The sequence below is a fragment of the Pleurodeles waltl genome, chromosome 7, assembly GCF_031143425.1.
Source record: "Pleurodeles waltl isolate 20211129_DDA chromosome 7, aPleWal1.hap1.20221129, whole genome shotgun sequence".
In the NCBI taxonomy this organism is placed as follows: Eukaryota; Metazoa; Chordata; class Amphibia; order Caudata; family Salamandridae; genus Pleurodeles; species Pleurodeles waltl.
The window spans coordinates 435,221,105-435,292,769 of record NC_090446.1 but is presented as its reverse complement, the minus strand read 5'-3'; positions in this window follow the sequence as shown (position 1 = coordinate 435,292,769).

Sequence of the window (71,665 nt, the reverse complement as noted above, 5' to 3'; positions counted from 1 at the left end):
TTTGCCAAATTTTGAGGTTTAAACAGGATTCTGAGTAACCGAACTATGTGAGAGCCCCACAAGTCACCCCATCGTGGATTAACCTAGGTGTCTACTTTAAAAAAATGCACAGGTTTGTAAGGTTTCCCTAGGTGCTGGCTGAGCTAGAGGCCAAAATCCACCGCTAGGCACGTTGCAAAAAAGAGCTCTGTTTTCTTTGGGAACATGTGATGTGTCCACGTTGTGTTTTGGGACATTTACTGTTGGCGGCACTAGGCCTACCAACACAAGTGAGGTATCATTTATTATCGGAAGACTTGGTGGAACGCTGGATGGAAGGAAATTTGTGGCTCCTCTCAGATTCCAGAACTTTCTGTCACCAAAATGTGAAGAAAAAGTGTTTTGGTTTGCCAGATTTTGAGGATTGCACAGGATTCGAAGTAACAGAACCTGGTGAGAGCCCCACATGTCACCCTATGTTGGATTCCCCTAGGTGTCTACTTTTTAAAAATACACAGGTTTGGTAGATTTCCGTAGCTGCCGGCTGATTTAGGGGCCGAAATCCATAGCTAGGCAGTTTGCAAAAAGCAGTTGTTTTTCCTTTGGGAAAATGTGATGTGTCAATGTTGTGTTTTGGGGCATTTCCTGTCACGGGCACTAGACCTACCCACACAAGCGAGGTACCATTTGTATCGGGTGACCTGGGGGAACACTGGGTGGGAGTATATTTTTGGCTCCTCTCAGATTCCAGAACTTTCTGTCACTGAAATGTGCGGGAAAAGTGTTTCGTTTGCCAAATTTTGAGATGTGCCCAGGATTCCGAGTAACAGAACCTGTTGAGAGCCCCACAAGTCACCCCATCATGGATTCATCTAGGTGTCTACTTTTAAACAATGCACAGGTTTGGTAGGATTCCATAGGTGCCGGTCGAGCTGGAGACCAAAATCCACAGCTCGGCACTTTGCAAAAAACAGCTCTGTTTTCTTTGGGAAAATGTTATGTGTCCAAGTTGTGTTTTGGGGCATTTCCTGTCGCAGGCACTGGGCCTACCGACACAAGTGAGGTACCGTTTTTATCGGAGACTTGGGGGAATGCTGGGTTGAAGGAAATTTGTAGCTCCTCTTAGATTCCAGAATTTTCTGTCACCGAAATGTGAGGAAAAAGTGTTTTTTTTTTGGCAGATTTGGAGGATTTCACAGGATTCTAGGAAACACAACCTGGTGAGAGCCCAACAAGTCATCCCATCTTGTATTCCCCTAGGTGTCTACATTTTAAAAATGCACAGGTTTGGTAGCCTTCCCTAGGCGCCGGCTGAGCTAGAGGCCAAAATCCGCAGCTAGGCAATTTGCGAAAAAGAGCTCTGTTTTCTTTGGGAAAATGTGATGTGTCCACGTTGTGTTTTGGGGCATTTCCTGTTGCAGGCACTAGGCCTACCAACACAAGTGAGGTACCATTTTTATCGTGATACTTGGGTGAAAGCTGGGTGGAAGGAAATTTGTGGCTCCGCTCAGATTCCAGAACTTTCTGTCACCGAAATGTGAGGGGAAAGTGTTTTTTTGCCAAATTTTGAGGTTTGAACAGGATTCTGAGTAACCGAACTATGTGAGAGCCCCACAAGTCACCCCATTGTGGATTAACCTAGGTGTCTACTTTTCAAAAATACACAGGTTTGTAAGGTTTCCCTAGGTGCTGGCTGAGCTAGAGGCCAAAATCCACCGCTAGGCACGTTGCAAAAAAGAGCTCTGTTTTCTTTGGGAACATGTGATGTGTCCACGTTGTGTTTTGGGACATTTCCTGTTGGCGGCACTAGGCCTACCAACACAAGTGAGGTATCATTTATTATCGGAAGACTTGGTGGAACGCTGGATGGAAGGAAATTTGTGGCTCCTCTCAGATTCCAGAACTTTCTGTCACCAAAATGTGAAGAAAAAGTGTTTTGGTTTGCCAGATTTTGAGGATTGCACAGGATTCGAAGTAACAGAACCTGGTGAGAGCCCCACATGTCACCCTATGTTGGATTCCCCTAGGTGTCTACTTTTTAAAAATGCACAGGTTTGGTAGATTTCCGTAGCTGCCGGCTGAGCTAGGGGCCGAAATCCATAGCTAGGCAGTTTGCAAAAAGCAGTTGTTTTTCCTTTGGGAAAATGTGATGTGTCAATGTTGTGTTTTGGGGAATTTCCTGTCACAGGCACAAGACCTACCCACACAAGCGAGGTACCATTTGTATCGGGTGACCTGGGGGAACACTGGGTGGGAGTACATTTTTGGCTCCTCTCAGATTCCAGAACTTTCTGTCACTGAAATGTGCGGGAAAAGTGTTTCTTTTGCCAAATTTTGAGATTTGCCCAGGATTCCGAGTAACAGAACCTGTTGAGAGCCCCACAAGTCACCCCATCATGGATTCATCTAGGTGTCTACTTTTAAAAAATGCACAGGTTTGGTAGGATTCCATAGGTGCCGGTCGAGCTGGAGACCAAAATCCACAGCTCGGCACTTTGCAAAAAACAGCTCTGTTTTCTTTGGGAAAATGTTATGTGTCCAAGTTGTGTTTTGGGGCATTTCCTGTCGTAGGCACTGGGCCTACCGACACAAGTGAGGTACCGTTTTTATCGGAGACTTGGGGGAATGCTGGGTTGAAGGAAATTTGTAGCTCCTCTTAGATTCCAGTATTTTCTGTCACCGAAATGTGAGGAAAAAGTGTTTTTTTTTTGCAGATTTGGAGGATTTCACAGGATTCTAGGAAACACAACCTGGTGAGAGCCCAACAAGTCCCCCCATCTTGTATTCCCCTAGGTGTCTACATTTTAAAAATGCACAGGTTTGGTAGGCTTCCCTAGGCGCCGGCTGAGCTAGAGGCCAAAATCCGCAGCTAGGCAATTTGCGAAAAAGAGCTCTGTTTTCTTTGGGAAAATGTGATGTGTCCACGTTGTGTTTTGGGGCATTTCCTTTTGCAGGCACTAGGCCTACCAACACAAGTGAGGTACCATTTGTATCGTGATACTTGGGTGAAAGCTGGGTGGAAGGAAATGTGTGGCTCCACTCAGATTCCAGAACTTTGTGTCACCGAAATGTGAGGGGAAAGTGTTTTTTTGCCAAATTTTGAGGTTTGAACAGGATTCTGAGTAACCGAACTATGTGAGAGCCCCACAAGTCACCCCATCGTGGATTAACCTAGGTGTCTACTTTTAAAAAATGCACAGGTTTGTAAGGTTTCCCTAGGTGCTGGCTGAGCTAGAGGCCAAAATCCACCGCTAGGCACGTTGCAAAAAAGAGCTCTGTTTTCTTTGGGAACATGTGATGTGTCCACGTTGTGTTTTGGGACATTTACTGTTGGCGGCACTAGGCCTACCAACACAAGTGAGGTATCATTTATTATCGGAAGACTTGGTGGAACGCTGGATGGAAGGAAATTTGTGGCTCCTCTCAGATTCCAGAACTTTCTGTCACCAAAATGTGAAGAAAAAGTGTTTTGGTTTGCCAGATTTTGAGGATTGCACAGGATTCGAAGTAACAGAACCTGGTGAGAGCCCCACATGTCACCCTATGTTGGATTCCCCTAGGTGTCTACTTTTTAAAAATGCACAGGTTTGGTAGATTTCCGTAGCTGCCGGCTGAGCTAGGGGCCGAAATCCATAGCTAGGCAGTTTGCAAAAAGCAGTTGTTTTTCCTTTGGGAAAATGTGATGTGTCAATGTTGTGTTTTGGGGCATTTCCTGTCACGGGCACTAGACCTACCCACACAAGCGAGGTACCATTTGTATTGGGTGACCTGGGGGAACACTGGGTGGGAGTACATTTTTGGCTCCTCTCAGATTCCAGAACTTTCTGTCACTGAAATGTGCGGGAAAAGTGTTTCTTTTGCCAAATTTTGAGATTTGCCCAGGATTCCGAGTAACAGAACCTGTTGAGAGCCCCACAAGTCACCCCATCATGGATTCATCTAGGTGTCTACTTTTAAAAAATGCACAGGTTTGGTAGGATTCCATAGGTGCCGGTCGAGCTGGAGACCAAAATCCACAGATCGGCACTTTGCAAAAACAGCTCTGTTTTCTTTGGGAAAATGTTATGTGTCCACGTTGTGTTTTGGTGCATATCCTGTCGCAGGCACTGGGCCTACCGACACAAGTGAGGTACCGTTTTTATCGGAGACTTGGGGGAATGCTGGGTTGAAGGAAATTTGTAGCTCCTCTTAGATTCCAGAATTTTCTGTCACCGAAATGTGAGGAAAAAGTGTTTTTTTTTGGCAGATTTGGAGGATTTCACAGGATTCTAGGAAACACAACCTGGTGAGAGCCCAACAAGTCACCCCATCTTGTATTCCCCTAGGTGTCTACATTTTAAAAATGCACAGGTTTGGTAGGCTTCCATAGGCGCCGGCTGAGCTAGAGGCCAAAATCCGCAGCTAGGCAATTTGCGAAAAAGAGCTCTGTTTTCTTTGGGAAAATGTGATGTGTCCACGTTGTGTTTTGGGGCATTTCCTGTTGCAGGCACTAGGCCTACCAACACAAGTGAGGTACCATTTTTATCGTGATACTTGGGTGAAAGCTGGGTGGAAGGAAATTTGTGGCTCCGCTCAGATTCCAGAACTTTCTGTCACCGAAAAGTGAGGGGAAAGTGTTTTTTTGCCAAATTTTGAGGTTTGAACAGGATTCTGAGTAACCGAACTATGTGAGAGCCCCACAAGTCACCCCATTGTGGATTAACCTAGGTGTCTACTTTTCAAAAATGCACAGGTTTGTAAGGTTTCCCTAGGTGCTGGCTGAGCTAGAGGCCAAAATCCACCGCTAGGCACGTTGCAAAAAAGAGCTCTGTTTTCTTTGGGAACATGTGATGTGTCCACGTTGTGTTTTGGGACATTTCCTGTTGGCGGCACTAGGCCTACCAACACAAGTGAGGTATCATTTATTATCAGAAGACTTGGTGGAACGCTGGATGGAAGGAAATTTGTGGCTCCTCTCAGATTCCAGAACTTTCTGTCACCAAAATGTGAAGAAAAAGTGTTTTGGTTTGCCAGATTTTGAGGATTGCACAGGATTCGAAGTAACAGAACCTGGTGAGAGCCCCACATGTCACCCTATGTTGGATTCCCCTAGGTGTCTACTTTTTAAAAATGCACAGGTTTGGTAGATTTCCGTAGCTGCCGGCTGAGCTAGGGGCCGAAATCCATAGCTAGGCAGTTTGCAAAAAGCAGTTGTTTTTCCTTTGGGAAAATGTGATGTGTCAATGTTGTGTTTTGGGGAATTTCCTGTCACGGGCACAAGACCTACCCACACAAGCGAGGTACCATTTGTATCGGGTGACCTGGGGGAACACTGGGTGGGAGTACATTTTTGGCTCCTCTCAGATTCCAGAACTTTCTGTCACTGAAATGTGCGGGAAAAGTGTTTCTTTTGCCAAATTTTGAGATTTGCCCAGGATTCCGAGTAACAGAACCTGTTGAGAGCCCCACAAGTCACCCCATCATGGATTCATCTAGGTGTCTACTTTAAAAAAATGCACAGGTTTGGTAGGATTCCATAGGTGCCGGTCGAGCTGGAGACCAAAATCCACAGATCGGCACTTTGCAAAAAACAGCTCTCTTTTCTTTGGGAAAATGTTATGTGTCCACGTTGTGTTTTGGGGCATTTCCTGTCGCAGGCACTGGGCCTACCGACACAAGTGAGGTACCGTTTTTATCGGAGACTTGGGGGAATGCTGGGTTGATGGAAATTTGTAGCTCCTCTTAGATTCCAGAATTTTCTGTCACCGAAATGTGAGGAAAAAGTGTTTTTTTTGGCAGATTTGGAGGATTTCACAGGATTCTAGGAAAAACAACCTGGTGAGAGCCCAACAAGTCACCCCATCTTGTATTCCCCTAGGTGTCTACATTTTAAAAATGCACAGGTTTGGTAGGCTTCCCTAGGCGCCGGCTGAGCTAGAGGCCAAAATCCACAGCTAGGCAATTTGCGAAAAAGAGCTCTGTTTTCTTTGGGAAAATGTGATGTGTCCACGTTGTGTTTTGGGGCATTTCCTGTTGCAGGCACTAGGCCTACCAACACAAGTGAGGTACCATTTTTATCGTGATACTTGGGTGAAAGCTGGGTGGAAGGAAATTTGTGGCTCCGCTCAGATTCCAGAACTTTCTGTCACCGAAATGTGAGGGGAAAGTGTTTTTTTGCCAAATTTTGAGGTTTGAACAGGATTCTGAGTAACCGAACTATGTGAGAGCCCCACAAGTCACCCCATCGTGGATTAACCTAGGTGTCTACTTTTAAAAAATGCACAGGTTTGTAAGGTTTCCCTAGGTGCTGGCTGAGCTAGAGGCCAAAATCCACAGCTAGGCACGTTGCAAAAAAGAGCTCTGTTTTCTTTGGGAACATGTGATGTGTCCACGTTGTGTTTTGGGACATTTACTGTTGGCGGCACTAGGCCTACCAACACAAGTGAGGTATCATTTATTATCGGAAGACTTGGTGGAACGCTGGATGGAAGGAAATTTGTGGCTCCTCTCAGATTCCAGAACTTTCTGTCACCAAAATGTGAAGAAAAAGTGTTTTGGTTTACCAGATTTTGAGGATTGCACAGGATTCGAAGTAACAGAACCTGGTGAGAGCCCCACATGTCACCCTATGTTGGATTCCCCTAGGTGTCTAATTTTTAAAAATGCACAGGTTTGGTAGATTTCCGTAGCTGCCGGCTGAGCTAGGGGCCGAAATCCATAGCTAGGCAGTTTGCAAAAAGCAGTTGTTTTTCCTTTGGGAAAATGTGATGTGTCAATGTTGTGTTTTGGGGAATTTCCTGTCACGGGCACAAGACCTACCCACACAAGCGAGGTACCATTTGTATCGGGTGACCTGGGGGAACACTGGGTGGGAGTACATTTTTGGCTCCTCTCAGATTCCAGAACTTTCTGTCACTGAAATGTGCGGGAAAAGTGTTTCTTTTGCCAAATTTTGAGATTTGCCCAGGATTCCGAGTAACAGAACCTGTTGAGAGCCCCACAAGTCACCCCATCATGGATTCATCTAGGTGTCTACTTTTAAAAAATGCACAGGTTTGGTAGGATTCCATAGGTGCCGGTCTAGCTGGAGACCAAAATCCACAGATCGGCACTTTGCAAAAAACAGCTCTGTTTTCTTTGGGAAAATGTTATGTGTCCACGTTGTGTTTTGGGGCATTTCCTGTCGCAGGCACTGGGCCTACCGACACAAGTGAGGTACCGTTTTTATCGGAGACTTGGGGGAATGCTGGGTTGATGGAAATTTGTAGCTCCTCTTAGATTCCAGAATTTTCTGTCACCGAAATGTGAGGAAAAAGTGTTTTTTTGGGCAGATTTGGAGGATTTCACAGGATTCTAGGAAAAACAACCTGGTGAGAGCCCAACAAGTCACCCCATCTTGTATTCCCCTAGGTGTCTACATTTTAAAAATGCACAGGTTTGGTAGGCTTCCCTAGGCGCCGGCTGAGCTAGAGGCCAAAATCCACAGCTAGGCAATTTGCGAAAAAGAGCTCTGTTTTCTTTGGGAAAATGTGATGTGTCCACGTTGTGTTTTGGGGCATTTCCTGTTGCAGGCACTAGGCCTACCAACACAAGTGAGGTACCATTTTTATCGGGATACTTGGGTGAAAGCTGGGTGGAAGGAAATTTGTGGTTCCGCTCAGATTCCAGAACTTTCTGTCACCGAAATGTGAGGGGAAAGTGTTTTTTTGCCAAATTTTGAGGTTTGAACAGGATTCTGAGTAACCGAACTATGTGAGAGCCCCACAAGTCACCCCATCGTGGATTAACCTAGGTGTCTACTTTTAAAAAATGCACAGGTTTGTAAGGTTTCCCTAGGTGCTGGCTGAGCTAGAGGCCAAAATCCACCGCTAGGCACGTTGCAAAAAAGAGCTCTGTTTTCTTTGGGAACATGTGATGTGTCCACGTTGTGTTTTGGGACATTTACTGTTGGCGGCACTAGGCCTACCAACACAAGTGAGGTATCATTTATTATCGGAAGACTTGGTGGAACGCTGGATGGAAGGAAATTTGTGGCTCCTCTCAGATTCCAGAACTTTCTGTCACCAAAATGTGAAGAAAAAGTGTTTTGGTTTGCCAGATTTTGAGGATTGCACAGGATTCGAAGTAACAGAACCTGGTGAGAGCCCCACATGTCACCCTATGTTGGATTCCCCTAGGTGTCTACTTTTTAAAAATACACAGGTTTGGTAGATTTCCGTAGCTGCCGGCTGAGCTAGGGGGCGAAATCCATAGCTAGGCAGTTTGCAAAAAGCAGTTGTTTTTCCTTTGGGAAAATGTGATGTGTCAATGTTGTGTTTTGGGGAATTTCCTGTCACGGGCACAAGACCTACCCACACAAGCGAGGTACCATTTGTATCGGGTGACCTGGGGGAACACTGGGTGGGAGTACATTTTTGGCTCCTCTCAGATTCCAGAACTTTCTGTCACTGAAATGTGCGGGAAAAGTGTTTCTTTTGCCAAATTTTGAGATTTGCCCAGGATTCCGAGTAACAGAACCTGTTGAGAGCCCCACAAGTCACCCCATCATGGATTCATCTAGGTGTCTACTTTAAAAAAATGCACAGGTTTAGTAGGATTCCATAGGTGCCGGTCGAGCTGGAGACCAAAATCCACAGATCGGCACTTTGCAAAAAACAGCTCTGTTTTCTTTGGGAAAATGTTATGTGTCCACGTTGTGTTTTGGGGCATTTCCTGTTGCAGGCACTGGGCCTACCGACACAAGTGAGGTACCGTTTTTATCGGAGACTTGGGGGAATGCTGGGTTGATGGAAATTTGTAGCTCCATTTAGATTCCAGAATTTTCTGTCACCGAAATGTGAGGAAAAAGTGTTTTTTTTTGGCAGATTTGGAGGATTTCACAGGATTCTAGGAAAAACAACCTGGTGAGAGCCCAACAAGTCACCCCATCTTGTATTCCCCTAGGTGTCTACATTTTAAAAATGCACAGGTTTGGTAGGCTTCCCTAGGCGCCGGCTGAGCTAGAGGCCAAAATCCACAGCTAGGCAATTTGCGAAAAAGAGCTCTGTTTTCTTTGGGAAAATGTGATGTGTCCACGTTGTGTTTTGGGGCATTTCCTGTTGCAGGCACTAGGCCTACCAACACAAGTGAGGTACCATTTTTATCGTGATACTTGGGTGAAAGCTGGGTGGAAGGAAATTTGTGGCTCCGCTCAGATTCCAGAACTTTCTGTCACCGAAATGTGAGGGGAAAGTGTTTTTTTGCCAAATTTTGAGGTTTGAACAGGATTCTGAGTAACCGAACTATGTGAGAGCCCCACAAGTCACCCCATCGTGGATTAACCTAGGTGTCTACTTTTAAAAAATGCACAGGTTTGTAAGGTTTCCCTAGGTGCTGGCTGAGCTAGAGGCCAAAATCCACAGCTAGGCACGTTGCAAAAAAGAGCTCTGTTTTCTTTGGGAACATGTGATGTGTCCACGTTGTGTTTTGGGACATTTACTGTTGGCGGCACTAGGCCTACCAACACAAGTGAGGTATCATTTATTATCGGAAGACTTGGTGGAACGCTGGATGGAAGGAAATTTGTGGCTCCTCTCAGATTCCAGAACTTTCTGTCACCAAAATGTGAAGAAAAAGTGTTTTGGTTTGCCAGATTTTGAGGATTGCACAGGATTCGAAGTAACAGGACCTGGTGAGAGCCCCACATGTCACCCTATGTTGGATTCCCCTAGGTGTCTACTTTTTAAAAATGCACAGGTTTGGTAGATTTCCGTAGCTGCCGGCTGAGCTAGGGGCCGAAATCCATAGCTAGGCAGTTTGCAAAAAGCAGTTGTTTTTCCTTTGGGAAAATGTGATGTGTCAATGTTGTGTTTTGGGGAATTTCCTGTCACGGGCACAAGACCTACCCACACAAGCGAGGTACCATTTGTATCGGGTGACCTGGGGGAACACTGGGTGGGAGTACATTTTTGGCTCCTCTCAGATTCCAGAACTTTCTGTCACTGAAATGTGCGGGAAAAGTGTTTCTTTTGCCAAATTTTGAGATTTGCCCAGGATTCCGAGTAACAGAACCTGTTGAGAGCCCCACAAGTCACCCCATCATGGATTCATCTAGGTGTCTACTTTTAAAAAATGCACAGGTTTGGTAGGATTCCATAGGTGCCGGTCTAGCTGGAGACCAAAATCCACAGATCGGCACTTTGCAAAAAACAGCTCTGTTTTCTTTGGGAAAATGTTATGTGTCCACGTTGTGTTTTGGGGCATTTCCTGTCGCAGGCACTGGGCCTACCGACACAAGTGAGGTACCGTTTTTATCGGAGACTTGGGGGAATGCTGGGTTGATGGAAATTTGTAGCTCCTCTTAGATTCCAGAATTTTCTGTCACCGAAATGTGAGGAAAAAGTGTTTTTTTGGGCAGATTTGGAGGATTTCACAGGATTCTAGGAAAAACAACCTGGTGAGAGCCCAACAAGTCACCCCAACTTGTATTCCCCTAGGTGTCTACATTTTAAAAATGCACAGGTTTGGTAGGCTTCCCTAGGCGCCGGCTGAGCTAGAGGCCAAAATCCACAGCTAGGCAATTTGCGAAAAAGAGCTCTGTTTTCTTTGGGAAAATGTGATGTGTCCACGTTGTGTTTTGGGGCATTTCCTGTTGCAGGCACTAGGCCTACCAACACAAGTGAGGTACCATTTTTATCGGGATACTTGGGTGAAAGCTGGGTGGAAGGAAATTTGTGGCTCCGCTGAGATTCCAGAACTTTCTGTCACCGAAATGTGAGGGGAAAGTGTTTTTTTGCCAAATTTTGAGGTTTGAACAGGATTCTGAGTAACCGAACTATGTGAGAGCCCCACAAGTCACCCCATCGTGGATTAACCTAGGTGTCTACTTTTAAAAAATGCACAGGTTTGTAATGTTTCCCTAGGTGCTGGCTGAGCTAGAGGCCAAAATCCACCGCTAGGCACGTTGCAAAAAAGAGCTCTGTTTTCTTTGGGAACATGTGATGTGTCCACGTTGTGTTTTGGGACATTTACTGTTGGCGGCACTAGGCCTACCAACACAAGTGAGGTATCATTTATTATCGGAAGACTTGGTGGAACGCTGGATGGAAGGAAATTTGTGGCTCCTCTCAGATTCCAGAACTTTCTGTCACCAAAATGTGAAGAAAAAGTGTTTTGGTTTGCCAGATTTTGAGGATTGCACAGGATTCGAAGTAACAGAACCTGGTGAGAGCCCCACATGTCACCCTATGTTGGATTCCCCTAGGTGTCTACTTTTTAAAAATGCACAGGTTTGGTAGATTTCCGTAGCTGCCGGCTGAGCTAGGGGCCGAAATCCATAGCTAGGCAGTTTGCAAAAAGCAGTTGTTTTTCCTTTGGGAAAATGTGATGTGTCAATGTTGTGTTTTGGGACATTTCCTGTCACGGGCACTAGACCTACCCACACAAGCGAGGTACCATTTGTATCGGGTGACCTGGGGGAACACTGGGTGGGAGTACATTTTTGGCTCCTCTCAGATTCCAGAACTTTCTGTCACTGAAATGTGCGGGAAAAGTGTTTCTTTTGCCAAATTTTGAGATTTGCCCAGGATTCCGAGTAACAGAACCTGTTGAGAGCCCCACAAGTCACCCCATCATGGATTCATCTAGGTGTCTACTTTTAAACAATGCACAGGTTTGGTAGGATTCCATAGGTGCCGGTCGAGCTGGAGACCAAAATCCACAGATCGGCACTTTGCAAAAAACAGCTCTGTTTTCTTTGGGAAAATGTTATGTGTCCACGTTGTGTTTTGGGGCATTTCCTGTCGCAGGCACTGGGCCTACCGACACAAGTGAGGTACCGTTTTTATCGGAGACTTGGGGGAATGCTGGGTTGAAGGAAATTTGTAGCTCCTCTTAGATTCCAGAATTTTCTGTCACCGAAATGTGTGGAAAAAGTGTTTTTTTTGGCAGATTTTGAGGATTTCACAGGATTCTAGGAAACACAACCTGGTGAGAGCCCAACAAGTCACCCCATCTTGTATTCGCCTAGGTGTCTACATTTTAAAAATGCACAGGTTTGGTAGGCTTCCCTAGGCGCCGGCTGAGCTAGAGGCCAAAATCCACAGCTAGGCAATTTGCAAAAAAGAACTCTGTTTTCTTTGGGAAAATGTGATGTGTCCACGTTGTGTTTTGGGGCATTTCCTGTTGCAGGCACTAGGCCTACCAACACAAGTGAGGTACCATTTTTATCGTGAGACTTGGGTGAAAGCTGGGTGGAAGGAAATTTGTGGCTCCGCTCAGATTCCAGAACTTTCTGTCACCGAAATGTGAGGGGAAAGTGTTTTTTTGCCAAATTTTGAGGTTTGAACAGGATTCTGAGTAACCGAACTATGTGAGAGCCCCACAAGTCACCCCATCGTGGATTAACCTAGGTGTCTACTTTTCAAAAATGCACAGGTTTGTACGGTTTCCCTAGGTGCTGGCTGAGCTAGAGGCCAAAATCCACCGCTAGGCACGTTGCAAAAAAGAGCTCTGTTTTCTTTGGGAACATGTGATGTGTCCACGTTGTGTTTTGGGACATTTACTGTTGGCGGCACTAGGCCTACCAACACAAGTGAGGTATCATTTATTATCGGAAGACTTGGTGGAACGCTGGATGGAAGGAAATTTGTGGCTCCTCTCAGATTCCAGAACTTTCTGTCACCAAAATGTGAAGAAAAAATGTTTTCGTTTGCCAGATTTTGAGGATTGCACAGGATTCGAAGTAACAGAACCTGGTGAGAGCCCCACATGTCACCCTATGTTGGATTCCCCTAGGTGTCTACTTTTTAAAAATGCACAGGTTTGGTAGATTTCCGTAGCTGCCGGCTGAGCTAGGGGCCGAAATCCATAGCTAGGCAGTTTGCAAAAAGCAGTTGTTTTTCCTTTGGGAAAATGTGATGTGTCAATGTTGTGTTTTGGGGCATTTCCTGTCACGGGCACTAGACCTACCCACACAAGCGAGGTACCATTTGTATCGGGTGACCTGGGGGAACACTGGGTGGGAGTACATTTTTGGCTCCTCTCAGATTCCAGAACTTTCTGTCACTGAAATGTGCGGGAAAAGTGTTTCATTTGCCAAATTTTGAGATTTGCCCAGGATTCCGAGTAACAGAACCTGTTGAGAGCCCCACAAGTCACCCCATCATGGATTCATCTAGGTGTCTACTTTAAAAAATGCACAGGTTTGGTAGAATTCCATAGGTGCCGGTCGAGGTGGAGACCAAAATCCACAGATCGGCACTTTGCAAAAAACAGCTCTGTTTTCTTTGGGAAAATGTTATGTGTCCACGTTGTGTTTTGCGGCATATCCTGTCGCAGGCACTGGGCCTACCGACACAAGTGAGGTACCGTTTTTATCGGAGACTTGGGGGAATGCTGGGTTGAAGGAAATTTGTAGCTCCTCTTAGATTCCAGAATTTTCTGTCACCGAAATGTGAGGAAAAAGTGTTTTTTTTTGGCAGATTTGGAGGATTTCACAGGATTCTAGGAAACACAACCTGGTGAGAGCCCAACAAGTCACCCCATCTTGTATTCCCCTAGGTGTCTACATTTTAAAAATGCACAGGTTTGGTAGGCTTCCCTAGGCGCCGGCTGAGCTAGAGGCCAAAATCCACAGCTAGGCAATTTGCGAAAAAGAGCTCTGTTTTCTTTGGGAAAATGTGATGTGTCCACGTTGTGTTTTGGGGCATTTCCTGTTGCAGGCACTAGGCCTACCAACACAAGTGAGGTACCATTTTTATCGTGATACTTGGGTGAAAGCTGGGTGGAAGGAAATTTGTGGCTCCGCTCAGATTCCAGAACTTTCTGTCACCGAAATGTGAGGGGAAAGTGTTTTTTTGCCAAATTTTGAGGTTTGAACAGGATTCTGAGTAACCAAACTATGTGAGAGCCCCAAAAGTCACCCCATTGTGGATTAACCTAGGTGTCTACTTTTCAAAAATGCACAGGTTTGTAAGGTTTCCCTAGGTGCTGGCTGAGCTAGAGGCCAAAATCCACCGCTAGGCACGTTGCAAAAAAGAGCTCTGTTTTCTTTGGGAACATGTGATGTGTCCACGTTGTGTTTTGGGACATTTCCTGTTGGCGGCACTAGGCCTACCAACACAAGTGAGGTATCATTTATTATCGGAAGACTTGGTGGAACGCTGGATGGAAGGAAATTTGTGGCTCCTCTCAGATTCCAGAACTTTCTGTCACCAAAATGTGAAGAAAAAGTGTTTTGGTTTGCCAGATTTTGAGGATTGCACAGGATTCGAAGTAACAGAACCTGGTGAGAGCCCCACATATCACCCTATGTTGGATTCCCCTAGGTGTCTACTTTTTAAAAATGCACAGGTTTGGTAGATTTCCGTAGCTGCCGGCTGAGCTAGGGGCCGAAATCCATAGCGAGGCAGTTTGCAAAAAGCAGTTGTTTTTCCTTTGGGAAAATGTGATGTGTCAATGTTGTGTTTTGGGGAATTTCCTGTCACGGGCACAAGACCTACCCACACAAGCGAGGTACCATTTGTATCGGGTGACCTGGGGGAACACTGGGTGGGAGTACATTTTTGGCTCCTCTCAGATTCCAGAACTTTCTGTCACTGAAATGTGCGGGAAAAGTGTTTCTTTTGCCAAATTTTGAGATTTGCCCAGGATTCCGAGTAACAGAACCTGTTGAGAGCCCCACAAGTCACCCCATCATGGATTCATCTAGGTGTCTACTTTTAAAAAATGCACAGGTTTGGTAGGATTCCATAGGTGCCGGTCGAGCTGGAGACCAAAATCCACAGATCGGCACTTTGCAAAAAACAGCTCTGTTTTCTTTGGGAAAATGTTATGTGTCCACGTTGTGTTTTGGGGCATTTCCTGTCGCAGGCACTGGGCCTACCGACACAAGTGAGGTACCGTTTTTATCGGAGACTTGGGGGAATGCTGGGTTGATGGAAATTTGTAGCTCCTCTTAGATTCCAGAATTTTCTGTCACCGAAATGTGAGGAAAAAGTGTTTTTTTTGGCAGATTTTGAGGATTTCACAGGATTCTAGGAAACACAACCTGGTGAGAGCCCAACAAGTCACCCCATCTTGTATTCCCCTAGGTGTCTACATTTTAAAAATGCACAGGTTTGGTAGGCTTCCCTAGGTGCCGGCTGAGCTAGAGGCCAAAATCCACAGCTAGGCAATTTGCGAAAAAGAGCCCTTTTTCTTTGGGAAAATGTGATGTGTCCACGTTGTGTTTTGGGGCATTTCCTGTTGCAGGCACTAGGCCTACCAACACAAGTGAGGTACCATTTTTATCGTGATACTTGGGTGAAAGCTGGGTGGAAGGAAATTTGTGGCTCCGCTCAGATTCCAGAACTTTCTGTCACCGAAATGTGAGGGGAAAGTGTTTTTTTGCCAAATTTTGAGGTTTGAACAGGATTCTGAGTAACCGAACTATGTGAGAGCCCCACAAGTCACCCCATCGTGGATTAACCTAGGTGTCTACTTTTAAAAAATGCACAGGTTTGTAAGGTTTCCCTAGGTGCTGGCTGAGCTAGAGGCCAAAATCCACCGCTAGGCACGTTGCAAAAAAGAGCTCTGTTTTCTTTGGGAACATGTGATGTGTCCACGTTGTGTTTTGGGACATTTACTGTTGGCGGCACTAGGCCTACCAACACAAGTGAGGTATCATTTATTATCGGAAGACTTGGTGGAACGCTGGATGGAAGGAAATTTGTGGCTCCTCTCAGATTCCAGAACTTTCTGTCACCAAAATGTGAAGAAAAAGTGTTTTGGTTTGCCAGATTTTGAGGATTGCACAGGATTCGAAGTAACAGAACCTGGTGAGAGCCCCACATGTCACCCTATGTTGGATTCCCCTAGGTGTCGTCTTTTTAAAAATGCACAGGTTTGGTAGATTTCCGTAGCTGCCGGCTGATTTAGGGGCCGAAATCCATAGCTAGGCAGTTTGCAAAAAGCAGTTGTTTTTCCTTTGGGAAAATGTGATGTGTCAATGTTGTGTTTTGGGGCATTTCCTGTCACGGGCACTAGACCTACCCACACAAGCGAGGTACCATTTGTATCGGGTGACCTGGGGGAACACTGGGTGGGAGTACATTTTTGGCTCCTCTCAGATTCCAGAACTTTCTGTCACTGAAATGTGCGGGAAAAGTGTTTCTTTTGCCAAATTTTGAGATTTGCCCAGGATTCCGAGTAACAGAACCTGTTGAGAGCCCCACAAGTCACCCCATCATGGATTCATCTAGGTGTCTACTTTTAAACAATGCACAGGTTTGGTAGGATTCCATAGGTGCCGGTCGAGCTGGAGACCAAAATCCACAGCTCGGCACTTTGCAAAAAACAGCTCTGTTTTCTTTGGGAAAATGTTATGTGTCCAAGTTGTGTTTTGGGGCATTTCCTGTCGCAGGCACTGGGCCTACCGACACAAGTGAGGTACCGTTTTTATCGGAGACTTGGGGGAATGCTGGGTTGAAGGAAATTTGTAGCTCCTCTTAGATTCCAGAATTTTCTGTCACCGAAATGTGAGGAAAAAGTGTTTTTTTTTTGGGAGATTTGGAGGATTTCACAGGATTCTAGGAAACACAACCTGGTGAGAGCCCAACAAGTCACCCCATCTTGTATTCCCCTAGGTGTCTACATTTTAAAAATGCACAGGTTTGGTAGCCTTCCCTAGGCGCCGGCTGAGCTAGAGGCCAAAATCCGCAGCTAGGCAATTTGCGAAAAAGAGCTCTGTTTTCTTTGGGAAAATGTGATGTGTCCACGTTGTGTTTTGGGGCATTTCCTGTTGCAGGCACTAGGCCTACCAACACAAGTGAGGTACCATTTTTATCGTGATACTTGGGTGAAAGCTGGGTGGAAGGAAATTTGTGGCTCCACTCAGATTCCAGAACTTTCTGTCACCGAAATGTGAGGGGAAAGTGTTTTTTTTGCCAAATTTTGAGGTTTGAACAGGATTCTGAGTAACAGAACTATGTGAGAGCCCCACAAGTCACCCCATCGTGGATTAACCTAGGTGTCTACTTTTCAAAAATCCACAGGTTTGTAAGGTTTCCCTAGCTGCTGGCTGAGCTAGAGGCCAAAATCCACCGCTAGGCACGTTGCAAAAAAGAGCTCTGTTTTCTTTGGGAAAATGTGATGTGTCCACGTTGTGTTTTGGGACATTTCCTATTGGCGGCACTAGGCCTACCAACACAAGTGAGGTATCATTTATTATCGGAAGACTTGGTGGAACGCTGGATGGAAGGAAATTTGTGGCTCCTCTCAGATTCCAGAACTTTCTGTCACCAAAATGTGAAGAAAAAGTGTTTTGGTTTGCCAGATTTTGAGGATTGCACAGGATTCGAAGTAACAGAACCTGGTGAGAGCCCCACATGTCACCCTATGTTGGATTCCCCTAGGTGTCTACTTTTAAAAAATGCACAGGTTTGGTAGATTTCCGTAGCTGCCGGCTGAGCTAGGGGCCGAAATCCATAGCTAGGCAGTTTGCAAAAAGCAGTTGTTTTTCCTTTGGGAAAATGTGATGTGTCAATGTTGTGCTTTGGGGCATTTCCTGTCACGGGCACTAGACCTACCCACACAAGCGAGGTACCATTTGTATCGGGTGACCTGGGGGAACACTGGGTGGGAGTACATTTTTGGCTCCTCTCAGATTCCAGAACTTTCTGTCACTGAAATGTGCGGGAAAAGTGTTTCTTTTGCCACATTTGGAGATTTGCCCAGGATTCCGAGTAACATAACCTGTTGAGAGCCCCACAAGTCACCCCATCATGGATTCATCTAGGTGTCTACTTTTAAAAAATGCACAGGTTTGGTAGGATTCCATAGGTGCCGGTCGAGCTGGAGACCAAAATCCACAGATCAGCACTTTGCAAAAAAACAGCTCTGTTTTCTTTGGGAAAATGTTATGTGTCCACGTTGTGTTTTGGTGCATATCCTGTCGCAGGCACTGGGCCTACCGACACAAGTGAGGTACCGTTTTTATCGGAGACTTGGGGGAATGCTGGGTTGAAGGAAATTTGTAGCTCCTCTTAGATTCCAGAATTTTCTGTCACTGAAATGTGAGGAAAAAGTGTTTTTTTTTGGCAGATTTGGAGGATTTCACAGGATTCTAGGAAACACAACCTGGTGAGAGCCCAACAAGTCACCCCATCTTGTATTCCCCTAGGTGTCTACATTTTAAAAATGCACAGGTTTGGTAGGCTTCCCTAGGCGCCGGCTGAGCTAGAGGCCAAAATCCGCAGCTAGGCAATTTGCGAAAAAGAGCTCTGTTTTCTTTGGGAAAATGTGATGTGTCCACGTTGTGTTTTGGGGCATTTCCTGTTGCAGGCACTAGGCCTACCAACACAAGTGAGGTACCATTTTTATCGTGATACTTGGGTGAAAGCTGGGTGGAAGGAAATTTGTGGCTCCGCTCAGATTCCAGAACTTTCTGTCACCGAAATGTGAGGGGAAAGTGTTTTTTTTGCCAAATTTTGAGGTTTGAACAGGATTCTGAGTAACCGAACTATGTGAGAGCCCCACAAGTCACCCCATCGTGGATTAACCTAGGTGTCTACTTTTCAAAAATGCACAGGTTTGTAAGGTTTCCCTAGGTGCTGGCTGAGCTAGAGGCCAAAATCCACCGCTAGGCACGTTGCAAAAAAGAGCTCTGTTTTCTTTGGGAACATGTGATGTGTCCACGTTGTGTTTTGGGACATTTACTGTTGGCGGCACTAGGCCTACCAACACAAGTGAGGTATCATTTATTATCGGAAGACTTGGTGGAACGCTGGATGGAAGGAAATTTGTGGCTCCTCTCAGATTCCAGAACTTTCTGTCACCAAAATGTGAAGAAAAAGTGTTTTGGTTTGCCAGATTTTGAGGATTGCACAGTATTCGAAGTAACAGAACCTGGTGAGAGCCCCACATGTCACCCTATGTTGGATTCCCCTAGGTGTCTACTTTTTAAAAATGCACAGGTTTGGTAGATTTCCGTAGCTGCCGGCTGATTTAGGGGCCGAAATCCATAGCTAGGCAGTTTGCAAAAAGCAGTTGTTTTTCCTTTGGGAAAATGTGATGTGTCAATGTTGTGTTTTGGGGCATTTCCTGTCACGGGCACTAGACCTACCCACACAAGCGAGGTACCATTTGTATCGGGTGACCTGGGGGAACACTGGGTGGGAGTACATTTTTGGCTCCTCTCAGATTCCAGAACTTTCTGTCACTGAAATGTGCGGGAAAAGTGTTTCTTTTGCCAAATTTTGAGATTTGCCCAGGATTCCGAGTAACAGAACCTGTTGAGAGCCCCACAAGTCACCCCATCATGGATTCATCTAGGTGTCTACTTTTAAACAATGCACAGGTTTGGTAGGATTCCATAGGTGCCGGTCGAGCTGGAGACCAAAATCCACAGCTCGGCACTTTGCAAAAAACAGCTCTGTTTTCTTTGGGAAAATGTTATGTGTCCAAGTTGTGTTTTGGGGCATTTCCTGTCATAGGCACTGGGCCTACCGACACAAGTGAGGTACCGTTTTTATTGGAGACTTGGGGGAATGCTGGGTTGAAGGAAATTTGTAGCTCCTCTTAGATTCCAGAATTTTCTGTCACCGAAATGTGAGGAAAAAGTGTTTTTTTTTTGCAGATTTGGAGGATTTCACAGGATTCTAGGAAACACAACCTGGTGAGAGCCCAACAAGTCACCCCATCTTGTATTCCCCTAGGTGTCTACATTTTAAAAATGCACAGGTTTGGTAGGCTTCCCTAGGCGCCGGCTGAGCTAGAGGCCAAAATCCGCAGCTAGGCAATTTGCGAAAAAGAGCTCTGTTTTCTTTGGGAAAATGTGATGTGTCCACGTTGTGTTTTGGGGCATTTCCTGTTGCAGGCACTAGGCCTACCAACACAAGTGAGGTACCATTTTTATCGTGATACTTGGGTGAAAGCTGGGTGGAAGGAAATTTGTGGCTCCACTCAGATTCCAGAACTTTGTGTCACCGAAATGTGAGGGGAAAGTGTTTTTTTGCCAAATTTTGAGGTTTGAACAGGATTCTGAGTAACCGAACTATGTGAGAGCCCCACAAGTCACCCCATCGTGGATTAACCTAGGTGTCTACTTTTCAAAAATGCACAGGTTTGTAAGGTTTCCCTAGGTGCTGGCTGAGCTAGAGGCCAAAATCCACCGCTAGGCACGTTGCAAAAAAGAGCTCTGTTTTCTTTGGGAACATGTGATGTGTCCACATTGTGTTTTGGGACATTTCCTGTTGGCGGCACTAGGCCTACCAACACAAGTGAGGTATCATTTATTATCGGAAGACTTGGTGGAACGCTGGATGGAAGGAAATTTGTGGCTCCTCTCAGATTCCAGAACTTTCTGTCACCAAAATGTGAAGAAAAAGTGTTTTGGTTTGCCAGATTTTGAGGATTGCACAGGATTCGAAGTAACAGAACCTGGTGAGAGCCCCACATGTCACCCTATGTTGGATTCCCCTAGGTGTCTACTTTTTAAAAATGCACAGGTTTGGTAGATTTCCGTAGCTGCCGGCTGAGCTAGGGGCCGAAATCCATAGCTAGGCAGTTTGCAAAAAGCAGTTGTTTTTCCTTTGGGAAAATGTGATGTGTCAATGTTGTGTTTTGGGGCATTTCCTGTCACGGGCACTAGACCTACCCACACAAGCGAGGTACCATTTGTATTGGGTGACCTGGGGGAACACTGGGTGGGAGTACATTTTTGGCTCCTCTCAGATTCCAGAACTTTCTGTCACTGAAATGTGCGGGAAAAGTGTTTCTTTTGCCAAATTTTGAGATTTGCCCAGGATTCCGAGTAACAGAACCTGTTGAGAGCCCCACAAGTCACCCCATCATGGATTCATCTAGGTGTCTACTTTTAAAAAATGCACAGGTTTGGTAGGATTCCATAGGTGCCGGTCGAGCTGGAGACCAAAATCCACAGATCGGCACTTTGCAAAAACAGCTCTGTTTTCTTTGGGAAAATGTTATGTGTCCACGTTGTGTTTTGGTGCATATCCTGTCGCAGGCACTGGGCCTACCGACACAAGTGAGGTACCGTTTTTATCGGAGACTTGGGGGAATGCTGGGTTGAAGGAAATTTGTAGCTCCTCTTAGATTCCAGAATTTTCTGTCACCGAAATGTGAGGAAAAAGTGTTTTTTTTTGGCAGATTTGGAGGATTTCACAGGATTCTAGGAAACACAACCTGGTGAGAGCCCAACAAGTCACCCCATCTTGTATTCCCCTAGGTGTCTACATTTTAAAAATGCACAGGTTTGGTAGGCTTCCCTTGGCGCCGGCTGAGCTAGAGGCCAAAATCCGCAGCTAGGCAATTTGCGAAAAAGAGCTCTGTTTTCTTTGGGAAAATGTGATGTGTCCACGTTGTGTTTTGGGGCATTTCCTGTTGCAGGCACTAGGCCTACCAACACAAGTGAGGTACCATTTTTATCGTGATACTTGGGTGAAAGCTGGGTGGAAGGAAATTTGTGGCTCCGCTCAGATTCCAGAACTTTCTGTCACCGAAATGTGAGGGGAAAGTGTTTTTTTGCCAAATTTTGAGGTTTGAACAGGATTCTGAGTCACCGAACTATGTGAGAGCCCCACAAGTCACCCCATTGTGGATTAACCTAGGTGTCTACTTTTCAAAAATGCACAGGTTTGTAAGGTTTCCCTAGGTGCTGGCTGAGCTAGAGGCCAAAATCCACCGCTAGGCACGTTGCAAAAAAGAGCTCTGTTTTCTTTGGGAACATGTGATGTGTCCACGTTGTGTTTTGGGACATTTCCTGTTGGCGGCACTAGGCCTACCAACACAAGTGAGGTATCATTTATTATCAGAAGACTTGGTGGAACGCTGGATGGAAGGAAATTTGTGGCTCCTCTCAGATTCCAGAACTTTCTGTCACCAAAATGTGAAGAAAAAGTGTTTTGGTTTGCCAGATTTTGAGGATTGCACAGGATTCGAAGTAACAGAACCTGGTGAGAGCCCCACATGTCACCCTATGTTGGATTCCCCTAGGTGTCTACTTTTAAAAAATGCACAGGTTTGGTAGATTTCCGTAGCTGCCGGCTGAGCTAGGGGCCGAAATCCATAGCTAGGCAGTTTGCAAAAAGCAGTTGTTTTTCCTTTGGGAAAATGTGATGTGTCAATGTTGTGTTTTGGGGAATTTCCTGTCACGGGCACAAGACCTACCCACACAAGCGAGGTACCATTTGTATCGGGTGACCTGGGGGAACACTGGGTGGGAGTACATTTTTGGCTCCTCTCAGATTCCAGAACTTTCTGTCACTGAAATGTGCGGGAAAAGTGTTTCTTTTGCCAAATTTTGAGATTTGCCCAGGATTCCGAGTAACAGAACCTGTTGAGAGCCCCACAAGTCACCCCATCATGGATTCATCTAGGTGTCTACTTTTAAAAAATGCACAGGTTTGGTAGGATTCCATAGGTGCCGGTCGAGCTGGAGACCAAAATCCACAGATCGGCACTTTGCAAAAAACAGCTCTGTTTTCTTTGGGAAAATGTTATGTGTCCACGTTGTGTTTTGGGGCATTTCCTGTGGCAGGCACTGGGCCTACCGACACAAGTGAGGTACCGTTTTTATCGGAGACTTGGGGGAATGCTGGGTTGATGGAAATTTGTAGCTCCTCTTAGATTCCAGAATTTTCTGTCACCGAAATGTGAGGAAAAAGTGTTTTTTTTGGCAGATTTGGAGGATTTCACAGGATTCTAGGAAAAACAACCTGGTGAGAGCCCAACAAGTCACCCCATCTTGTATTCCCCTAGGTGTCTACATTTTAAAAATGCACAGGTTTGGTAGGCTTCCCTAGGCGCCGGCTGAGCTAGAGGCCAAAATCCACAGCTAGGCAATTTGCGAAAAAGAGCTCTGTTTTCTTTGGGAAAATGTGATGTGTCCACGTTGTGTTTTGGGGCATTTCCTGTTGCAGGCACTAGGCCTACCAACACAAGTGAGGTACCATTTTTATCGTGATACTTGGGTGAAAGCTGGGTGGAAGGAAATTTGTGGCTCCGCTCAGATTCCAGAACTTTCTGTCACCGAAATGTGAGGGGAATGTGTTTTTTTGCCAAATTTTGAGGTTTGAACAGGATTCTGAGTAACCGAACTATGTGAGAGCCCCACAAGTCACCCCATCGTGGATTAACCTAGGTGTCTACTTTTAAAAAATGCACAGGTTTGTGAGGTTTCCCTAGGTGCTGGCTGAGCTAGAGGCCAAAATCCACCGCTAGGCACGTTGCAAAAAAGAGCTCTGTTTTCTTTGGGAACATGTGATGTGTCCACGTTGTGTTTTGGGACATTTACTGTTGGCGGCACTAGGCCTACCAACACAAGTGAGGTATCATTTATTATCGGAAGACTTGGTGGAACGCTGGATGGAAGGAAATTTGTGGCTCCTCTCAGATTCCAGAACTTTCTGTCACCAAAATGTGAAGAAAAAGTGTTTTGGTTTGCCAGATTTTGAGGATTGCACAGGATTCGAAGTAACAGAACCTGGTGAGAGCCCCACATGTCACCCTATGTTGGATTCCCCTAGGTGTCTACTTTTTAAAAATGCACAGGTTTGGTAGATTTCCGTAGCTGCCGGCTGAGCTATGGGCCGAAATCCATAGCTAGGCAGTTTGCAAAAAGCAGTTGTTTTTCCTTTGGGAAAATGTGATGTGTCAATGTTGTGTTTTGGGGAATATCCTATCACGGGCAAAAGACCTACCCACACAAGCGAGGTACCATTTGTATCTGGTGACCTGGGGGAACACTGGGTGGGAGTACATTTTTGGCTCCTCTCAGATTCCAGAACTTTCTGTCACTGAAATGTGCGGGAAAAGTGTTTCTTTTGCCAAATTTTGAGATTTGCCCAGGATTCCGAGTAACAGAACCTGTTGAGAGCCCCACAAGTCACCCCATCATGGATTCATCTAGGTGTCTACTTTTAAAAAATGCACAGGTTTGGTAGGATTCCATAGGTGCCGGTCGAGCTGGAGACCAAAATCCACAGATCGGCACTTTGCAAAAAACAGCTCTGTTTTCTTTGGGAAAATGTTATGTGTCCACGTTGTGTTTTGGGGCATTTCCTGTCGCAGGCACTGGGCCTACCGACACAAGTGAGGTACCGTTTTTATCGGAGACTTGGGGGAATGCTGGGTTGATGGAAATTTGTAGCTCCTCTTAGATTCCAGAATTTTCTGTAACCGAAATGTGAGGAAAAAGTGTTTTTTTTGGCAGATTTGGAGGATTTCACAGGATTCTAGGAAAAACAACCTGGTGAGAGCCCAACAAGTCACCCCATCTTGTATTCCCCTAGGTGTCTACATTTTAAAAATGCACAGGTTTGGTAGGCTTCCCTAGGCGCCGGCTGAGCTAGAGGCCAAAATCCACAGCTAGGCAATTTGCGAAAAAGAGCTCTGTTTTCTTTGGGAAAATGTGATGTGTCCACGTTGTGTTTTGGGGCATTTCCTGTTGCAGGCACTAGGCCTACCAACACAAGTGAGGTACCATTTTTAGCGGGATACTTGGGTGAAAGCTGGGTGGAAGGAAATTTGTGGCTCCGCTCAGATTCCAGAACTTTCTGTCACCGAAATGTGAGGGGAAAGTGTTTTTTTGCCAAATTTTGAGGTTTGAACAGGATTCTGAGTAACCGAACTATGTGAGAGCCCCACAAGTCACCCCATCGTGGATTAACCTAGGTGTCTACTTTTAAAAAATGCACAGGTTTGTAAGGTTTCCCTAGGTGCTGGCTGAGCTAGAGGCCAAAATCCACCGCTAGGCACGTTGCAAAAAAGAGCTCTGTTTTCTTTGGGAACATGTGATGTGTCCACGTTGTGTTTTGGGACATTTACTGTTGGCGGCACTAGGCCTACCAACACAAGTGAGGTATCATTTATTATCGGAAGACTTGGTGGAACGCTGGATGGAAGGAAATTTGTGGCTCCTCTCAGATTCCAGAACTTTCTGTCACCAAAATGTGAAGAAAAAGTGTTTTGGTTTGCCAGATTTTGAGGATTGCACAGGATTCGAAGTAACAGAACCTGGTGAGAGCCCCACATGTCACCCTATGTTGGATTCCCCTAGGTGTCTACTTTTTAAAAATGCACAGGTTTGGTAGATTTCCGTAGCTGCCGGCTGAGCTAGGGGCCGAAATCCATAGCTAGGCAGTTTGCAAAAAGCAGTTGTTTTTCCTTTGGGAAAATGTGATGTGTCAATGTTGTGTTTTGGGACATTTCCTGTCACGGGCACTAGATCTACCCACACAAGCGAGGTACCATTTGTATCGGGTGACCTGGGGGAACACTGGGTGGGAGTACATTTTTGGCTCCTCTCAGATTCCAGAACTTTCTGTCACTGAAATGTGCGGGAAAAGTGTTTCTTTTGCCAAATTTTGAGATTTGCCCAGGATTCCGAGTAACAGAACCTGTTGAGAGCCCCACAAGTCACCCCATCATGGATTCATCTAGGTGTCTACTTTTAAACAATGCACAGGTTTGGTAGGATTCCATAGGTGCCGGTCGAGCTGGAGACCAAAATCCACAGATCGGCACTTTGCAAAAAACAGCTCTGTTTTCTTTGGGAAAATGGTATGTGTCCACGTTGTGTTTTGGGGCATTTCCTGTCGCAGGCACTGGGCCTACCGACACAAGTGAGGTACCGTTTTTATCGGAGACTTGGGGGAATGCTGGGTTGAAGGAAATTTGTAGCTCCTCTTAGATTCCAGAATTTTCTGTCACCGAAATGTGTGGAAAAAGTGTTTTTTTTGGCAGATTTTGAGGATTTCACAGGATTCTAGGAAACACAACCTGGTGAGAGCCCAACAAGTCACCCTATCTTGTATTCCCCTAGGTGTCTACATTTTAAAAATGCACAGGTTTGGTAGGCTTCCCTAGGCGCCGGCTGAGCTAGAGGCCAAAATCCACAGCTAGGCAATTTGCAAAAAAGAACTCTGTTTTCTTTGGGAAAATGTGATGTGTCCACGTTGTGTTTTGGGGCATTTCCTGTTGCAGGCACTAGGCCTACCAACACAAGTGAGGTACCATTTTTATCGTGAGACTTGGGTGAAAGCTGGGTGGAAGGAAATTTGTGGCTCCGCTCAGATTCCAGAACTTTCTGTCACCAAAATGTGAGGGGAAAGTGTTTTTTTGCCAAATTTTGAGGTTTGAACAGGATTCTGAGTAACCGAACTATGTGAGAGCCCCACAAGTCACCCCATCGTGGATTAACCTAGGTGTCTACTTTTCAAAAATGCACAGGTTTGTACGGTTTCCCTAGGTGCTGGCTGAGCTAGAGGCCAAAATCCACCGCTAGGCACGTTGCAAAAAAGAGCTCTGTTTTCTTTGGGAACATGTGATGTGTCCACGTTGTGTTTTGGGACATTTACTGTTGGCGGCACTAGGCCTACCAACACAAGTGAGGTATCATTTATTATCGGAAGACTTGGTGGAACGCTGGATGGAAGGAAATTTGTGGCTCCTCTCAGATTCCAGAACTTTCTGTCACCAAAATGTGAAGAAAAAGTGTTTTGGTTTGCCAGATTTTGAGGATTGCACAGGATTCGAAGTAACAGAACCTGGTGAGAGCCCCACATGTCACCCTATGTTGGATTCCCCTGTGTGTCTACTTTTTAAAAATGCACAGGTTTGGTAGATTTCCGTAGCTGCCGGCTGATTTAGGGGCCGAAATCCATAGCTAGGCAGTTTGCAAAAAGCAGTTGTTTTTCCTTTGGGAAAATGTGATGTGTCAATGTTGTGTTTTGGGGCATTTCCTGTCACGGGCACTAGACCTACCCACACAAGCGAGGTACCATTTGTATCGGGTGACCTGGGGGAACACTGGGTGGGAGTACATTTTTGGCTCCTCTCAGATTCCAGAACTTTCGTCTCTGAAATGTGCGGGAAAAGTGTTTCTTTTGCCAAATTTTGAGATTTGCCCAGGATTCCGAGTAACAGAACCTGTTGAGAGCCCCACAAGTCACCCCATCATGGATTCATCTAGGTGTCTACTTTTAAAAAATGCACAGGTTTGGTAGGATTCCATAGGTGCCGGTCGAGCTGGACACCAAAATCCACAGCTCGGCACTTTGCAAAAAACAGCTCTGTTTTCTTTGGGAAAATGTTATGTGTCATTTCCCGTCGCAGGCACTGGGCCTACCGACACAAGTGAGGTACCGTTTTTATCGGAGACTTGGGGGAATGCTGGGTTGAAGGAAATTTGTAGCTCCTCTTAGATTCCAGAATTTTCTGTCACCGAAATGTGAGGAAAAAGTGTTTTTTTTTGGCAGATTTGGAGGATTTCACACAATTCTAGGAAACACAACCTGGTGAGAGCCCAACAAGTCACCCCATCTTGTATTCCCCTAGGTGTCTACATTTTAAAAATGCACAGGTTTGGTAGGCTTCCCTAGGCGCCGGCTGAGCTAGAGGCCAAAATCCGCAGCTAGGCAATTTGCGAAAAAGAGCTCTGTTTTCTTTGGGAAAATGTGATGTGTCCACGTTGTGTTTTGGGGCATTTCCTGTTGCAGGCACTAGGCCTACCAACACAAGTGAGGTACCATTTTTATCGTGATACTTGGGTGAAAGCTGGGTGGAAGGAAATTTGAGGCTCCACTCAGATTCCAGAACTTTGTGTCACCGAAATGTGAGGGGAAAGTGTTTTTTTGCCAAATTTTAAGGTTTGAGCAGGATTCTGAATAACCGAACTATGTGAGAGCCCCACAAGTCACCCCATCGTGGATTAACCTAGGTGTCTACTTTTCAAAAATGCACAGGTTTGTAAGGTTTCCCTAGGTGCTGGCTGAGCTAGAGGCCAAAATCCACCGCTAGGCACGTTGCAAAAAAGAGCTCTGTTTTCTTTGGGAACATGTGATGTGTCCACGTTGTGTTTTGGGACATTTCCTGTTGGCGGCACTAGGCCTACCAACACAAGTGAGGTATCATTTATTATCGGAAGACTTGGTGGAACGCTGGATGGAAGGAAATTTGTGGCTCCTCTCAGATTCCAGAACTTTCTGTCACCAAAATGTGAAGAAAAAGTGTTTTGGTTTGCCAGATTTTGAGGATTGCACAGGATTCGAAGTAACAGAACCTGGTGAGAGCCCCACATGTCACCCTATGTTGGATTCCCCTAGGTGTCTACTTTTTAAAAATGCACAGGTTTGGTAGATTTCCGTAGCTGCCGGCTGAGCTAGGGGCCGAAATCCATAGCTAGGCAGTTTGCAAAAAGCAGTTGTTTTTCCTTTGGGAAAATGTGATGTGTCAATGTTGTGTTTTGGGGAATTTCCTGTCACGGGCACTAGACCTACCCACACAAGCGAGGTACCATTTGTATTGGGTGACCTGGGGGAACACTGGGTGGGAGTACATTTTTGGCTCCTCTCAGATTCCAGAACTTTCTGTCACTGAAATGTGCGGGAAAAGTGTTTCTTTTGCCAAATTTTGAGATTTGCCCAGGATTCCGAGTAACAGAACCTGTTGAGAGCCCCACAAGTCACCCCATCATGGATTCATCTAGGTGTCTACTTTTAAAAAATGCACAGGTTTGGTAGGATTCCATAGGTGCCGGTCGAGCTGGAGACCAAAATCCACAGATCGGCACTTTGCAAAAACAGCTCTGTTTTCTTTGGGAAAATGTTATGTGTCCACGTTGTGTTTTGGTGCATATCCTGTCGCAGGCACTGGGCCTACCGACACAAGTGAGGTACCGTTTTTATCGGAGACTTTTGGGAATGCTGGGTTGAAGGAAATTTGTACCTCCTCTTAGATTCCAGAATTTTCTGTCACCGAAATGTGAGGAAAAAGTGTTTTTTTTTGGCAGATTTGGAGGATTTCACAGGATTCTAGGAAACACAACCTGGTGAGAGCCCAACAAGTCACCCCATCTTGTATTCCCCTAGGTGTCTACATTTTAAAAATGCACAGGTTTGTTAGGCTTCCCTAGGCGCCGGCTGAGCTAGAGGCCAAAATCCGCAGCTAGGCAATTTGCGAAAAAGAGCTCTGTTTTCTTTGGGAAAATGTGATGTGTCCACGTTGTGTTTTGGGGCATTTCCTGTTGCAGGCACTAGGCCTACCAACACAAGTGAGGTACCATTTTTATCGTGATACTTGGGTGAAAGCTGGGTGGAAGGAAATTTGTGGCTCCGCTCAGATTCCAGAACTTTCTGTCACCGAAATGTGAGGGGAAAGTGTTTTTTTGCCAAATTTTGAGGTTTGAACAGGATTCTGAGTAACCGAACTATGTGAGAGCCCCACAAGTCACCCCATTGTGGATTAACCTAGGTGTCTACTTTTCAAAAATGCACAGGTTTGTAAGGTTTCCCTAGGTGCTGGCTGAGCTAGAGGCCAAAATCCACCGCTAGGCACGTTGCAAAAAAGAGCTCTGTTTTCTTTGGGAACATGTGATGTGTCCACGTTGTGTTTTGGGACATTTCCTGTTGGCGGCACTAGGCCTACCAACACAAGTGAGGTATCATTTATTATCAGAAGACTTGGTGGAACGCTGGATGGAAGGAAATTTGTGGCTCCTCTCAGATTCCAGAACTTTCTGTCACCAAAATGTGAAGAAAAAGTGTTTTGGTTTGCCAGATTTTGAGGATTGCACAGGATTCGAAGTAACAGAACCTGGTGAGAGCCCCACATGTCACCCTATGTTGGATTCCCCTAGGTGTCTACTTTTTAAAAATGCACAGGTTTGGTAGATTTCCGTAGCTGCCGGCTGAGCTAGGGGCCGAAATCCATAGCTAGGCAGTTTGCAAAAAGCAGTTGTTTTTCCTTTGGGAAAATGTGATGTGTCAATGTTGTGTTTTGGGGAATTTCCTGTCACGGGCACAAGACCTACCCACACAAGCGAGGTACCATTTGTATCGGGTGACCTGGGGGAACACTGGGTGGGAGTACATTTTTGGCTCCTCTCAGATTCCAGAACTTTCTGTCACTGAAATGTGCGGGAAAAGTGTTTCTTTTGCCAAATTTTGAGATTTGCCCAGGATTCCGAGTAACAGAACCTGTTGAGAGCCCCACAAGTCACCCCATCATGGATTCATCTAGGTGTCTACTTTTAAAAAATGCACAGGTTTGGTAGGATTCCATAGGTGCCGGTCGAGCTGGAGACCAAAATCCACAGATCGGCACTTTGCAAAAAACAGCTCTGTTTTCTTTGGGAAAATGTTATGTGTCCACGTTGTGTTTTGGGGCATTTCCTGTCGCAGGCACTGGGCCTACCGACACAAGTGAGGTACCGTTTTTATCGGAGACTTGGGGGAATGCTGGGTTGATGGAAATTTGTAGCTCCTCTTAGATTCCAGAATTTTCTGTCACCGAAATGTGAGGAAAAAGTGTTTTTTTTGGCAGATTTGGAGGATTTCACAGGATTCTAGGAAAAACAACCTGGTGAGAGCCCAACAAGTCACCCCATCTTGTATTCCCCTAGGTGTCTACATTTTAAAAATGCACAGGTTTGGTAGGCTTCCCTAGGCGCCGGCTGAGCTAGAGGCCAAAATCCACAGCTAGGCAATTTGCGAAAAAGAGCTCTGTTTTCTTTGGGAAAATGTGATGTGTCCACGTTGTGTTTTGGGGCATTTCCTGTTGCAGGCACTAGGCCTACCAACACAAGTGACTTACCATTTTTATCGTGATACTTGGGTGAAAGCTGGGTGGAAGGAAATTTGTGGCTCCGCTCAGATTCCAGAACTTTCTGTCACCGAAATGTGAGGGGAAAGTGTTTTTTTGCCAAATTTTGAGGTTTGAACAGGATTCTGAGTAACCGAACTATGTGAGAGCCCCACAAGTCACCCCATCGTGGATTAACCTAGGTGTCTACTTTTAAAAAATGCACAGGTTTGTAAGGTTTCCCTAGGTGCTGGCTGAGCTAGAGGCCAAAATCCACCGCTAGGCACGTTGCAAAAAAGAGCTCTGTTTTCTTTGGCAACATGTGATGTGTCCACGTTGTGTTTTGGGACATTTACTGTTGGCGGCACTAGGCCTACCAACACAAGTGAGGTATCATTTATTATCGGAAGACTTGGTGGAACGCTGGATGGAAGGAAATTTGTGGCTCCTCTCAGATTCCAGAACTTTCTGTCACCAAATTGTGAAGAAAAAGTGTTTTGGTTTGCCAGATTTTGAGGATTGCACAGGATTCGAAGTAACAGAACCTGGTGAGAGCCCCACATGTCACACTATGTTGGATTCCCCTAGGTGTCTACTTTTTAAAAATGCACAGGTTTGGTAGATTTCCGTAGTTGCCGGCTGAGCTAGGGGCCGAAATCCATAGCTAGGCAGTTTGCAAAAAGCAGTTGTTTTTCCTTTGGGAAAATGTGATGTGTCAATGTTGTGTTTTGGGACATTTCCTGTCACGGGCACTAGACCTACCCACACAAGCGAGGTATCATTTGTATCGGGTGACCTGGGGGAAAACTGGGTGGGAGTACATTTTTGGCTCCTCTCAGATTCCAGAACTTTCTGTCACTGAAATGTGCGGGAAAAGTGTTTCTTTTGCCAAATTTTGAGATTTGCCCAAGATTCCGAGTAACAGAACCTGTTGAGAGCCCCACAAGTCACCCCATCATGGATTCATCTAGGTGTCTACTTTTAAACAATGCACAGGTTTGGTAGGATTCCATAGGTGCCGGTCGAGCTGGAGACCAAAATCCACAGATCGGCACTTTGCAAAAAACAGCTCTGTTTTCTTTGGGAAAATGTTATGTGTCCATGTTGTGTTTTGGGGCATTTCCTGTCGCAGGCACTGGGCCTACCGACACAAGTGAGGTACCGTTTTTATCGGAGACTTGGGGGAATGCTGGGTTGAAGGAAATTTGTAGCTCCTCTTAGATTCCAGAATTTTCTGTCACCGAAATGTGTGGAAAAAGTGTTTTTTTTGGCAGATTTTGAGGATTTCACAGGATTCTAGGAAACACAACCTGGTGAGAGCCCAACAAGTCACCCCATCTTGTATTCCCCTAGGTGTCTACATTTTAAAAATGCACAGGTTTGGTAGGCTTCCCTAGGCGCCGGCTGAGCTAGAGGCCAAAATCCACAGCTAGGCAATTTGCAAAAAAGAACTCTGTTTTCTTTGGGAAAATGTGATGTGTCCACGTTGTGTTTTGGGGCATTTCCTGTTGCAGGCACTAGGCCTACCAACACAAGTGAGGTACCATTTTTATCGTGAGACTTGGGTGAAAGCTGGGTGGAAGGAAATTTGTGGCTCCGCTCAGATTCCAGAACTTTCTGTCACCGAAATGTGAGGGGAAAGTGTTTTTTTGCCAAATTTTGAGGTTTGAACAGGATTCTGAGTAACCGAACTATGTGAGAGCCCCACAAGTCACTCCATCGTGGATTAACCTAGGTGTCTACTTTTCAAAAATGCACAGGTTTGTAAGGTTTCCCTAGGTGCTGGCTGAGCTAGAGGCCAAAATCCACCGCTAGGCACGTTGCAAAAAAGAGCTCTGTTTTCTTTGGGAACATGTGATGTGTCCACGTTGTGTTTTGGGACATTTACTGTTGGCGGCACTAGGCCTACCAACACAAGTGAGGTATCATTTATTATCGGAAGACTTGGTGGAACGCTGGATGGAAGGAAATTTGTGGCTCCTCTCAGATTCCAGAACTTTCTGTCACCAAAATGTGAAGAAAAAGTGTTTTGGTTTGCCAGATTTTGAGGATTGCACAGGATTCGAAGTAACAGAACCTGGTGAGAGCCCCACATGTCACCCTATGTTGGATTCCCCTGTGTGTCTACTTTTTAAAAATGCACAGGTTTGGTAGATTTCCGTAGCTGCCGGCTGATTTAGGGGCCGAAATCCATAGCTAGGCAGTTTGCAAAAAGCAGTTGTTTTTCCTTTGGGAAAATGTGATGTGTCAATGTTGTGTTTTGGGGCATTTCCTGTCACGGGCACAAGACCTACCCACACAAGCGAGGTACCATTTGTATCGGGTGACCTGGGGGAACACTGGGTGGGAGTACATTTTTGGCTCCTCTCAGATTCCAGAACTTTCGTCTCTGAAATGTGCGGGAAAAGTGTTTCTTTTGCCAAATTTTGAGATTTGCCCAGGATTCCGAGTAACAGAACCTGTTGAGAGCCCCACAAGTCACCCCATCATGGATTCATCTAGGTGTCTACTTTTAAAAAATGCACAGGTTTGGTAGGATTCCATAGGTGCCGGTCGAGCTGGACACCAAAATCCACAGCTCGGCACTTTGCAAAAAACAGCTCTGTTTTCTTTGGGAAAATGTTATGTGTCATTTCCCGTCGCAGGCACTGGGCCTACCGACACAAGTGAGGTACCGTTTTTATCGGAGACTTGGGGGAATGCTGGGTTGAAGGAAATTTGTAGCTCCTCTTAGATTCCAGAATTTTCTGTCACCGAAATGTGAGGAAAAAGTGTTTTTTTTTTGGCAGATTTGGAGGATTTCACACAATTCTAGGAAACACAACCTGGTGAGAGCCCAACAAGTCACCCCATCTTGTATTCCCCTAGGTGTCTACATTTAAAAAATGCACAGGTTTGGTAGGCTTCCCTAGGCGCCGGCTGAGCTAGAGGCCAAAATCCGCAGCTAGGCAATTTGCGAAAAAGAGCTCTGTTTTCTTTGGGAAAATGTGATGTGTCCACGTTGTGTTTTGGGGCATTTCCTGTTGCAGGCACTAGGCCTACCAACACAAGTGAGGTACCATTTTTATCGTGATACTTGGGTGAAAGCTGGGTGGAAGGAAATTTGTGGCTCCACTCAGATTCCAGAACTTTGTGTCACCGAAATGTGAGGGGAAAGTGTTTTTTTGCCAAATTTTAAGGTTTGAGCAGGATTCTGAGTACCCGAACTATGTGAGAGCCCCACAAGTCACCCCATCGTGGATTAACCTAGGTGTCTACTTTTCAAAAATGCACAGGTTTGTAAGGTTTCCCTAGGTGCTGGCTGAGCTAGAGGCCAAAATCCACCGCTAGGCACGTTGCAAAAAAGAGCTCTGTTTTCTTTGGGAACATGTGATGTGTCCACGTTGTGTTTTGGGACATTTCCTGTTGGCGGCACTAGGCCTACCAACACAAGTGAGGTATCATTTATTATCGGAAGACTTGGTGGAACGCTGGATGGAAGGAAATTTGTGGCTCCTCTCAGATTCCAGAACTTTCTGTCACCAAAATGTGAAGAAAAAGTGTTTTGGTTTGCCAGATTTTGAGGATTGCACAGGATTCGAAGTAACAGAACCTGGTGAGAGCCCCACATGTCACCCTATGTTGGATTCCCCTAGGTGTCTACTTTTTAAAAATGCACAGGTTTGGTAGATTTCCGTAGCTGCCGGCTGAGCTAGGGGCCGAAATCCATAGCTAGGCAGTTTGCAAAAAGCAGTTGTTTTTCCTTTGGGAAAATGTGATGTGTCAATGTTGTGTTTTGGGGAATTTCCTGTCACGGGCACTAGACCTACCCACACAAGCGAGGTACCATTTGTATTGGGTGACCTGGGGGAACACTGGGTGGGAGTACATTTTTGGCTCCTCTCAGATTCCAGAACTTTCTGTCACTGAAATGTGCGGGAAAAGTGTTTCTTTTGCCAAATTTTGAGATTTGCCCAGGATTCCGAGTAACAGAACCTGTTGAGAGCCCCACAAGTCACCCCATCATGGATTCATCTAGGTGTCTACTTTTAAAAAATGCACAGGTTTGGTAGGATTCCATAGGTGCCGGTCGAGCTGGAGACCAAAATCCACAGATCGGCACTTTGCAAAAACAGCTCTGTTTTCCTTGGGAAAATGTTATGTGTCCACGTTGTGTTTTGGTGCATATCCTGTCGCAGGCACTGGGCCTACCGACACAAGTGAGGTACCGTTTTTATCGGAGACTTTTGGGAATGCTGGGTTGAAGGAAATTTGTACCTCCTCTTAGATTCCAGAATTTTCTGTCACCGAAATGTGAGGAAAAAGTGGTTTTTTTTGGCAGATTTGGAGGATTTCACAGGATTCTAGGAAACACAACCTGGTGAGAGCCCAACAAGTCACCCCATCTTGTATTCCCCTAGGTGTCTACATTTTAAAAATGCACAGGTTTGTTAGGCTTCCCTAGGCGCCGGCTGAGCTAGAGGCCAAAATCCGCAGCTAGGCAATTTGCGAAAAAGAGCTCTGTTTTCTTTGGGAAAATGTGATGTGTCCACGTTGTGTTTTGGGGCATTTCCTGTTGCAGGCACTAGGCCTACCAACACAAGTGAGGTACCATTTTTATCGTGATACTTGGGTGAAAGCTGGGTGGAAGGAAATTTGTGGCTCCGCTCAGATTCCAGAACTTTCTGTCACCGAAATGTGAGGGGAAAGTGTTTTTTTGCCAAATTTTGAGGTTTGAACAGGATTCTGAGTAACCGAACTATGTGAGAGCCCCACAAGTCACCCCATTGTGGATTAACCTAGGTGTCTACTTTTCAAAAATGCACAGGTTTGTAAGGTTTCCCTAGGTGCTGGCTGAGCTAGAGGCCAAAATCCACCGCTAGGCACGTTGCAAAAAAGAGCTCTGTTTTCTTTGGGAACATGTGATGTGTCCACGTTGTGTTTTGGGACATTTCCTGTTGGCGGCACTAGGCCTACCAACACAAGTGAGGTATCATTTATTATCAGAAGACTTGGTGGAACGCTGGATGGAAGGAAATTTGTGGCTCCTCTCAGATTCCAGAACTTTCTGTCACCAAAATGTGAAGAAAAAGTGTTTTGGTTTGCCAGATTTTGAGGATTGCACAGGATTCGAAGTAACAGAACCTGGTGAGAGCCCCACATGTCACCCTATGTTGGATTCCCCTAGGTGTCTACTTTTTAAAAATGCACAGGTTTGGTAGATTTCCGTAGCTGCCGGCTGAGCTAAGGGCCGAAATCCATAGCTAGGCAGTTTGCAAAAAGCAGTTGTTTTTCCTTTGGGAAAATGTGATGTGTCAATGTTGTGTTTTGGGGAATTTCCTGTCACGGGCACAAGACCTACCCACACAAGCGAGGTACCATTTGTATCGGGTGACCTGGGGGAACACTGGGTGGGAGTACATTTTTGGCTCCTCTCAGATTCCAGAACTTTCTGTCACTGAAATGTGCGGGAAAAGTGTTTCTTTTGCCAAATTTTGAGATTTGCCCAGGATTCCGAGTAACAGAACCTGTTGAGAGCCCCACAAGTCACCCCATCATGGATTCATCTAGGTGTCTACTTTTAAAAAATGCACAGGTTTGGTAGGATTCCATAGGTGCCGGTCGAGCTGGAGACCAAAATCCACAGATCGGCACTTTGCAAAAAACAGCTCTGTTTTCTTTGGGAAAATGTTATGTGTCCACGTTGTGTTTTGGGGCATTTCCTGTCGCAGGCACTGGGCCTACCGACACAAGTGAGGTACCGTTTTTATCGGAGACTTGGGGGAATGCTGGGTTGAAGGAAATTTGTAGCTCTTCTTAGATTCCAGAATTTTCTGTCACCGAAATGTGTGGAAAAAGTGTTTTTTTTGGCAGATTTTGAGGATTTCACAGGATTCTAGGAAACACAACCTGGTGAGAGCCCAACAAGTCACCCCATCTTGTATTCCCCTAGGTGTCTACATTTTAAAAATGCACAGGTTTGGTAGGCTTCCCTAGGCGCCGGCTGAGCTAGAGGCCAAAATCCACAGCTAGGCAATTTGCAAAAAAGAACTCTGTTTTCTTTGGGAAAATGTGATGTGTCCACGTTGTGTTTTGGGGCATTTCCTGTTGCAGGCACTAGGCCTACCAACACAAGTGAGGTACCATTTTTATCGTGAGACTTGGGTGAAAGCTGGGTGGAAGGAAATTTGTGGCTCCGCTCAGATTCCAGAACTTTCTGTCACCGAAATGTGAGGGGAAAGTGTTTTTTTGCCAAATTTTGAGGTTTGAACAGGATTCTGAGTAACCGAACTATGTGAGAGCCCCACAAGTCACCCCATCGTGGATTAACCTAGGTGTCTACTTTTCAAAAATGCACAGGTTTGTACGGTTTCCCTAGGTGCTGGCTGAGCTAGAGGCCAAAATCCACCGCTAGGCACGTTGCAAAAAAGAGCTCTGTTTTCTTTGGGAACATGTGATGTGTCCACGTTGTGTTTTGGGACATTTACTGTTGGCGGCACTAGGCCTACCAACACAAGTGAGGTATCATTTATTATCGGAAGACTTGGTGGAACGCTGGATGGAAGGAAATTTGTGGCTCCTCTCAGATTCCAGAACTTTCTGTCACCAAAATGTGAAGAAAAAGTGTTTTGGTTTGCCAGATTTTGAGGATTGCACAGGATTCGAAGTAACAGAACCTGGTGAGAGCCCCACATGTCACCCTATGTTGGATTCCCCTGTGTGTCTACTTTTTAAAAATGCACAGGTTTGGTAGATTTCCGTAGCTGCCGGCTGATTTAGGGGCCGAAATCCATAGCTAGGCAGTTTGCAAAAAGCAGTTGTTTTTCCTTTGGGAAAATGTGATGTGTCAATGTTGTGTTTTGGGGCATTTCCTGTCACGGGCACTAGACCTACCCACACAAGCGAGGTACCATTTGTATCGGGTGACCTGGGGGAACACTGGGTGGGAGTACATTTTTGGCTCCTCTCAGATTCCAGAACTTTCGTCTCTGAAATGTGCGGGAAAAGTGTTTCTTTTGCCAAATTTTGAGATTTGCCCAGGATTCCGAGTAACAGAACCTGTTGAGAGCCCCACAAGTCACCCCATCATGGATTCATCTAGGTGTCTACTTTTAAAAAATGCACAGGTTTGGTAGGATTCCATAGGTGCCGGTCGAGCTGGACACCAAAATCCACAGCTCGGCACTTTGCAAAAAACAGCTCTGTTTTCTTTGGGAAAATGTTATGTGTCATTTCCCGTCGCAGGCACTGGGCCTACCGACACAAGTGAGGTACCGTTTTTATCGGAGACTTGGGGGAATGCTGGGTTGAAGGAAATTTGTAGCTCCTCTTAGATTCCAGAATTTTCTGTCACCGAAATGTGAGGAAAAAGTGTTTTTTTTTGGCAGATTTGGAGGATTTCACACAATTCTAGGAAACACAACCTGGTGAGAGCCCAACAAGTCACCCCATCTTGTATTCCCCTAGGTGTCTACATTTTAAAAATGCACAGGTTTGGTAGGCTTCCCTAGGCGCCGGCTGAGCTAGAGGCCAAAATCCGCAGCTAGGCAATTTGCGAAAAAGAGCTCTGTTTTCTTTGGGAAAATGTGATGTGTCCACGTTGTGTTTTGGGGCATTTCCTGTTGCAGGCACTAGGCCTACCAACACAAGTGAGGTACCATTTTTATCGTGATACTTGGGTGAAAGCTGGGTGGAAGGAAATTTGTGGCTCCACTCAGATTCCAGAACTTTGTGTCACCGAAATGTGAGGGGAAAGTGTTTTTTTGCCAAATTTTAAGGTTTGAGCAGGATTCTGAGTAACCGAACTATGTGAGAGCCCCACAAGTCACCCCATCGTGGATTAACCTAGGTGTCTACTTTTAAAAAATGCACAGGTTTGTAAGGTTTCCCTAGGTGCTGGCTGAGCTAGAGGCCAAAATCCACCGCTAGGCACGTTGCAAAAAAGAGCTCTGTTTTCTTTGGGAACATGTGATGTGTCCACGTTGTGTTTTGGGACATTTCCTGTTGGAGGCACTAGGCCTACCAACACAAGTGAGGTATCATTTATTATCGGAAGACTTGGTGGAACGCTGGATGGAAGGAAATTTGTGGCTCCTCTCAGATTCCAGAACTTTCTGTCACCAAAATGTGAAGAAAAAGTGTTTTGGTTTGCCAGATTTTGAGGATTGCACAGGATTCGAAGTAACAGAACCTGGTGAGAGCCCCACATGTCACCCTATGTTGGATTCCCCTAGGTGTCTACTTTTTAAAAATGCACAGGTTTGGTAGATTTCCGTAGCTGCCGGCTGAGCTAGGGGCCGAAATCCATAGCTAGGCAGTTTGCAAAAAGCAGTTGTTTTTCCTTTGGGAAAATGTGATGTGTCAATGTTGTGTTTTGGGGAATTTCCTGTCACGGGCACTAGACCTACCCACACAAGCGAGGTACCATTTGTATTGGGTGACCTGGGGGAACACTGGGTGGGAGTACATTTTTGGCTCCTCTCAGATTCCAGAACTTTCTGTCACTGAAATGTGCGGGAAAAGTGTTTCTTTTGCCAAATTTTGAGATTTGCCCAGGATTCCGAGTAACAGAACCTGTTGAGAGCCCCACAAGTCACCCCATCATGGATTCATCTAGGTGTCTACTTTTAAAAAATGCACAGATTTGGTAGGATTCCATAGGTGCCGGTCGAGCTGGAGACCAAAATCCACAGATCGGCACTTTGCAAAAACAGCTCTGTTTTCTTTGGGAAAATGTTATGTGTCCACGTTGTGTTTTGGTGCATATCCTGTCGCAGGCACTGGGCCTACCGACACAAGTGAGGTACCGTTTTTATCGGAGACTTTTGGGAATGCTGGGTTGAAGGAAATTTGTACCTCCTCTTAGATTCCAGAATTTTCTGTCACCGAAATGTGAGGAAAAAGTGTTTTTTTTTGGCAGATTTGGAGGATTTCACAGGATTCTAGGAAACACAACCTGGTGAGAGCCCAACAAGTCACCCCATCTTGTATTCCCCTAGGTGTCTACATTTTAAAAATGCACAGGTTTGTTAGGCTTCCCTAGGAGCCGGCTGAGCTAGAGGCCAAAATCCGCAGCTAGGCAATTTGCGAAAAAGAGCTCTGTTTTCTTTGGGAAAATGTGATGTGTCCACGTTGTGTTTTGGGGCATTTCCTGTTGCAGGCACTAGGCCTACCAACACAAGTGAGGTACCATTTTTATCGTGATACTTGGGTGAAAGCTGGGTGGAAGGAAATTTGTGGCTCCGCTCAGATTCCAGAACTTTCTGTCACTGAAATGTGCGGGAAAAGTGTTTTTTTGCCAAATTTTGAGGTTTGAACAGGATTCTGAGTAACCGAACTATGTGAGAGCCCCACAAGTCACCCCATTGTGGATTAACCTAGGTGTCTACTTTTCAAAAATGCACAGGTTTGTAAGGTTTCCCTAGGTGCTGGCTGAGCTAGAGGCCAAAATCCACCGCTAGGCACGTTGCAAAAAAGAGCTCTGTTTTCTTTGGGAACATGTGATGTGTCCACGTTGTGTTTTGGGACATTTCCTGTTGGCGGCACTAGGCCTACCAACACAAGTGAGGTATCATTTATTATCAGAAGACTTGGTGGAACGCTGGATGGAAGGAAATTTGTGGCTCCTCTCAGATTCCAGAACTTTCTGTCACCAAAATGTGAAGAAAAAGTGTTTTGGTTTGCCAGATTTTGAGGATTGCACAGGATTCGAAGTAACAGAACCTGGTGAGAGCCCCACACTATGTTGGATTCCCCTAGGTGTCTACTTTTTAAAAATGCACAGGTTTGGTAGATTTCCGTAGCTGCCGGCTGAGCTAAGGGCCGAAATCCATAGCTAGGCAGTTTGCAAAAAGCAGTTGTTTTTCCTTTGGGAAAATGTGATGTGTCAATGTTGTGTTTTGGGGAATTTCCTGTCACGGGCACAAGACCTACCCACACAAGCGAGGTACCATTTGTATCGGGTGACCTGGGGGAACACTGGGTGGGAGTACATTTTTGGCTCCTCTCAGATTCCAGAACTTTCTGTCACTGAAATGTGAGGGGAAAGTGTTTCTTTTGCCAAATTTTGAGATTTGCCCAGGATTCCGAGTAACAGAACCTGTTGAGAGCCCCACAAGTCACCCCATCATGGATTCATCTAGGTGTCTACTTTTAAAAAATGCACAGGTTTGGTAGGATTCCATAGGTGCCGGTCGAGCTGGAGACCAAAATCCACAGATCGGCACTTTGCAAAAAACAGCTCTGTTTTCTTTGGGAAAATGTTATGTGTCCACGTTGTGTTTTGGGGCATTTCCTGTCGCAGGCACTGGGCCTACCGACACAAGTGAGGTACCGTTTTTATCGGAGACTTGGGGGAATGCTGGGTTGATGGAAATTTGTAGCTCCTCTTAGATTCCAGAATTTTCTGTCACCGAAATGTGAGGAAAAAGTGTTTTTTTTGGCAGATTTGGAGGATTTCACAGGATTCTAGGAAAAACAACCTGGTGAGAGCCCAACAAGTCACCCCATCTTGTATTCCCCTAGGTGTCTACATTTTAAAAATGCACAGGTTTGGTAGGCTTCCCTAGGCGCCGGCTGAGCTAGAGGCCAAAATCCACAGCTAGGCAATTTGCGAAAAAGAGCTCTGTTTTCTTTGGGAAAATGTGATGTGTCCACGTTGTGTTTTGGGGCATTTCCTGTTGCAGGCACTAGGCCTACCAACACAAGTGAGGTACCATTTTTATCGTGATACTTGGGTGAAAGCTGGGTGGAAGGAAATTTGTGGCTCCGCTCAGATTCCAGAACTTTCTGTCACCGAAATGTGAGGGGAAAGTGTTTTTTTGCCAAATTTTGAGGTTTGAACAGGATTCTGAGTAACCGAACTATGTGAGAGCCCCACAAGTCACCCCATCGTGGATTAACCTAGGTGTCTACTTTTAAAAAATGCACAGGTTTGTAAGGTTTCCCTAGGTGCTGGCTGAGCTAGAGGCCAAAATCCACCGCTAGGCACGTTGCAAAAAAGAGCTCTGTTTTCTTTGGGAACATGTGATGTGTCCACGTTGTGTTTTGGGACATTTACTGTTGGCGGCACTAGGCCTACCAACACAAGTGAGGTATCATTTATTATCGGAAGACTTGGTGGAACGCTGGATGGAAGGAAATTTGTGGCTCCTCTCAGATTCCAGAACTTTCTGTCACCAAAATGTGAAGAAAAAGTGTTTTGGTTTGCCAGATTTTGAGGATTGCACAGGATTCGAAGTAACAGAACCTGGTGAGAGCCCCACATGTCACCCTATGTTGGATTCCCCTAGGTGTCTACTTTTTAAAAATGCACAGGTTTGGTAGATTTCCGTAGCTGCCGGCTGAGCTAGGGGCCGAAATCCATAGCTAGGCAGTTTGCAAAAAGCAGTTGTTTTTCCTTTGGGAAAATGTGATGTGTCAATGTTGTGTTTTGGGGAATTTCCTATCACGGGCAAAAGACCTACCCACCCAAGCGAGGTACCATTTGTATCTGGTGACCTGGGGGAACACTGGGTGGGAGTACATTTTTGGCTCCTCTCAGATTCCAGAACTTTCTGTCACTGAAATGTGCGGGAAAAGTGTTTCTTTTGCCAAATTTTGAGATTTGCCCAGGATTCCGAGTAACAGAACCTGTTGAGAGCCCCACAAGTCACCCCATCATGGATTCATCTAGGTGTCTACTTTTAAAAAATGCACAGGTTTGGTAGGATTCCATAGGTGCCGGTCGAGCTGGAGACCAAAATCCACAGATCGGCACTTTGCAAAAAACAGCTCTGTTTTCTTTGGGAAAATGTTATGTGTCCACGTTGTGTTTTGGGGCATTTCCTGTCGCAGGCACTGGGCCTACCGACACAAGTGAGGTACCGTTTTTATCGGAGACTTGGGGGAATGCTGGGTTGATGGAAATTTGTAGCTCCTCTTAGATTCCAGAATTTTCTGTCACCGAAATGTGAGGAAAAAGTGTTTTTTTTGGCAGATTTGGAGGATTTCACAGGATTCTAGGAAAAACAACCTGGTGAGAGCCCAACAAGTCACCCCATCTTGTATTCCCCTAGGTGTCTACATTTTAAAAATGCACAGGTTTGGTAGGCTTCCCTAGGCGCCGGCTGAGCTAGAGGCCAAAATCCACAGCTAGGCAATTTGCGAAAAAGAGCTCTGTTTTCTTTGGGAAAATGTGATGTGTCCACGTTGTGTTTTGGGGCATTTCCTGTTGCAGGCACTAGGCCTACCAACACAAGTGAGGTACCATTTTTATCGGGATACTTGGGTGAAAGCTGGGTGGAAGGAAATTTGTGGCTCCGCTCAGATTCCAGAACTTTCTGTCACCGAAATGTGAGGGGAAAGTGTTTTTTTGCCAAATTTTGAGGTTTGAACAGGATTCTGAGTAACCGAACTATGTGAGAGCCCCACAAGTCACCCCATCGTGGATTAACCTAGGTGTCTACTTTTAAAAAATGCACAGGTTTGTAAGGTTTCCCTAGGTGCTGGCTGAGCTAGAGGCCAAAATCCACCGCTAGGCACGTTGCAAAAAAGAGCTCTGTTTTCTTTGGGAACATGTGATGTGTCCACGTTGTGTTTTGGGACATTTACTGTTGGCGGCACTAGGCCTACCAACACAAGTGAGGTATCATTTATTATCGGAAGACTTGGTGGAACGCTGGATGGAAGGAAATTTGTGGCTCCTCTCAGATTCCAGAACTTTCTGTCACCAAAATGTGAAGAAAAAGTGTTTTGGTTTGCCAGATTTTGAGGATTGCACAGGATTCGAAGTAACAGAACCTGGTGAGAGCCCCACATGTCACCCTATGTTGGATTCCCCTAGGTGTCTACTTTTTAAAAATGCACAGGTTTGGTAGATTTCCGTAGCTGCCGGCTGAGCTAGGGGCCGAAATCCATAGCTAGGCAGTTTGCAAAAAGCAGTTGTTTTTCCTTTGGGAAAATGTGATGTGTCAATGTTGTGTTTTGGGACATTTCCTGTCACGGGCACTAGATCTACCCACACAAGCGAGGTACCATTTGTATCGGGTGACCTGGGGGAACACTGGGTGGGAGTACATTTTTGGCTCCTCTCAGATTCCAGAACTTTCTGTCACTGAAATGTGCGGGAAAAGTGTTTCTTTTGCCAAATTTTGAGATTTGCCCAGGATTCCGAGTAACAGAACCTGTTGAGAGCCCCACAAGTCACCCCATCATGGATTCATCTAGGTGTCTACTTTTAAACAATGCACAGGTTTGGTAGGATTCCATAGGTGCCGGTCGAGCTGGAGACCAAAATCCACAGATCGGCACTTTGCAAAAAACAGCTCTGTTTTCTTTGGGAAAATGTTATGTGTCCACGTTGTGTTTTGGGGCATTTCCTGTCGCAGGCACTGGGCCTACCGACACAAGTGAGGTACCGTTTTTATCGGAGACTTGGGGGAATGCTGGGTTGAAGGAAATTTGTAGCTCCTCTTAGATTCCAGAATTTTCTGTCACCGAAATGTGTGGAAAAAGTGTTTTTTTTGGCAGATTTTGAGGATTTCACAGGATTCTAGGAAACACAACCTGGTGAGAGCCCAACAAGTCACCCCATCTTGTATTCCCCTAGGTGTCTACATTTTAAAAATGCACAGGTTTGGTAGGCTTCCCTAGGCGCCGGCTGAGCTAGAGGCCAAAATCCACAGCTAGGCAATTTGCAAAAAAGAACTCTGTTTTCTTTGGGAAAATGTGATGTGTCCACGTTGTGTTTTGGGGCATTTCCTGTTGCAGGCACTAGGCCTACCAACACAAGTGAGGTACCATTTTTATCGTGAGACTTGGGTGAAAGCTGGGTGGAAGGAAATTTGTGGCTCCGCTCAGATTCCAGAACTTTCTGTCACCGAAATGTGAGGGGAAAGTGTTTTTTTGCCAAATTTTGAGGTTTGAACAGGATTCTGAGTAACCGAACTATGTGAGAGCCCCACAAGTCACCCCATCGTGGATTAACCTAGGTGTCTACTTTTCAAAAATGCACAGGTTTGTACGGTTTCCCTAGGTGCTGGCTGAGCTAGAGGCCAAAATCCACCGCTAGGCACGTTGCAAAAAAGAGCTCTGTTTTCTTTGGGAACATGTGATGTGTCCACGTTGTGTTTTGGGACATTTACTGTTGGCGGCACTAGGCCTACCAACACAAGTGAGGTATCATTTATTATCGGAAGACTTGGTGGAACGCTGGATGGAAGGAAATTTGTGGCTCCTCTCAGATTCCAGAACTTTCTGTCACCAAAATGTGAAGAAAAAGTGTTTTGGTTTGCCAGATTTTGAGGATTGCACAGGATTCGAAGTAACAGAACCTGGTGAGAGCCCCACATGTCACCCTATGTTGGATTCCCCTGTGTGTCTACTTTTTAAAAATGCACAGGTTTGGTAGATTTCCGTAGCTGCCGGCTGATTTAGGGGCCGAAATCCATAGCTAGGCAGTTTGCAAAAAGCAGTTGTTTTTCCTTTGGGAAAATGTGATGTGTCAATGTTGTGTTTTGGGGCATTTCCTGTCACGGGCACTAGACCTACCCACACAAGCGAGGTACCATTTGTATCGGGTGACCTGGGGGAACACTGGGTGGGAGTACATTTTTGGCTCCTCTCAGATTCCAGAACTTTCGTCTCTGAAATGTGCGGGAAAAGTGTTTCTTTTGCCAAATTTTGAGATTTGCCCAGGATTCCGAGTAACAGAACCTGTTGAGAGCCCCACAAGTCACCCCATCATGGATTCATCTAGGTGTCTACTTTTAAAAAATGCACAGGTTTGGTAGGATTCCATAGGTGCCGGTCGAGCTGGACACCAAAATCCACAGCTCGGCACTTTGCAAAAAACAGCTCTGTTTTCTTTGGGAAAATGTTATGTGTCATTTCCCGTCGCAGGCACTGGGCCTACCGACACAAGTGAGGTACCGTTTTTATCGGAGACTTGGGGGAATGCTGGGTTGAAGGAAATTTGTAGCTGCTCTTAGATTCCAGAATTTTCTGTCACCGAAATGTGAGGAAAAAGTGTTTTTTTTTGGCAGATTTGGAGGATTTCACACAATTCTAGGAAACACAACCTGGTGAGAGCCCAACAAGTCACCCCATCTTGTATTCCCCTAGGTGTCTACATTTTAAAAATGCACAGGTTTGGTAGGCTTCCCTAGGCGCCGGCTGAGCTAGAGGCCAAAATCCGCAGCTAGGCAATTTGCGAAAAAGAGCTCTGTTTTCTTTGGGAAAATGTGATGTGTCCACGTTGTGTTTTGGGGCATTTCCTGTTGCAGGCACTAGGCCTACCAACACAAGTGAGGTACCATTTTTATTGTGATACTTGGGTGAAAGCTGGGTGGAAGGAAATTTGTGGCTCCACTCAGATTCCAGAACTTTGTGTCACCGAAATGTGAGGGGAAAGTGTTTTTTTGCCAAATTTTAAGGTTTGAGCAGGATTCTGAGTAACCGAACTATGTGAGAGCCCCACAAGTCACCCCATCGTGGATTAACCTAGGTGTCTACTTTTCAAAAATGCACAGGTTTGTAAGGTTTCCCTAGGTGCTGGCTGAGCTAGAGGCCAAAATCCACCGCTAGGCACGTTGCAAAAAAGAGCTCTGTTTTCTTTGGGAACATGTGATGTGTCCACGTTGTGTTTTGGGACATTTCCTGTTGGCGGCACTAGGCCTACCAACACAAGTGAGGTATCATTTATTATCGGAAGACTTGGTGGAACGCTGGATGGAAGGAAATTTGTGGCTCCTCTCAGATTCCAGAACTTTCTGTCACCAAAATGTGAAGAAAAAGTGTTTTGGTTTGCCAGATTTTGAGGATTGCACAGGATTCGAAGTAACAGAACCTGGTGAGAGCCCCACATGTCACCCTATGTTGGATTCCCCTAGGTGTCTACTTTTTAAAAATGCACAGGTTTGGTAGATTTCCGTAGCTGCCGGCTGAGCTAGGGGCCGAAATCCATAGCTAGGCAGTTTGCAAAAAGCAGTTGTTTTTCCTTTGAGAAAATGTGATGTGTCAATGTTGTGTTTTGGGGAATTTCCTGTCACGGGCACTAGACCTACCCACACAAGCGAGGTACCATTTGTATTGGGTGACCTGGGGGAACACTGGGTGGGAGTACATTTTTGGCTCCTCTCAGATTCCAGAACTTTCTGTCACTGAAATGTGCGGGAAAAGTGTTTCTTTTGCCAAATTTTGAGATTTGCCCAGGATTCCGAGTAACAGAACCTGTTGAGAGCCCCACAAGTCACCCCATCATGGATTCATCTAGGTGTCTACTTTTAAAAAATGCACAGGTTTGGTAGGATTCCATAGGTGCCGGTCGAGCTGGAGACCAAAATCCACAGATCGGCACTTTGCAAAAACAGCTCTGTTTTCTTTGGGAAAATGTTATGTGTCCACGTTGTGTTTTGGTGCATATCCTGTCGCAGGCACTGGGCCTACCGACACAAGTGAGGTACCGTTTTTATCGGAGACTTTTGGGAATGCTGGGTTGAAGGAAATTTGTACCTCCTCTTAGATTCCAGAATTTTCTGTCACCGAAATGTGAGGAAAAAGTGTTTTTTTTTGGCAGATTTGGAGGATTTCACAGGATTCTAGGAAACACAACCTGGTGAGAGCCCAACAAGTCACCCCATCTTGTATTCCCCTAGGTGTCTACATTTTAAAAATGCACAGGTTTGTTAGGCTTCCCTAGGCGCCGGCTGAGCTAGAGGCCAAAATCCGCAGCTAGGCAATTTGCGAAAAAGAGCTCTGTTTTCTTTGGGAAAATGTGATGTGTCCACGTTGTGTTTTGGGGCATTTCCTGTTGCAGGCACTAGGCCTACCAACACAAGTGAGGTACCATTTTTATCGTGATACTTGGGTGAAAGCTGGGTGGAAGGAAATTTGTGGCTCCGCTCAGATTCCAGAACTTTCTGTCACCGAAATGTGAGGGGAAAGTGTTTTTTTGCCAAATTTTGAGGTTTGAACAGGATTCTGAGTAACCGAACTATGTGAGAGCCCCACAAGTCACCCCATTGTGGATTAACCTAGGTGTCTACTTTTCAAAAATGCACAGGTTTGTAAGGTTTCCCTAGGTGCTGGCTGAGCTAGAGGCCAAAATCCACCGCTAGGCACGTTGCAAAAAAGAGCTCTGTTTTCTTTGGGAACATGTGATGTGTCCACGTTGTGTTTTGGGACATTTCCTGTTGGCGGCACTAGGCCTACCAACACAAGTGAGGTATCATTTATTATCAGAAGACTTGGTGGAACGCTGGATGGAAGGAAATGTGTGGCTCCTCTCAGATTCCAGAACTTTCTGTCACCAAAATGTGAAGAAAAAGTGTTTTGGTTTGCCAGATTTTGAGGATTGCACAGGATTCGAAGTAACAGAACCTGGTGAGAGCCCCACATGTCACCCTATGTTGGATTCCCCTAGGTGTCTACTTTTTAAAAATGCACAGGTTTGGTAGATTTCCGTAGCTGCCGGCTGAGCTAGGGGCCGAAATCCATAGCTAGGCAGTTTGCAAAAAGCAGTTGTTTTTCCTTTGGGAAAATGTGATGTGTCAATGTTGTGTTTTGGGGAATTTCCTGTCACGGGCACAAGACCTACCCACACAAGCGAGGTACCATTTGTATCGGGTGACCTGGGGGAACACTGGGTGGGAGTACATTTTTGGCTCCTCTCAGATTCCAGAACTTTCTGTCACTGAAATGTGCGGGAAAAGTGTTTCTTTTGCCAAATTTTGAGATTTGCCCAGGATTCCGAGTAACAGAACCTGTTGAGAGCCCCACAAGTCACCCCATCATGGATTCATCTAGGTGTCTACTTTTAAACAATGCACAGGTTTGGTAGGATTCCATAGGTGCCGGTCGAGCTGGAGACCAAAATCCACAGATCGGCACTTTGCAAAAAACAGCTCTGTTTTCTTTGGGAAAATGTTATGTGTCCACGTTGTGTTTTGGGGCATTTCCTGTCGCAGGCACTGGGCCTACCGACACAAGTGAGGTACCGTTTTTATCGGAGACTTGGGGGAATGCTGGGTTGATGGAAATTTGTAGCTCCTCTTAGATTCCAGAATTTTCTGTCACCGAAATGTGAGGAAAAAGTGTTTTTTTTGGCAGATTTGGAGGATTTCACAGGATTCTAGGAAAAACAACCTGGTGAGAGCCCAACAAGTCACCCCATCTTGTATTCCCCTAGGTGTCTACATTTTAAAAATGCACAGGTTTGGTAGGCTTCCCTAGGCGCCGGCTGAGCTAGAGGCCAAAATCCACAGCTAGGCAATTTGCGAAAAAGAGCTCTGTTTTCTTTGGGAAAATGTGATGTGTCCACGTTGTGTTTTGGGGCATTTCCTGTTGCAGGCACTAGGCCTACCAACACAAGTGAGGTACCATTTTTATCGTGATACTTGGGTGAAAGCTGGGTGGAAGGAAATTTGTGGCTCCGCTCAGATTCCAGAACTTTCTGTCACCGAAATGTGAGGGGAAAGTGTTTTTTTGCCAAATTTTGAGGTTTGAACAGGATTCTGAGTAACCGAACTATGTGAGAGCCCCACAAGTCACCCCATCGTGGATTAACCTAGGTGTCTACTTTTCAAAAATGCACAGGTTTGTACGGTTTCCCTAGGTGCTGGCTGAGCTAGAGGCCAAAATCCACCGCTAGGCACGTTGCAAAAAAGAGCTCTGTTTTCTTTGGGAACATGTGATGTGTCCACGTTGTGTTTTGGGACATTTACTGTTGGCGGCACTAGGCCTACCAACACAAGTGAGGTATCATTTATTATCGGAAGACTTGGTGGAACGCTGGATGGAAGGAAATTTGTGGCTCCTCTCAGATTCCAGAACTTTCTGTCACCAAAATGTGAAGAAAAAGTGTTTTGGTTTGCCAGATTTTGAGGATTGCACAGGATTCGAAGTAACAGAACCTGGTGAGAGCCCCACATGTCACCCTATGTTGGATTCCCCTGTGTGTCTACTTTTTAAAAATGCACAGGTTTGGTAGATTTCCGTAGCTGCCGGCTGATTTAGGGGCCGAAATCCATAGCTAGGCAGTTTGCAAAAAGCAGTTGTTTTTCCTTTGGGAAAATGTGATGTGTCAATGTTGTGTTTTGGGGCATTTCCTGTCACGGGCACTAGACCTACCCACACAAGCGAGGTACCATTTGTATCGGGTGACCTGGGGGAACACTGGGTGGGAGTACATTTTTGGCTCCTCTCAGATTCCAGAACTTTCGTCTCTGAAATGTGCGGGAAAAGTGTTTCTTTTGCCAAATTTTGAGATTTGCCCAGGATTCCGAGTAACAGAACCTGTTGAGAGCCCCACAAGTCACCCCATCATGGATTCATCTAGGTGTCTACTTTTAAAAAATGCACAGGTTTGGTAGGATTCCATAGGTGCCGGTCGAGCTGGACACCAAAATCCACAGCTCGGCACTTTGCAAAAAACAGCTCTGTTTTCTTTGGGAAAATGTTATGTGTCATTTCCCGTCGCAGGCACTGGGCCTACCGACACAAGTGAGGTACCGTTTTTATCGGAGACTTGGGGGAATGCTGGGTTGAAGGAAATTTGTAGCTCCTCTTAGATTCCAGAATTTTCTGTCACCGAAATGTGAGGAAAAAGTGTTTTTTTTTGGCAGATTTGGAGGATTTCACACAATTCTAGGAAACACAACCTGGTGAGAGCCCAACAAGTCACCCCATCTTGTATTCCCCTAGGTGTCTACATTTTAAAAATGCACAGGTTTGGTAGGCTTCCCTAGGCGCCGGCTGAGCTAGAGGCCAAAATCCGCAGCTAGGCAATTTGCGAAAAAGAGCTCTGTTTTCTTTGGGAAAATGTGATGTGTCCACGTTGTGTTTTGGGGCATTTCCTGTTGCAGGCACTAGGCCTACCAACACAAGTGAGGTACCATTTTTATCGTGATACTTGGGTGAAAGCTGGGTGGAAGGAAATTTGTGGCTCCACTCAGATTCCAGAACTTTGTGTCACCGAAATGTGAGGGGAAAGTGTTTTTTTGCCAAATTTTAAGGTTTGAGCAGGATTCTGAGTAACCGAACTATGTGAGAGCCCCACAAGTCACCCCATCGTGGATTAACCTAGGTGTCTACTTTTCAAAAATGCACAGGTTTGTAAGGTTTCCCTAGGTGCTGGCTGAGCTAGAGGCCAAAATCCACCGCTAGGCACGTTGCAAAAAAGAGCTCTGTTTTCTTTGGGAACATGTGATGTGTCCACGTTGTGTTTTGGGACATTTCCTGTTGGCGGCACTAGGCCTACCAACACAAGTGAGGTATCATTTATTATCGGAAGACTTGGTGGAACGCTGGATGGAAGGAAATTTGTGGCTCCTCTCAGATTCCAGAACTTTCTGTCACCAAAATGTGAAGAAAAAGTGTTTTGGTTTGCCAGATTTTGAGGATTGCACAGGATTCGAAGTAACAGAACCTGGTGAGAGCCCCACATGTCACCCTATGTTGGATTCCCCTAGGTGTCTACTTTTTAAAAATGCACAGGTTTGGTAGATTTCCGTAGCTGCCGGCTGAGCTAGGGGCCGAAATCCATAGCTAGGCAGTTTGCAAAAAGCAGTTGTTTTTCCTTTGGGAAAATGTGATGTGTCAATGTTGTGTTTTGGGGAATTTCCTGTCACGGGCACTAGACCTACCCACACAAGCGAGGTACCATTTGTATTGGGTGACCTGGGGGAACACTGGGTGGGAGTACATTTTTGGCTCCTCTCAGATTCCAGAACTTTCTGTCACTGAAATGTGCGGGAAAAGTGTTTCTTTTGCCAAATTTTGAGATTTGCCCAGGATTCCGAGTAACAGAACCTGTTGAGAGCCCCACAAGTCACCCCATCATGGATTCATCTAGGTGTCTACTTTTAAAAAATGCACAGGTTTGGTAGGATTCCATAGGTGCCGGTCGAGCTGGAGACCAAAATCCACAGATCGGCACTTTGCAAAAACAGCTCTGTTTTCTTTGGGAAAATGTTATGTGTCCACGTTGTGTTTTGGTGCATATCCTGTCGCAGGCACTGGGCCTACCGACACAAGTGAGGTACCGTTTTTATCGGAGACTTTTGGGAATGCTGGGTTGAAGGAAATTTGTACCTCCTCTTAGATTCCAGAATTTTCTGTCACCGAAATGTGAGGAAAAAGTGTTTTTTTTTGGCAGATTTGGAGGATTTCACAGGATTCTAGGAAACACAACCTGGTGAGAGCCCAACAAGTCACCCCATCTTGTATTCCCCTAGGTGTCTACATTTTAAAAATGCACAGGTTTGTTAGGCTTCCCTAGGCGCCGGCTGAGCTAGAGGCCAAAATCCGCAGCTAGGCAATTTGCGAAAAAGAGCTCTGTTTTCTTTGGGAAAATGTGATGTGTCCACGTTGTGTTTTGGGGCATTTCCTGTTGCAGGCACTAGGCCTACCAACACAAGTGAGGTACCATTTTTATCGTGATACTTGGGTGAAAGCTGGGTGGAAGGAAATTTGTGGCTCCGCTCAGATTCCAGAACTTTCTGTCACCGAAATGTGAGGGGAAAGTGTTTTTTTGCCAAATTTTGAGGTTTGAACAGGATTCTGAGTAACCGAACTATGTGAGAGCCCCACAAGTCACCCCATTGGGGATTAACCTAGGTGTCTACTTTTCAAAAATGCACAGGTTTGTAAGGTTTCCCTAGGTGCTGGCTGAGCTAGAGGCCAAAATCCACCGCTAGGCACGTTGCAAAAAAGAGCTCTGTTTTCTTTGGGAACATGTGATGTGTCCACGTTGTGTTTTGGGACATTTCCTGTTGGCGGCACTAGGCCTACCAACACAAGTGAGGTATCATTTATTATCAGAAGACTTGGTGGAACGCTGGATGGAAGGAAATTTGTGGCTCCTCTCAGATTCCAGAACTTTCTGTCACCAAAATGTGAAGAAAAAGTGTTTTGGTTTGCCAGATTTTGAGGATTGCACAGGATTCGAAGTAACAGAACCTGTTGAGAGCCCCACAAGTCACCCCATCATGGATTCATCTAGGTGTCTACTTTTAAAAAATGCACAGGTTTGGTAGGATTCCATAGGTGCCGGTCGAGCTGGAGACCAAAATCCACAGATCGGCACTTTGCAAAAAACAGCTCTGTTTTCTTTGGGAAAATGTTATGTGTCCACGTTGTGTTTTGGGGCATTTCCTGTCGCAGGCACTGGGCCTACCGACACAAGTGAGGTACCGTTTTTATCGGAGACTTGGGGGAATGCTGGGTTGATGGAAATTTGTAGCTCCTCTTAGATTCCAGAATTTTCTGTCACCGAAATGTGAGGAAAAAGTGTTTTTTTTGGCAGATTTGGAGGATTTCACAGGATTCTAGGAAAAACAACCTGGTGAGAGCCCAACAAGTCACCCCATCTTGTATTCCCCTAGGTGTCTACATTTTAAAAATGCACAGGTTTGGTAGGCTTCCCTAGGCGCCGGCTGAGCTAGAGGCCAAAATCCACAGCTAGGCAATTTGCGAAAAAGAGCTCTGTTTTCTTTGGGAAAATGTGATGTGTCCACGTTGTGTTTTGGGGCATTTCCTGTTGCAGGCACTAGGCCTACCAACACAAGTGAGGTACCATTTTTATCGGGATACTTGGGTGAAAGCTGGGTGGAAGGAAATTTGTGGCTCCGCTCAGATTCCAGAACTTTCTGTCACCGAAATGTGAGGGGAAAGTGTTTTTTTGCCAAATTTTGAGGTTTGAACAGGATTCTGAGTAACCGAACTATGTGAGAGCCCCACAAGTCACCCCATCGTGGATTAACCTAGGTGTCTACTTTTAAAAAATGCACAGGTTTGTAAGGTTTCCCTAGGTGCTGGCTGAGCTAGAGGCCAAAATCCACCGCTAGGCACGTTGCAAAAAAGAGCTCTGTTTTCTTTGGGAACATGTGATGTGTCCACGTTGTGTTTTGGGACATTTCCTGTTGGCGGCACTAGGCCTACCAACACAAGTGAGGTATCATTTATTATCGGAAGACTTGGTGGAACGCTGGATGGAAGGAAATTTGTGGCTCCTCTCAGATTCCAGAACTTTCTGTCACCAAAATGTGAAGAAAAAGTGTTTTGGTTTGCCAGATTTTGAGGATTGCACAGGATTCGAAGTAACAGAACCTGGTGAGAGCCCCACATGTCACCCTATGTTGGATTCCCCTAGGTGTCTACTTTTTAAAAATGCACAGGTTTGGTAGATTTCCGTAGCTGCCGGCTGAGCTAGGGGCCGAAATCCATAGCTAGGCAGTTTGCAAAAAGCAGTTGTTTTTCCTTTGGGAAAATGTGATGTGTCAATGTTGTGTTTTGGGACATTTCCTGTCACGGGCACTAGATCTACCCACACAAGCGAGGTACCATTTGTATCGGGTGACCTGGGGGAACACTGGGTGGGAGTACATTTTTGGCTCCTCTCAGATTCCAGAACTTTCTGTCACTGAAATGTGCGGGAAAAGTGTTTCTTTTGCCAAATTTTGAGATTTGCCCAGGATTCCGAGTAACAGAACCTGTTGAGAGCCCCACAAGTCACCCCATCATGGATTCATCTAGGTGTCTACTTTTAAACAATGCACAGGTTTGGTAGGATTCCATAGGTGCCGGTCGAGCTGGAGACCAAAATCCACAGATCGGCACTTTGCAAAAAACAGCTCTGTTTTCTTTGGGAAAATGTTATGTGTCCACGTTGTGTTTTGGGGCATTTCCTGTCGCAGGCACTGGGCCTACCGACACAAGTGAGGTACCGTTTTTATCGGAGACTTGGGGGAATGCTGGGTTGAAGGAAATTTGTAGCTCCTCTTAGATTCCAGAATTTTCTGTCACCGAAATGTGTGGAAAAAGTGTTTTTTTTGGCAGATTTTGAGGATTTCACAGGATTCTAGGAAACACAACCTGGTGAGAGCCCAACAAGTCACCCCATCTTGTATTCCCCTAGGTGTCTACATTTTAAAAATGCACAGGTTTGGTAGGCTTCCCTAGGCGCCGGCTGAGCTAGAGGCCAAAATCCACAGCTAGGCAATTTGCAAAAAAGAACTCTGTTTTCTTTGGGAAAATGTGATGTGTCCACGTTGTGTTTTGGGGCATTTCCTGTTGCAGGCACTAGGCCTACCAACACAAGTGAGGTACCATTTTTATCGTGAGACTTGGGTGAAAGCTGGGTGGAAGGAAATTTGTGGCTCCGCTCAGATTCCAGAACTTTCTGTCACCGAAATGTGAGGGGAAAGTGTTTTTTTGCCAAATTTTGAGGTTTGAACAGGATTCTGAGTAACCGAACTATGTGAGAGCCCCACAAGTCACCCCATCGTGGATTAACCTAGGTGTCTACTTTTCAAAAATGCACAGGTTTGTACGGTTTCCCTAGGTGCTGGCTGAGCTAGAGGCCAAAATCCACCGCTAGGCACGTTGCAAAAAAGAGCTCTGTTTTCTTTGGGAACATGTGATGTGTCCACGTTGTGTTTTGGGACATTTACTGTTGGCGGCACTAGGCCTACCAACACAAGTGAGGTATCATTTATTATCGGAAGCCTTGGTGGAACGCTGGATGGAAGGAAATTTGTGGCTCCTCTCAGATTCCAGAACTTTCTGTCACCAAAATGTGAAGAAAAAGTGTTTTGGTTTGCCAGATTTTGAGGATTGCACAGGATTCGAAGTAACAGAACCTGGTGAGAGCCCCACATGTCACCCTATGTTGGATTCCCCTGTGTGTCTACTTTTTAAAAATGCACAGGTTTGGTAGATTTCCGTAGCTGCCGGCTGATTTAGGGGCCGAAATCCATAGCTAGGCAGTTTGCAAAAAGCAGTTGTTTTTCCTTTGGGAAAATGTGATGTGTCAATGTTGTGTTTTGGGGCATTTCCTGTCACGGGCACTAGACCTACCCACACAAGCGAGGTACCATTTGTATCGGGTGACCTGGGGGAACACTGGGTGGGAGTACATTTTTGGCTCCTCTCAGATTCCAGAACTTTCGTCTCTGAAATGTGCGGGAAAAGTGTTTCTTTTGCCAAATTTTGAGATTTGCCCAGGATTCCGAGTAACAGAACCTGTTGAGAGCCCCACAAGTCACCCCATCATGGATTCATCTAGGTGTCTACTTTTAAAAAATGCACAGGTTTGGTAGGATTCCATAGGTGCCGGTCGAGCTGGACACCAAAATCCACAGCTCGGCACTTTGCAAAAAACAGCTCTGTTTTCTTTGGGAAAATGTTATGTGTCATTTCCCGTCGCAGGCACTGGGCCTACCGACACAAGTGAGGTACCGTTTTTATCGGAGACTTGGGGGAATGCTGGGTTGAAGGAAATTTGTAGCTGCTCTTAGATTCCAGAATTTTCTGTCACCGAAATGTGAGGAAAAAGTGTTTTTTTTTGGCAGATTTGGAGGATTTCACACAATTCTAGGAAACACAACCTGGTGAGAGCCCAACAAGTCACCCCATCTTGTATTCCCCTAGGTGTCTACATTTTAAAAATGCACAGGTTTGGTAGGCTTCCCTAGGCGCCGGCTGAGCTAGAGGCCAAAATCCGCAGCTAGGCAATTTGCGAAAAAGAGCTCTGTTTTCTTTGGGAAAATGTGATGTGTCCACGTTGTGTTTTGGGGCATTTCCTGTTGCAGGCACTAGGCCTACCAACACAAGTGAGGTACCATTTTTATTGTGATACTTGGGTGAAAGCTGGGTGGAAGGAAATTTGTGGCTCCACTCAGATTCCAGAACTTTGTGTCACCGAAATGTGAGGGGAAAGTGTTTTTTTGCCAAATTTTAAGGTTTGAGCAGGATTCTGAGTAACCGAACTATGTGAGAGCCCCACAAGTCACCCCATCGTGGATTAACCTAGGTGTCTACTTTTCAAAAATGCACAGGTTTGTAAGGTTTCCCTAGGTGCTGGCTGAGCTAGAGGCCAAAATCCACCGCTAGGCACGTTGCAAAAAAGAGCTCTGTTTTCTTTGGGAACATGTGATGTGTCCACGTTGTGTTTTGGGACATTTCCTGTTGGCGGCACTAGGCCTACCAACACAAGTGAGGTATCATTTATTATCGGAAGACTTGGTGGAACGCTGGATGGAAGGAAATTTGTGGCTCCTCTCAGATTCCAGAACTTTCTGTCACCAAAATGTGAAGAAAAAGTGTTTTGGTTTGCCAGATTTTGAGGATTGCACAGGATTCGAAGTAACAGAACCTGGTGAGAGCCCCACATGTCACCCTATGTTGGATTCCCCTAGGTGTCTACTTTTTAAAAATGCACAGGTTTGGTAGATTTCCGTAGCTGCCGGCTGAGCTAGGGGCCGAAATCCATAGCTAGGCAGTTTGCAAAAAGCAGTTGTTTTTCCTTTGAGAAAATGTGATGTGTCAATGTTGTGTTTTGGGGAATTTCCTGTCACGGGCACTAGACCTACCCACACAAGCGAGGTACCATTTGTATTGGGTGACCTGGGGGAACACTGGGTGGGAGTACATTTTTGGCTCCTCTCAGATTCCAGAACTTTCTGTCACTGAAATGTGCGGGAAAAGTGTTTCTTTTGCCAAATTTTGAGATTTGCCCAGGATTCCGAGTAACAGAACCTGTTGAGAGCCCCACAAGTCACCCCATCATGGATTCATCTAGGTGTCTACTTTTAAAAAATGCACAGGTTTGGTAGGATTCCATAGGTGCCGGTCGAGCTGGAGACCAAAATCCACAGATCGGCACTTTGCAAAAACAGCTCTGTTTTCTTTGGGAAAATGTTATGTGTCCACGTTGTGTTTTGGTGCATATCCTGTCGCAGGCACTGGGCCTACCGACACAAGTGAGGTACCGTTTTTATCGGAGACTTTTGGGAATGCTGGGTTGAAGGAAATTTGTACCTCCTCTTAGATTCCAGAATTTTCTGTCACCGAAATGTGAGGAAAAAGTGTTTTTTTTTGGCAGATTTGGAGGATTTCACAGGATTCTAGGAAACACAACCTGGTGAGAGCCCAACAAGTCACCCCATCTTGTATTCCCCTAGGTGTCTACATTTTAAAAATGCACAGGTTTGTTAGGCTTCCCTAGGCGCCGGCTGAGCTAGAGGCCAAAATCCGCAGCTAGGCAATTTGCGAAAAAGAGCTCTGTTTTCTTTGGGAAAATGTGATGTGTCCACGTTGTGTTTTGGGGCATTTCCTGTTGCAGGCACTAGGCCTACCAACACAAGTGAGGTACCATTTTTATCGTGATACTTGGGTGAAAGCTGGGTGGAAGGAAATTTGTGGCTCCGCTCAGATTCCAGAACTTTCTGTCACCGAAATGTGAGGGGAAAGTGTTTTTTTGCCAAATTTTGAGGTTTGAACAGGATTCTGAGTAACCGAACTATGTGAGAGCCCCACAAGTCACCCCATTGTGGATTAACCTAGGTGTCTACTTTTCAAAAATGCACAGGTTTGTAAGGTTTCCCTAGGTGCTGGCTGAGCTAGAGGCCAAAATCCACCGCTAGGCACGTTGCAAAAAAGAGCTCTGTTTTCTTTGGGAACATGTGATGTGTCCACGTTGTGTTTTGGGACATTTCCTGTTGGCGGCACTAGGCCTACCAACACAAGTGAGGTATCATTTATTATCAGAAGACTTGGTGGAACGCTGGATGGAAGGAAATGTGTGGCTCCTCTCAGATTCCAGAACTTTCTGTCACCAAAATGTGAAGAAAAAGTGTTTTGGTTTGCCAGATTTTGAGGATTGCACAGGATTCGAAGTAACAGAACCTGGTGAGAGCCCCACATGTCACCCTATGTTGGATTCCCCTAGGTGTCTACTTTTTAAAAATGCACAGGTTTGGTAGATTTCCGTAGCTGCCGGCTGAGCTAGGGGCCGAAATCCATAGCTAGGCAGTTTGCAAAAAGCAGTTGTTTTTCCTTTGGGAAAATGTGATGTGTCAATGTTGTGTTTTGGGGAATTTCCTGTCACGGGCACAAGACCTACCCACACAAGCGAGGTACCATTTGTATCGGGTGACCTGGGGGAACACTGGGTGGGAGTACATTTTTGGCTCCTCTCAGATTCCAGAACTTTCTGTCACTGAAATGTGCGGGAAAAGTGTTTCTTTTGCCAAATTTTGAGATTTGCCCAGGATTCCGAGTAACAGAACCTGTTGAGAGCCCCACAAGTCACCCCATCATGGATTCATCTAGGTGTCTACTTTTAAACAATGCACAGGTTTGGTAGGATTCCATAGGTGCCGGTCGAGCTGGAGACCAAAATCCACAGATCGGCACTTTGCAAAAAACAGCTCTGTTTTCTTTGGGAAAATGTTATGTGTCCACGTTGTGTTTTGGGGCATTTCCTGTCGCAGGCACTGGGCCTACCGACACAAGTGAGGTACCGTTTTTATCGGAGACTTGGGGGAATGCTGGGTTGATGGAAATTTGTAGCTCCTCTTAGATTCCAGAATTTTCTGTCACCGAAATGTGAGGAAAAAGTGTTTTTTTTGGCAGATTTGGAGGATTTCACAGGATTCTAGGAAAAACAACCTGGTGAGAGCCCAACAAGTCACCCCATCTTGTATTCCCCTAGGTGTCTACATTTTAAAAATGCACAGGTTTGGTAGGCTTCCCTAGGCGCCGGCTGAGCTAGAGGCCAAAATCCACAGCTAGGCAATTTGCGAAAAAGAGCTCTGTTTTCTTTGGGAAAATGTGATGTGTCCACGTTGTGTTTTGGGGCATTTCCTGTTGCAGGCACTAGGCCTACCAACACAAGTGAGGTACCATTTTTATCGTGATACTTGGGTGAAAGCTGGGTGGAAGGAAATTTGTGGCTCCGCTCAGATTCCAGAACTTTCTGTCACCGAAATGTGAGGGGAAAGTGTTTTTTTGCCAAATTTTGAGGTTTGAACAGGATTCTGAGTAACCGAACTATGTGAGAGCCCCACAAGTCACCCCATCGTGGATTAACCTAGGTGTCTACTTTTCAAAAATGCACAGGTTTGTACGGTTTCCCTAGGTGCTGGCTGAGCTAGAGGCCAAAATCCACCGCTAGGCACGTTGCAAAAAAGAGCTCTGTTTTCTTTGGGAACATGTGATGTGTCCACGTTGTGTTTTGGGACATTTACTGTTGGCGGCACTAGGCCTACCAACACAAGTGAGGTATCATTTATTATCGGAAGACTTGGTGGAACGCTGGATGGAAGGAAATTTGTGGCTCCTCTCAGATTCCAGAACTTTCTGTCACCAAAATGTGAAGAAAAAGTGTTTTGGTTTGCCAGATTTTGAGGATTGCACAGGATTCGAAGTAACAGAACCTGGTGAGAGCCCCACATGTCACCCTATGTTGGATTCCCCTGTGTGTCTACTTTTTAAAAATGCACAGGTTTGGTAGATTTCCGTAGCTGCCGGCTGATTTAGGGGCCGAAATCCATAGCTAGGCAGTTTGCAAAAAGCAGTTGTTTTTCCTTTGGGAAAATGTGATGTGTCAATGTTGTGTTTTGGGGCATTTCCTGTCACGGGCACTAGACCTACCCACACAAGCGAGGTACCATTTGTATCGGGTGACCTGGGGGAACACTGGGTGGGAGTACATTTTTGGCTCCTCTCAGATTCCAGAACTTTCGTCTCTGAAATGTGCGGGAAAAGTGTTTCTTTTGCCAAATTTTGAGATTTGCCCAGGATTCCGAGTAACAGAACCTGTTGAGAGCCCCACAAGTCACCCCATCATGGATTCATCTAGGTGTCTACTTTTAAAAAATGCACAGGTTTGGTAGGATTCCATAGGTGCCGGTCGAGCTGGACACCAAAATCCACAGCTCGGCACTTTGCAAAAAACAGCTCTGTTTTCTTTGGGAAAATGTTATGTGTCATTTCCCGTCGCAGGCACTGGGCCTACCGACACAAGTGAGGTACCGTTTTTATCGGAGACTTGGGGGAATGCTGGGTTGAAGGAAATTTGTAGCTCCTCTTAGATTCCAGAATTTTCTGTCACCGAAATGTGAGGAAAAAGTGTTTTTTTTTGGCAGATTTGGAGGATTTCACACAATTCTAGGAAACACAACCTGGTGAGAGCCCAACAAGTCACCCCATCTTGTATTCCCCTAGGTGTCTACATTTTAAAAATGCACAGGTTTGGTAGGCTTCCCTAGGCGCCGGCTGAGCTAGAGGCCAAAATCCGCAGCTAGGCAATTTGCGAAAAAGAGCTCTGTTTTCTTTGGGAAAATGTGATGTGTCCACGTTGTGTTTTGGGGCATTTCCTGTTGCAGGCACTAGGCCTACCAACACAAGTGAGGTACCATTTTTATCGTGATACTTGGGTGAAAGCTGGGTGGAAGGAAATTTGTGGCTCCACTCAGATTCCAGAACTTTGTGTCACCGAAATGTGAGGGGAAAGTGTTTTTTTGCCAAATTTTAAGGTTTGAGCAGGATTCTGAGTAACCGAACTATGTGAGAGCCCCACAAGTCACCCCATCGTGGATTAACCTAGGTGTCTACTTTTCAAAAATGCACAGGTTTGTAAGGTTTCCCTAGGTGCTGGCTGAGCTAGAGGCCAAAATCCACCGCTAGGCACGTTGCAAAAAAGAGCTCTGTTTTCTTTGGGAACATGTGATGTGTCCACGTTGTGTTTTGGGACATTTCCTGTTGGCGGCACTAGGCCTACCAACACAAGTGAGGTATCATTTATTATCGGAAGACTTGGTGGAACGCTGGATGGAAGGAAATTTGTGGCTCCTCTCAGATTCCAGAACTTTCTGTCACCAAAATGTGAAGAAAAAGTGTTTTGGTTTGCCAGATTTTGAGGATTGCACAGGATTCGAAGTAACAGAACCTGGTGAGAGCCCCACATGTCACCCTATGTTGGATTCCCCTAGGTGTCTACTTTTTAAAAATGCACAGGTTTGGTAGATTTCCGTAGCTGCCGGCTGAGCTAGGGGCCGAAATCCATAGCTAGGCAGTTTGCAAAAAGCAGTTGTTTTTCCTTTGGGAAAATGTGATGTGTCAATGTTGTGTTTTGGGGAATTTCCTGTCACGGGCACTAGACCTACCCACACAAGCGAGGTACCATTTGTATTGGGTGACCTGGGGGAACACTGGGTGGGAGTACATTTTTGGCTCCTCTCAGATTCCAGAACTTTCTGTCACTGAAATGTGCGGGAAAAGTGTTTCTTTTGCCAAATTTTGAGATTTGCCCAGGATTCCGAGTAACAGAACCTGTTGAGAGCCCCACAAGTCACCCCATCATGGATTCATCTAGGTGTCTACTTTTAAAAAATGCACAGGTTTGGTAGGATTCCATAGGTGCCGGTCGAGCTGGAGACCAAAATCCACAGATCGGCACTTTGCAAAAACAGCTCTGTTTTCTTTGGGAAAATGTTATGTGTCCACGTTGTGTTTTGGTGCATATCCTGTCGCAGGCACTGGGCCTACCGACACAAGTGAGGTACCGTTTTTATCGGAGACTTTTGGGAATGCTGGGTTGAAGGAAATTTGTACCTCCTCTTAGATTCCAGAATTTTCTGTCACCGAAATGTGAGGAAAAAGTGTTTTTTTTTGGCAGATTTGGAGGATTTCACAGGATTCTAGGAAACACAACCTGGTGAGAGCCCAACAAGTCACCCCATCTTGTATTCCCCTAGGTGTCTACATTTTAAAAATGCACAGGTTTGTTAGGCTTCCCTAGGCGCCGGCTGAGCTAGAGGCCAAAATCCGCAGCTAGGCAATTTGCGAAAAAGAGCTCTGTTTTCTTTGGGAAAATGTGATGTGTCCACGTTGTGTTTTGGGGCATTTCCTGTTGCAGGCACTAGGCCTACCAACACAAGTGAGGTACCATTTTTATCGTGATACTTGGGTGAAAGCTGGGTGGAAGGAAATTTGTGGCTCCGCTCAGATTCCAGAACTTTCTGTCACCGAAATGTGAGGGGAAAGTGTTTTTTTGCCAAATTTTGAGGTTTGAACAGGATTCTGAGTAACCGAACTATGTGAGAGCCCCACAAGTCACCCCATTGGGGATTAACCTAGGTGTCTACTTTTCAAAAATGCACAGGTTTGTAAGGTTTCCCTAGGTGCTGGCTGAGCTAGAGGCCAAAATCCACCGCTAGGCACGTTGCAAAAAAGAGCTCTGTTTTCTTTGGGAACATGTGATGTGTCCACGTTGTGTTTTGGGACATTTCCTGTTGGCGGCACTAGGCCTACCAACACAAGTGAGGTATCATTTATTATCAGAAGACTTGGTGGAACGCTGGATGGAAGGAAATTTGTGGCTCCTCTCAGATTCCAGAACTTTCTGTCACCAAAATGTGAAGAAAAAGTGTTTTGGTTTGCCAGATTTTGAGGATTGCACAGGATTCGAAGTAACAGAACCTGTTGAGAGCCCCACAAGTCACCCCATCATGGATTCATCTAGGTGTCTACTTTTAAAAAATGCACAGGTTTGGTAGGATTCCATAGGTGCCGGTCGAGCTGGAGACCAAAATCCACAGATCGGCACTTTGCAAAAAACAGCTCTGTTTTCTTTGGGAAAATGTTATGTGTCCACGTTGTGTTTTGGGGCATTTCCTGTCGCAGGCACTGGGCCTACCGACACAAGTGAGGTACCGTTTTTATCGGAGACTTGGGGGAATGCTGGGTTGATGGAAATTTGTAGCTCCTCTTAGATTCCAGAATTTTCTGTCACCGAAATGTGAGGAAAAAGTGTTTTTTTTGGCAGATTTGGAGGATTTCACAGGATTCTAGGAAAAACAACCTGGTGAGAGCCCAACAAGTCACCCCATCTTGTATTCCCCTAGGTGTCTACATTTTAAAAATGCACAGGTTTGGTAGGCTTCCCTAGGCGCCGGCTGAGCTAGAGGCCAAAATCCACAGCTAGGCAATTTGCGAAAAAGAGCTCTGTTTTCTTTGGGAAAATGTGATGTGTCCACGTTGTGTTTTGGGGCATTTCCTGTTGCAGGCACTAGGCCTACCAACACAAGTGAGGTACCATTTTTATCGGGATACTTGGGTGAAAGCTGGGTGGAAGGAAATTTGTGGCTCCGCTCAGATTCCAGAACTTTCTGTCACCGAAATGTGAGGGGAAAGTGTTTTTTTGCCAAATTTTGAGGTTTGAACAGGATTCTGAGTAACCGAACTATGTGAGAGCCCCACAAGTCACCCCATCGTGGATTAACCTAGGTGTCTACTTTTAAAAAATGCACAGGTTTGTAAGGTTTCCCTAGGTGCTGGCTGAGCTAGAGGCCAAAATCCACCGCTAGGCACGTTGCAAAAAAGAGCTCTGTTTTCTTTGGGAACATGTGATGTGTCCACGTTGTGTTTTGGGACATTTCCTGTTGGCGGCACTAGGCCTACCAACACAAGTGAGGTATCATTTATTATCGGAAGACTTGGTGGAACGCTGGATGGAAGGAAATTTGTGGCTCCTCTCAGATTCCAGAACTTTCTGTCACCAAAATGTGAAGAAAAAGTGTTTTGGTTTGCCAGATTTTGAGGATTGCACAGGATTCGAAGTAACAGAACCTGGTGAGAGCCCCACATGTCACCCTATGTTGGATTCCCCTAGGTGTCTACTTTTTAAAAATGCACAGGTTTGGTAGATTTCCGTAGCTGCCGGCTGAGCTAGGGGCCGAAATCCATAGCTAGGCAGTTTGCAAAAAGCAGTTGTTTTTCCTTTGGGAAAATGTGATGTGTCAATGTTGTGTTTTGGGACATTTCCTGTCACGGGCACTAGATCTACCCACACAAGCAAGGTACCATTTGTATCGGGTGACCTGGGGGAACACTGGGTGGGAGTACATTTTTGGCTCCTCTCAGATTCCAGAACTTTCTGTCACTGAAATGTGCGGGAAAAGTGTTTCTTTTGCCAAATTTTGAGATTTGCCCAGGATTCCGAGTAACAGAACCTGTTGAGAGCCCCACAAGTCACCCCATCATGGATTCATCTAGGTGTCTACTTTTAAACAATGCACAGGTTTGGTAGGATTCCATAGGTGCCGGTCGAGCTGGAGACCAAAATCCACAGATCGGCACTTTGCAAAAAACAGCTCTGTTTTCTTTGGGAAAATGTTATGTGTCCACGTTGTGTTTTGGGGCATTTCCTGTCGCAGGCACTGGGCCTACCGACACAAGTGAGGTACCGTTTTTATCGGAGACTTGGGGGAATGCTGGGTTGAAGGAAATTTGTAGCTCCTCTTAGATTCCAGAATTTTCTGTCACCGAAATGTGTGGAAAAAGTGTTTTTTTTGGCAGATTTTGAGGATTTCACAGGATTCTAGGAAACACAACCTGGTGAGAGCCCAACAAGTCACCCCATCTTGTATTCCCCTAGGTGTCTACATTTTAAAAATGCACAGGTTTGGTAGGCTTCCCTAGGCGCCGGCTGAGCTAGAGGCCAAAATCCACAGCTAGGCAATTTGCAAAAAAGAACTCTGTTTTCTTTGGGAAAATGTGATGTGTCCACGTTGTGTTTTGGGGCATTTCCTGTTGCAGGCACTAGGCCTACCAACACAAGTGAGGTACCATTTTTATCGTGAGACTTGGGTGAAAGCTGGGTGGAAGGAAATTTGTGGCTCCGCTCAGATTCCAGAACTTTCTGTCACCGAAATGTGAGGGGAAAGTGTTTTTTTGCCAAATTTTGAGGTTTGAACAGGATTCTGAGTAACCGAACTATGTGAGAGCCCCACAAGTCACCCCATCGTGGATTAACCTAGGTGTCTACTTTTCAAAAATGCACAGGTTTGTACGGTTTCCCTAGGTGCTGGCTGAGCTAGAGGCCAAAATCCACCGCTAGGCACGTTGCAAAAAAGAGCTCTGTTTTCTTTGGGAACATGTGATGTGTCCACGTTGTGTTTTGGGACATTTACTGTTGGCGGCACTAGGCCTACCAACACAAGTGAGGTATCATTTATTATCGGAAGCCTTGGTGGAACGCTGGATGGAAGGAAATTTGTGGCTCCTCTCAGATTCCAGAACTTTCTGTCACCAAAATGTGAAGAAAAAGTGTTTTGGTTTGCCAGATTTTGAGGATTGCACAGGATTCGAAGTAACAGAACCTGGTGAGAGCCCCACATGTCACCCTATGTTGGATTCCCCTGTGTGTCTACTTTTTAAAAATGCACAGGTTTGGTAGATTTCCGTAGCTGCCGGCTGATTTAGGGGCCGAAATCCATAGCTAGGCAGTTTGCAAAAAGCAGTTGTTTTTCCTTTGGGAAAATGTGATGTGTCAATGTTGTGTTTTGGGGCATTTCCTGTCACGGGCACTAGACCTACCCACACAAGCGAGGTACCATTTGTATCGGGTGACCTGGGGGAACACTGGGTGGGAGTACATTTTTGGCTCCTCTCAGATTCCAGAACTTTCGTCTCTGAAATGTGCGGGAAAAGTGTTTCTTTTGCCAAATTTTGAGATTTGCCCAGGATTCCGAGTAACAGAACCTGTTGAGAGCCCCACAAGTCACCCCATCATGGATTCATCTAGGTGTCTACTTTTAAAAAATGCACAGGTTTGGTAGGATTCCATAGGTGCCGGTCGAGCTGGACACCAAAATCCACAGCTCGGCACTTTGCAAAAAACAGCTCTGTTTTCTTTGGGAAAATGTTATGTGTCATTTCCCTGTCGCAGGCACTGGGCCTACCGACACAAGTGAGGTACCGTTTTTATCGGAGACTTGGGGGAATGCTGGGTTGAAGGAAATTTGTAGCTCCTCTTAGATTCCAGAATTTTCTGTCACCGAAATGTGAGGAAAAAGTGTTTTTTTTTGGCAGATTTGGAGGATTTCACACAATTCTAGGAAACACAACCTGGTGAGAGCCCAACAAGTCACCCCATCTTGTATTCCCCTAGGTGTCTACATTTTAAAAATGCACAGGTTTGGTAGGCTTCCCTAGGCGCCGGCTGAGCTAGAGGCCAAAATCCGCAGCTAGGCAATTTGCGAAAAAGAGCTCTGTTTTCTTTGGGAAAATGTGATGTGTCCACGTTGTGTTTTGGGGCATTTCCTGTTGCAGGCACTAGGCCTACCAACACAAGTGAGGTACCATTTTTATCGTGATACTTGGGTGAAAGCTGGGTGGAAGGAAATTTGTGGCTCCACTCAGATTCCAGAACTTTGTGTCACCGAAATGTGAGGGGAAAGTGTTTTTTTGCCAAATTTTAAGGTTTGAGCAGGATTCTGAGTAACCGAACTATGTGAGAGCCCCACAAGTCACCCCATCGTGGATTAACCTAGGTGTCTACTTTTCAAAAATGCACAGGTTTGTAAGGTTTCCCTAGGTGCTGGCTGAGCTAGAGGCCAAAATCCACCGCTAGGCACGTTGCAAAAAAGAGCTCTGTTTTCTTTGGGAACATGTGATGTGTCCACGTTGTGTTTTGGGACATTTCCTGTTGGCGGCACTAGGCCTACCAACACAAGTGAGGTATCATTTATTATCGGAAGACTTGGTGGAACGCTGGATGGAAGGAAATTTGTGGCTCCTCTCAGATTCCAGAACTTTCTGTCACCAAAATGTGAAGAAAAAGTGTTTTGGTTTGCCAGATTTTGAGGATTGCACAGGATTCGAAGTAACAGAACCTGGTGAGAGCCCCACATGTCACCCTATGTTGGATTCCCCTAGGTGTCTACTTTTTAAAAATGCACAGGTTTGGTAGATTTCCGTAGCTGCCGGCTGAGCTAGGGGCCGAAATCCATAGCTAGGCAGTTTGCAAAAAGCAGTTGTTTTTCCTTTGAGAAAATGTGATGTGTCAATGTTGTGTTTTGGGGAATTTCCTGTCACGGGCACTAGACCTACCCACACAAGCGAGGTACCATTTGTATTGGGTGACCTGGGGGAACACTGGGTGGGAGTACATTTTTGGCTCCTCTCAGATTCCAGAACTTTCTGTCACTGAAATGTGCGGGAAAAGTGTTTCTTTTGCCAAATTTTGAGATTTGCCCAGGATTCCGAGTAACAGAACCTGTTGAGAGCCCCACAAGTCACCCCATCATGGATTCATCTAGGTGTCTACTTTTAAAAAATGCACAGGTTTGGTAGGATTCCATAGGTGCCGGTCGAGCTGGAGACCAAAATCCACAGATCGGCACTTTGCAAAAACAGCTCTGTTTTCTTTGGGAAAATGTTATGTGTCCACGTTGTGTTTTGGTGCATATCCTGTCGCAGGCACTGGGCCTACCGACACAAGTGAGGTACCGTTTTTATCGGAGACTTTTGGGAATGCTGGGTTGAAGGAAATTTGTACCTCCTCTTAGATTCCAGAATTTTCTGTCACCGAAATGTGAGGAAAAAGTGTTTTTTTTTGGCAGATTTGGAGGATTTCACAGGATTCTAGGAAACACAACCTGGTGAGAGCCCAACAAGTCACCCCATCTTGTATTCCCCTAGGTGTCTACATTTTAAAAATGCACAGGTTTGTTAGGCTTCCCTAGGCGCCGGCTGAGCTAGAGGCCAAAATCCGCAGCTAGGCAATTTGCGAAAAAGAGCTCTGTTTTCTTTGGGAAAATGTGATGTGTCCACGTTGTGTTTTGGGGCATTTCCTGTTGCAGGCACTAGGCCTACCAACACAAGTGAGGTACCATTTTTATCGTGATACTTGGGTGAAAGCTGGGTGGAAGGAAATTTGTGGCTCCGCTCAGATTCCAGAACTTTCTGTCACCGAAATGTGAGGGGAAAGTGTTTTTTTGCCAAATTTTGAGGTTTGAACAGGATTCTGAGTAACCGAACTATGTGAGAGCCCCACAAGTCACCCCATTGTGGATTAACCTAGGTGTCTACTTTTCAAAAATGCACAGGTTTGTAAGGTTTCCCTAGGTGCTGGCTGAGCTAGAGGCCAAAATCCACCGCTAGGCACGTTGCAAAAAAGAGCTCTGTTTTCTTTGGGAACATGTGATGTGTCCACGTTGTGTTTTGGGACATTTCCTGTTGGCGGCACTAGGCCTACCAACACAAGTGAGGTATCATTTATTATCAGAAGACTTGGTGGAACGCTGGATGGAAGGAAATGTGTGGCTCCTCTCAGATTCCAGAACTTTCTGTCACCAAAATGTGAAGAAAAAGTGTTTTGGTTTGCCAGATTTTGAGGATTGCACAGGATTCGAAGTAACAGAACCTGGTGAGAGCCCCACATGTCACCCTATGTTGGATTCCCCTAGGTGTCTACTTTTTAAAAATGCACAGGTTTGGTAGATTTCCGTAGCTGCCGGCTGAGCTAGGGGCCGAAATCCATAGCTAGGCAGTTTGCAAAAAGCAGTTGTTTTTCCTTTGGGAAAATGTGATGTGTCAATGTTGTGTTTTGGGGAATTTCCTGTCACGGGCACAAGACCTACCCACACAAGCGAGGTACCATTTGTATCGGGTGACCTGGGGGAACACTGGGTGGGAGTACATTTTTGGCTCCTCTCAGATTCCAGAACTTTCTGTCACTGAAATGTGCGGGAAAAGTGTTTCTTTTGCCAAATTTTGAGATTTGCCCAGGATTCCGAGTAACAGAACCTGTTGAGAGCCCCACAAGTCACCCCATCATGGATTCATCTAGGTGTCTACTTTTAAACAATGCACAGGTTTGGTAGGATTCCATAGGTGCCGGTCGAGCTGGAGACCAAAATCCACAGATCGGCACTTTGCAAAAAACAGCTCTGTTTTCTTTGGGAAAATGTTATGTGTCCACGTTGTGTTTTGGGGCATTTCCTGTCGCAGGCACTGGGCCTACCGACACAAGTGAGGTACCGTTTTTATCGGAGACTTGGGGGAATGCTGGGTTGATGGAAATTTGTAGCTCCTCTTAGATTCCAGAATTTTCTGTCACCGAAATGTGAGGAAAAAGTGTTTTTTTTGGCAGATTTGGAGGATTTCACAGGATTCTAGGAAAAACAACCTGGTGAGAGCCCAACAAGTCACCCCATCTTGTATTCCCCTAGGTGTCTACATTTTAAAAATGCACAGGTTTGGTAGGCTTCCCTAGGCGCCGGCTGAGCTAGAGGCCAAAATCCACAGCTAGGCAATTTGCGAAAAAGAGCTCTGTTTTCTTTGGGAAAATGTGATGTGTCCACGTTGTGTTTTGGGGCATTTCCTGTTGCAGGCACTAGGCCTACCAACACAAGTGAGGTACCATTTTTATCGGGATACTTGGGTGAAAGCTGGGTGGAAGGAAATTTGTGGCTCCGCTCAGATTCCAGAACTTTCTGTCACCGAAATGTGAGGGGAAAGTGTTTTTTTTGCCAAATTTTGAGGTTTGAACAGGATTCTGAGTAACCGAACTATGTGAGAGCCCCACAAGTCACCCCATCGTGGATTAACCTAGGTGTCTACTTTTAAAAAATGCACAGGTTTGTAAGGTTTCCCTAGGTGCTGGCTGAGCTAGAGGCCAAAATCCACCGCTAGGCACGTTGCAAAAAAGAGCTCTGTTTTCTTTGGGAACATGTGATGTGTCCACGTTGTGTTTTGGGACATTTCCTGTTGGCGGCACTAGGCCTACCAACACAAGTGAGGTATCATTTATTATCGGAAGACTTGGTGGAACGCTGGATGGAAGGAAATTTGTGGCTCCTCTCAGATTCCAGAACTTTCTGTCACCAAAATGTGAAGAAAAAGTGTTTTGGTTTGCCAGATTTTGAGGATTGCACAGGATTCGAAGTAACAGAACCTGGTGAGAGCCCCACATGTCACCCTATGTTGGATTCCCCTAGGTGTCTACTTTTTAAAAATGCACAGGTTTGGTAGATTTCCGTAGCTGCCGGCTGAGCTAGGGGCCGAAATCCATAGCTAGGCAGTTTGCAAAAAGCAGTTGTTTTTCCTTTGGGAAAATGTGATGTGTCAATGTTGTGTTTTGGGACATTTCCTGTCACGGGCACTAGATCTACCCACACAAGCGAGGTACCATTTGTATCGGGTGACCTGGGGGAACACTGGGTGGGAGTACATTTTTGGCTCCTCTCAGATTCCAGAACTTTCTGTCACTGAAATGTGCGGGAAAAGTGTTTCTTTTGCCAAATTTTGAGATTTGCCCAGGATTCCGAGTAACAGAACCTGTTGAGAGCCCCACAAGTCACCCCATCATGGATTCATCTAGGTGTCTACTTTTAAACAATGCACAGGTTTGGTAGGATTCCATAGGTGCCGGTCGAGCTGGAGACCAAAATCCACAGATCGGCACTTTGCAAAAAACAGCTCTGTTTTCTTTGGGAAAATGTTATGTGTCCACGTTGTGTTTTGGGGCATTTCCTGTCGCAGGCACTGGGCCTACCGACACAAGTGAGGTACCGTTTTTATCGGAGACTTGGGGGAATGCTGGGTTGAAGGAAATTTGTAGCTCCTCTTAGATTCCAGAATTTTCTGTCACCGAAATGTGTGGAAAAAGTGTTTTTTTTGGCAGATTTTGAGGATTTCACAGGATTCTAGGAAACACAACCTGGTGAGAGCCCAACAAGTCACCCCATCTTGTATTCCCCTAGGTGTCTACATTTTAAAAATGCACAGGTTTGGTAGGCTTCCCTAGGCGCCGGCTGAGCTAGAGGCCAAAATCCACAGCTAGGCAATTTGCAAAAAAGAACTCTGTTTTCTTTGGGAAAATGTGATGTGTCCACGTTGTGTTTTGGGGCATTTCCTGTTGCAGGCACTAGGCCTACCAACACAAGTGAGGTACCATTTTTATCGTGAGACTTGGGTGAAAGCTGGGTGGAAGGAAATTTGTGGCTCCGCTCAGATTCCAGAACTTTCTGTCACCGAAATGTGAGGGGAAAGTGTTTTTTTGCCAAATTTTGAGGTTTGAACAGGATTCTGAGTAACCGAACTATGTGAGAGCCCCACAAGTCACCCCATCGTGGATTAACCTAGGTGTCTACTTTTCAAAAATGCACAGGTTTGTACGGTTTCCCTAGGTGCTGGCTGAGCTAGAGGCCAAAATCCACCGCTAGGCACGTTGCAAAAAAGAGCTCTGTTTTCTTTGGGAACATGTGATGTGTCCACGTTGTGTTTTGGGACATTTACTGTTGGCGGCACTAGGCCTACCAACACAAGTGAGGTATCATTTATTATCGGAAGCCTTGGTGGAACGCTGGATGGAAGGAAATTTGTGGCTCCTCTCAGATTCCAGAACTTTCTGTCACCAAAATGTGAAGAAAAAGTGTTTTGGTTTGCCAGATTTTGAGGATTGCACAGGATTCGAAGTAACAGAACCTGGTGAGAGCCCCACATGTCACCCTATGTTGGATTCCCCTGTGTGTCTACTTTTTAAAAATGCACAGGTTTGGTAGATTTCCGTAGCTGCCGGCTGATTTAGGGGCCGAAATCCATAGCTAGGCAGTTTGCAAAA